Here is a 66,252-nt window from a genome sequence, read left to right as displayed (position 1 = left end):
AGTAAAAATAAGAAGCGGATTGTCTGTTCTTTTATTTTCATACTCGTTTTATACCTTTTGTAATGTGTGTTCACGGTTAAGTCACGTTAATATTTTATATATATATATTTTTTTATAGAAATAATAAAATAAAAAGTAATAGGAATATAAAATGTTAACGTGGTTTAACCGTGACCATGCAAACAGGAGGACATAGGGAGAGTATGGAAATAGGTGGGCGGACAATCCACCTCCGTAAAAATACCCCTCTTCTGTTTTAATCAAATTACATTTTTTGAGAAAACATTTTTCTTTGATCAATGTTTTTTATGTTTTAATTCTTCATGAAAATCTGGTTATCATCTTGCTAATTGTTAAGCTTTCGTATTTTGCAAGCAACCTTGCTGTACATGCTCGTGTTAAAATGTTTTGACCTATGTTATAGGCAATGAAATATGTGAGGCTGTTAGAATAGAAGCTTATGTTTTGGACGTGCATGGTCGTGCAGTTTGGAAACTGAACAGCGATTTTGGCGAAGATATTTTGCTTCAAGGTTAGTTTTAACTGTGCCAAATACGATGTGTAGATTTCCGGTTCATGAGTTATTTCGATGTCTGTAATTTTATTTTTGCGTATTGTACAGATATGTACGTGGGATGGAGCTTCTTCTGTTGAAAACTGGTTCGTTTAAGACGCCGAAACGAAAGAGCCAATCAACAAATACCTCTCTTCTCTGAGTTTAAAGTACGCACATATAATTGTTTTACAATTTTAATTAGGTTGAAATTGTTCTGACATCGTGCAGTTTGCAAGCAATGAAGAAAACTTGCAGGTTCCTCAGACTCCTGAAAGCAATGAAGAAAAAGCGCAGGTTTCTGACACTTGAAAGCAATGAAGAAAACATGGAGCTCAGAAGGGAGTATTTGGCTGCCCCAGTTTCTGCACAAACTCCTAGATGGGATGATCGTTTCCTACTTCAGATTTCGCTCTGTATGGCGGGGAAGCGATCTTGAGAAGCCGGCCAACTGCCTCAGACGGAAAGAATTGTTGATCTGAACTTTCGATTGGATGGTTGTATCTTAATGTTAGGAAAGTGATCTTCGCACACCGAAAATTCTCATGCACATTTTTGTTTGTTTTTAACTTTTGGATTGAATAAATTTAACGAGAATCAATCAAGAAACATAAATAAATAATAATGTGCAGAAGGAAAAATGAGTGCACAGAAATTATTCCCCTACTTTTATTTTGTGCTAGGAAATGTAAAACAATGTTACGAGCTTTGTTTTTATTGTAATTCATGAAGTCATTTTGAAACTTAATACATTTTCATGTCTCTTCATTTTTCATTGATACAACACAGCCTCTATATTGTTATAATGCTGGGACTACATCATTTTATAACGATTAAGAGGTTATTACTTAATATTTAATAGAGGTGTAGTTAAAAATAAATAAATAATGTGACACGGTTATTCTTAATGAAAATTGGATGTTTACAAAAACCCACGTTAGTGGTGGAGCATGCCAATTTCGACGATGTAAAATTGGAAAAGTAAAGACGCCTAATCTCTACAAGTTAGTAAATGTATGTATATAGTGCTCGCTTTAATTCTTCTCTTTCTAAATACAATCAGCACTTATCATCCTTAGTGAAAGATGTTATATTAGCTACATTTCTTAACAATTATTACTATTTGAAGGCAAGTTTCTTAAAAAGGAAAACTAATGAAAAAGATTTGAAAACTTTGAGTTTTAACAATAACAACAAAATAAAGGGTAAAGTGAATTGTACCAGGATTGATTTTTTAGTGTAAAAATATGATTTTTTGTTAAAATAAACAGCATTAGCAGCTTTTCGTCAAAGTTCCCTTCTTAAAAAGATAGCTGATTATCATGTGTAATTTATTCCTAAATATAGCTGGGCTCGGTTGGGATCGAAATTTTTTATCACTATGAAGAGGTTTTACTGTATTTGCCCGTAGTCTAAGATCCAAAATATAGCATATTACACAAAAGGTTTTTCCGAGTGTTGTCAATGGGCTGGCCTGAGTTTGAATTGTTGGGTCCAGTCCCATGCTCGAATTGGGTGGGTGGTGACGAAAATGAGAAAAATTTGGGTGTAACTTGTGATTTCGTTTTTTATCTTATTTGTAACGGTTGGGCATAAGAAAAGAAACGAAAACAAACGGGGCGTTTGTTGTGATTTTTCACCGTTTCTATCTCATTTGTAACGGTTGGGCGAAGAAAACAAACTAAACTTGGATGTAAGCTGTGAATTCACGTTTTCAACCTGTGCTCGATTTGGCTGGGTGTAAGATGTGATTTCACTGTTTCTCTATCTTATTAGTAATGGTTGGGCATTGAAGAAAGGATAAAAACTTGGATGTACACTGTGATTTTTCATCGTTTTTCTATCTCTTTTGTAAAGGTTGATATTTAAAAAATGATAAAAATTTGGCTGTATGTTGTGATTTTCATCGTTTCTCTATCTTTTTCGTAACGGTCGATTATTAAAAAATGATAAAAACTTGGATGTATGTTGTGATTTTCACGTTTCTCTCTCTTTCATAACGGTTGATTCTTGAAAACAAAGGAGAAAAGTCTGGGTGTATGTTGTAATTTTTTATCATTTTTCTATCTTCTTTGTAACAGTTGATTCTTGAAGGAAAAAACGAGAAAAACTTGGATGTATGTTGTGATTTTCCATTGCTTATCTATCTCACTCGTAACGGTTGGATGTGGAAAAACGAGAGAAATTTGAATGCAAACTGTCAATGACAAAATGTGTTGTAAATGAATAGTATCAGAAGTGACTTTTTAATGTAAAAATATCTTTAACGTTAAAAGTGAACAATACCACAAATATTTTATTAAAATTCCCTTTTTTCTATCTCGAGGAACATGACAATCACAACGGTTACATACAAAAATCTTATAAAGAAAACAGGGATGATGATATAAAAGCTAGCGCTGAAAACACGTGGGTGCATGTGCATTTGGAGACTGTAATCTTAAAACCAAAATTATCCAAGTAAAACACCAATGAAGGAGACTTTGTAGTTTAAATCGTTTTCTCATAAGCCAAACTGATCAAACTCGAAAGGCCAACTTGCTAGACAAATCAGGATACATTTTCTTTGAAATTTCAGTTATTTTCTCAGCAACCAAACAGAGGACATGAATATGAATACATTAAATTAATATACTCTAGACTGGGGTTGATTTGGTGAGTGAGAAAAGGTCACTACCGCTATGTTTTTAGTACTGCAAAGACATACTTTGTATATACATAGTTTAGTTTTTGTAGTTATATCTTTTCAGTAGAACGATAGTTGTTAGGGGAAGGAGAATCAGGGAGGGATCGAACCCGTACAAATTTAGACTGTTATTATTGGCACTCTAAATATCTCATTGTGTACTCCAAATTTTTATATTTAGAAAGAAAACAATTTTTTTTTTTAAATATAGCATTACTACATAATAATATTAGGTGGCAAAAATTTTTGTGGTCCCTTCAAATTTGGAGCCTTTTGTCCCCCAAGCCACTTCCGTGTACTAGAGTGCATAAGTATGATTGATTTCCATCATTACGGTAAACTGTATCCACAAAGAAATTTTTATTTCAACGAGGACATTCATCGTTCACATGTTATATATGAATAACAAACATTTAAGTAATATTTAATATCATTTCATTAAATAGTCCTAGAAATTTGATTAGATAGTTGTTGTCACATTCTAGTCTTGACTCTGCCGTAGCACGATATTGTTCGCTTTGGGTCCTGGCCACGCCCTCACAGTTTTGTTTCTGGGAACTCACACGAGAACTTCCCAGTAGGTCACCCATCCTGGGACCGCTCTCGCCCAAACTCACTTAACTTCGGGGTTCTGATGGAACCCGAAGCCAATGAGTTTCTAAAAGGCCTCGTGCTATAGGAGGTGGGTATATGTACATATAAGGCACATCACCTCCTCTCCGTTGGTTGATGTGGGATGTTACAATCCACGGCTCTGATACCATTATGTCACATCCCAGACTGGCTCCACCGTAGCACAATATTGTCCGCTTTAGGCCATGCCCTCACGGTTTTGTCTTTAGGTTTTGGCACAAGAACTTCCAGGTGGTCATCTATCCTATGACCGCTCTCACCCAAACTCGCTTAACTACGGAGTTCTTATGGGATCCATAGCCAGTAAGTCCCCAAAATGCCTCGTGCTATAGGAGGTGAATATGTACATATAAGACACATCACCCCATTTCCGTTGGTCGATGTGGGATGTTACAATCCACCCCCCTTAGGGGCCCGGCATCCTCGTCGGCACATTCACACCGAATGGCAAAGTGGCTCTGATACCATTTTGTCACATCCCAATCTCGACTCCGCCGTAACACAATATTGTCTGCTTTGGGCTTACCATTCCCTCACAGTTTTGTTTCTAGGAACTCATACGAGAATTTCCCAGTGGGTCACCCATCCTAGGATTACTCTTGCCCAAACTCGATTAGCTTCGAAGTTCTGATGGAATTCGAAACCAGTGAGTTCCCAAAAGGACTCGTGCTATAGGGAGAGGAGCATGTACATATAAGGCACATTAACCCCTCTCTGTTGGTCGATGTGGGATCTTACAATCCACCCCACTTAAGGGGAACCTGGCGTTCTCGCCGGCACATCCGCACTGAACAGCAGAGTGGCTCTGATACCATTCTGTCACATCCCAGTCTCGACTGGGCCGTAGCACGATATTGTCCGCTTTGAGCCTTGACCACGCCCTCACGGTTTTGTTTCTAGGAACTCACACGAGAACTTCTCAGTGGTTCACCCATCTTGGGACTGCTCTTGCCTGAACTCTCTTAACTTCGGAGTTCCGATGGAACCCGAAGCCAGTGAGTTCCCAAAAGGCCTCGTGTTATAGGAGGTGGACATGTACATATAAGGCACATCACCTCATCTCCATTGGTCAATGTGGGATGTTACAATCCATCCCCCTTAGGGGCCTGACGTCCTCGTCGGCACACTTGCATCGAACGGCAGAGTGACTCTGATACCATTATGTCACATCCCAGACCGACTTCGCCGTAGCACAATATTGTCCGCTTTGGGGCACGCCCTCACTGTTTTGTTTTTAGGTTTCGACACCAGAACTTCCTAGGGGGTCACCCATCCTAGAACCACTCTCGCCCAAACTCACTTAACTACGGAATTCTTATGGGATATGTAGCCAGTGAGTTCCCGAAAGGCCTCGTGCTATAGGAGGTGGGTATGTACATATAAGACACATCACCCCCTCTCCGTTGGTCGATTTGGGATGTTACAGTTGTTAAGTCCCTTGCACTCTATCAAAATGACTTAAGTAACATTATTTCACCATATGCCTATTTATAAAAACAAGGTTGGGTGAAGCTCGAGAATGAATGAGTTGTGTTCATTATATAATGGCCCGGCCCAACTTAAGAAATCATAATATTTTCAAGTTGGGGCGTGATAAATAGCGTCATGACAGTGCACCTACCACGAATAAAAAGGAAATTGAATGGCAAAGTAAAAGCGGCCATCATTTAGTGTTGTTTCTTTTTAATCAAATTACAAATATGCCCTCCAAGCCCTAGACGCCTCCTATTTATATGTGTTTTCGCTTCACTTTCATACCAGCAAAGGTCGTCGCTGCTTAGATTTATCTTGTCTCGTGTTTTTCAGAAAACACTTTCATCAATAAATCTGCTTCCGTTTGCATTTCCCTCATGAAACTTCTCTAGCATTTTTCTATTATATCTCAATTGCATGTATGCCGATGTTCTCATAACTATATTAATTTGCATTTTTTTCTCAAGTTCGATTGTAATCTAGTAATGAAAATGGAATAGATTAGAGCTCTTGATGATTGTTAACGCGTCTAAATGAATTTTATGGGTGTGTAGTTGTTAGCTTAAGTTCTTAGTAGATTATTATCGTTTTCTTATACAAGTGTTGAGGGAGTGGCAAATCAATTAAGACTTCACATTCAGAGATCAATGGTCATAACTACTTAAATCACAAATCAATTGCATATTATTTTAATTTTTTTATATGTAATTATATATTTGAAAATTAGATTAAATTAAATCATTACTGCATATCATTTTTGGGCAACTGATGGATTGTCAATCTACCGCGTCCTATGTTCAAGCCATCACCCTCTCGTGTAGAATAATATAGAATATTATCTTTACTAAAATTATATATTACAACAATTAAGATGCTTAGATTCTATTTGGATGATGATTTGAGATTCATAGATTTTTACCTGTTAAGAATTCAGATTTTTTTTTTTTTTGGTCTTCAATTTTAATTAGTGAAATAGTTTTAAAAGTAACAAATTTTTAATGAGTAAACATTAGGTGGCTTTTCACAATAGTTATTATTCATCAATTATAGAATGATTTTGAGGAAATGCATAAAGAATTCGAAGATTTTTTTCTTTACTTTAATTCTTAGAAAATTTAAGGAACAAAAAAAAAAAAACATTATTAAAACTCCAAAAATTTAATGGTGCACTAGTACACGATTAAAATTTTAAAGTGCCAATAGTAATTACCAAAAACAAATGTAGATTAGAAAAGTGTACCTTCAAATTTTAATGATAGTTTTATGTAATATATTAAAAATAAAACCAATAAGGTAAATTTTTTAACCACACTTAAAACTCAGGTGGTGACAGGTTTCGTTCTTCGAACCAGCAATCCTGCCTTTGACGGCCGGATCATTGTGTTTTTGCACAAACACGTTGCTCTCCGCAAGAGAGTTGACCTGTACTTCCATCCTCTCAACGATAGCTGTAGCAGAGCTCCAAGCAATCACCATATTCCTCCAAAATTGATTGGCAAGTACGAATCTCCTCTCTCTCTCTCTCTCTCTCTCTCTCTCTCTCTCTCTCTCTCTCTCTCTCTCTCTCTCTCTCTCTCTCTCTCTAAACCTCAATTTATACCCTAAAATTCAAGACGCTAGGAAGATTTCAGAGCTGACACTTCTTTTGCATGTCGGACGGTAGGGACGCTATTTATACAATGTCGTAATCTCCATCCGTCTTCGACACTTGACGGGAGATAAAAGAAAGGTGTTAAAGAGTAATGGATATGTTACAAAATTGAAGATAATAGTTTGTAATTTAAAATTAACGACTAATTACGATTTAAACAATTATTATGGTAAATATTGTAAAACTTATTTACTATAAAAATGTGTATGTATGTATGAAAAACGAGATACATTAACAAACTAGAGAAAGATAATAAATTTGGTCAAAAAAAAAAAAAATATCTAACATTTTAGGCTTTTATGGTAAGAAATCCGAGACGTAGAAATTAAATAGGCGAGAAGGTTAAGACTCCTGATATTTCACAGCCAGAACAGGAAAGAAACATATTCCCTTTTATTTTCACGGTCCTCGTAAATCCCAAATCTCAAATCGGACCCCAAAAATTTGATTGGCGACAAATTTCTCCCGCCAAGTGTCGAAGGCGGATGAAGATTTCGACACTATAAATAGCGATCCTGCTCACCGGTATGCTGCATAAGCGGCAGAGCTGAAATCTTCCGGTGTCTGAGTTTGAGGATAGATTTGAGACTTCGAGCGAGTGATTGCTTACTTTTGAATCCATTTTTTGGGAGAGAAATGGCAATAGATTCGAGCTCTGCTGTTGAGAGGATGGAAGTGGAGGTCAACTATCTTGCGGAGAGCAACGTGTTTGTGCAGGACCATGACGGTCCGGCCGTCGGAGGCCAGATCGCCGGTTCTAAGAACGGAACCTGTCACCAGGTGAGTGGTTTTCTTTTCGGTTTCTTAGTACCGATTGAGGGGCTCTGTTTGTTTGGTGAGAAAATTTTTGAATGTAGGTTGGAAGTTGATTTTCGTAGCCGTTTTATCTTGTTTCTTTATTCTGTTTGGATGACGGAAAACGTCGGAAAATGAGATTTGGAGTCGATTTATTAATTTGGTTAATTTAATTGTCGATTTGTTGGTTTAATTGCGCAGTGCCGTCAGAAGAAGACGGAATTCGCGGCGTCGTGTACAAACGTCAAAGCGAAAGGCCCTTGCACGGTGAAGCTATGCCATAGTTGTCTGAAGAACAGGTTAGATTAGATGAAATTTAGTCTCGCTTTTTTCGGTTTTCGGTTTTTCGAGTTAAGTTTTTGGACTAAAATTGGTGGTGGGTGTTGATTGAGAATAGGTATACATTGACGGCTGAGCAAGTGGCAGAGAAATGTCCGAAATGTCGAGGCGAATGTAATTGTAGTATATGCCAGTAAGTGTTTGGCATGCCATATAACTGTTAACTTTGTATTTGTAGTTGTTTGCGTTTTGGTGCTGCTGCTAATTAGAGAAATGTGTTTTCTCAGTAAGAAAGCCGGTTTAATGCCCACTGGTATTCGCACACACGAAGCCAAGAGGAAAGGGTATCAATCTGTTGCTGATATGTTGATTGTGGAGAAGCCGCAAAAGAAGGAGAATGGCTACAGCAAGGGTGGTAACGGGCAGGAGCGTGTGGCTCCAGACAAGGTTTGGTGCTGTTACTAATGACAGTTTAATCGTTAATGCATATTGATGTTGTTGGTGTTGTTTTGGTTGGTCTATTACTGGTTAAGTGGCTTATACTCTCAAGTTTTGGCAGGCAACGGGTGTTGATTCACCTAGCAAACGAGGGAAGGAGGACGCCCTTGATCAGAGCGAAGATGTGAACTCGGATGCAGCAAAAGAGGACGAGTTGATAGAAACTTGTGATGACAGCAGAGATGGTGGTGCTGCTGTGAATGACAATGATGCGAAGGCCAAGGGCAAGGCTGCAAGAGGGCATCACAGGGTCAAGGAACGTTGCATGGAGAGCAGAGTGGTTGTTCCTGACGTTCCCCTACCTCAGGGCACCCCATTGACAACTGTAGCAGGTGTCGACTTAGCTGCAGAGGATGTGGGAAATGCTCTCCAATTCTTGAAATTTTGTGAAACTTTTAGAGAGGTAATTCTAACTTCTGTTCTATTAGATAGTCGATTGAAAGATGCTCTAAACTTGTTTATATGGATTTTGACACTTGAAATCTCATTCCTTTATTCTTTTTACTCTAGTTTTTTAAGATTCAAAAGTCCCAAGCTGAGTCTGTTCTTCGGGAACTATCGCGTGGAGGAAGTGGGCGAAGTGGACGGCCTGGACAGTACTCCTCCATAGTTCGATTTCATAGCTATATGCTCTTCTTCATACAGAAGGGTTTATTACAGGAGTAAGAACTCTACCTAGTTTATTATAGTTATGCATAAAGTACTTTTGGTAAACTTTAGGTTGAAATAATTCATGTGGTTTCTTACATCTCCATTTTCTGTCAGGTCTCTTGAACAAGCAAGCAACAGCTCCTCATGGTTCCAAGATTTGGCGAACCTGGTGTCTGCATCCGGGGTCTCTAAGGTTGACCCTGTGATGAAGGAGCTGCCTACAGAGTGTTTTATTGAAGGCGGTGAGGGATACGATGCCTTAAACTTCTCCCAAAAGCTTAGGCTTCTGATTTTCCTTTGTGATGAGGCTCTTAACACAAAGTAAGTAGAAGATACATAATATGTAAATTATAATTTTGTATTTGTCTTGTTTTCTGCGTTACAAGTGATGATAAATTTTCAACCTTTCCTCCAGGACGCTGAGGGGATGGATTGAGGAGCAAAATGAAAGATCTGTCCAACATAAAAGGGACACGAAAGCAAAAGTTGGTCTGGCAAAGGATAAGGTAATATGAAAACAAGTCAAGCTTTTTTGAGGCAAGCATCTTATGGAGCCAACATAGAGTTCTGTTTTTAACTAAATCATATATGTGCAGGAGAGAGATCTCCAAGCAAAGTTGCAAGAGCAGATGGCTAAGAGGACCACTGCAGAGAATAGCGATGCTGTCCCGATTTCAGAGTCGAGCATCCTGACTTCAGAGTCGGACTCCATTGCTTCAGTACTCAGAAGTGAGTTAGCTCAAGCTCACATGGAGGTGGTCGAAGCAATGGCCATGGTACCCGAAAGTAAGTTCCCATTTCTAATATCTTCAGCCTTTCAGTTACCTTTTTTCTTTCTAGAATTGATGTTAAAACTATCGTTAAAACTTAAGAACACTTGAGATGCTTTTCCAGATGGTTGAAATGCTTTTCATGTTTTGGTCCTTCACGAAAATCTGTTTGCATATGCTTGCGCTAAAATTGTGGACGTATTTTACAGGCATTGAAATATGTGAGGCTGTTAGAATAGAGCCCTACATTGTGGATGCTGATGGCCATGCCTTCTGGAAACTGAGAGGCCATTTAGATGAAGATATATTGCTTCAAGGTTAGTTTTAACTGTTCCAAATACAATGTGCTGATTTCCAGTTTTTGAGTTATTTCGAGGTAATAATTTTATTTTCGACTACTTTACAGATCTGGGATCCTGGGATGGAACTCCATCTGGTGAACAATGGTTCGTCTGCGGTGCTGAAATGAAAGAGCCAATTGAAAAATACCGCTCTTCTCTGGCTCTAAAGTATGCACACATACTTGTTTTACATTGTTAATATCGTTCTGACATCGCACTGTTTTCTCCCCCACCCCAACCCATTTTTTATGAACTGGTTGTTGATGCATTAACTGCTTCCTTGTCTTGCAGGGAAAAACAGGCCAAGAGGGAGCAGAGGCGTTACAGAATTTCTTCAAGCAATGATGAAAAATTGCAGCTTTCCCAAACTTCTTCGGAAAGCAATGAAGAAAACGCGCAGGGTTCCCAGACTCCTGATAGCAATGGCGAAAGCGTGCAGGCATCCCGAGCTCCAGAATGCAATGAAGAGAACATGGAGCTCGGTCCTTCGGCGAATTAAATTTTTTAGCCTAGAAGACATGAAAGCCATTTTTCTCGTAATACATAGGAGGGGGTATACATGTACAAGAAAATATGGATACATACAACTACACAAGTTACATGTGTCCGGCTGCCATATTTCTGTATTAACTCCTACATAGGAAAGTCAATCATAATTATTGAATGAGGATTCTCTCTAGATCTTTTTTGTGAGGATTTTGAGAATCCTCAAATCGTGTCCGTTCATCGTATATTGTGCAGTTATAAATTATTTTAAAAACTTTTATTTTAAATTAAATATGAATAGTATCTAACGAAAACTGACTGCACGATGTACGATGAACGGGCACGATTTGAGGATCTTCAGATCCTCATAAAGAGGATCCGGAGAGGATCCTCCTGGATAATTATGTTGTAACGGGGAATGTAAATGTTAAGATGAGTTATGTCATGGTTATTTCTTAACAGCTTTTGGAATTTTCAAGTCTCTTCTCTTCTTCTATCTTGATATTTTTTTGGGTAAAAGTAAAACACCATGACATATCATGGTGAAACTTTTATTACTAACAGAACAAATTTACAACAAAGGCCCAATACATGTACACAAAGCAAAATGGGACCTTCCAAACAAAACAACAAACGCCCAACCAAGTGATAGGCCCAAATACCCCCGCAAACTGAAAGAAACCCTATTCCTTCTACTGCTAACGCCATCGCAGCTCCTCTTGATCAGGTTGACCCATCTACCCCGACGAATGCCAAAATTCGAACCTAACAACGCCTCAAAGAAGGTAGGAAATAAGACTCCATCATCCAGCAACCAGTCCTTCTCCGATTGCAGCCACCAAGAAGAAGAAATCAAAGAAGCCAACACTGCCACCAAAGGCAGACCGAGGGAAGGAGGTGGTGCAAACACCCGAGCCGGTGTGAACACCGAAACTCTACACACCTTCCCAATGAGCCACAACAAAATGTGGTCAAAAGTGATTGCGAAATGGATTTGGGGAGAAATTGATGAAGGATGGAATGAAGTCAAAAAGGAAGAATTGGAAGAAAACATAGATTGATGATGGATGAGGGGTGTGAATATATAGGTAGCATAGGGGATAGAACAATTGATATGAGGATAAAAAATAGGTTCGATGGCTTGTGAGGTGGAAAGATCAAGAAGATCAGAAAGGAGAACAATGGGAAAACAGTAGCAGAAGGAAAGGAAGGGGAAAACAAAAGGAAAGAAAAGGCTCTCACACAAACAGTGAGAAAATCTCTCAGTGGGAGAGGAGGGCTCTCACCGACAAGGGAGAGAAGTTTTATCTTGATATTTGCTCCTAGTTAAGATTCAAACTATTGTTGTTTGGGATTGCTTTTCTAGCTAGGAATCATTTTGGCTCATAATCGCTTTTCCGAAAATGCAACCATTTAGTCAAAAACCCAACTTTAGTTTCTTGGGCATTAACTTTACTTACTTTTCTGTAATTATATTTATGATGTGGCCTAATGAAAATGGCCCACCTGTCTTATCTAAAACTCCACCAAACATTTGTTATCCTTATAACCAAACACCTATCTTCTTCCTCGCTCTCAAGCCTTTTTCTTCCCTGTACACCCCAACACCAACCCCATCGAAAAAGGATTGGAGTGGGATAGTTGTAGAAGAGGACTAGGTGGTGTCGCCATCAAGGAGAGGGTTGATGGTGGACGCCGGCGAACAAAGAGGTTGGGGTAGTTGAGGTCGTTGGAGGAGAGATGGGTGGAGTTAGGGTTGCCGGGGAAATTAGGGATTGGGGTGAGCTCGCCGATGAAGAGAGGTTTGGGGGTGGGCTCGCTTGAGAAGAGAGGGATTAGGGTGGGCTCACTGGAAAAGTGAGGGATTTGAGGGTGGGCTCAACGGAGAAGAGAGGTTAATGGTAAAAAAATTGAAAAAATAAGATTACAAACTATATTAGTTATGTTTCATGCCTAAAATAATCAGGTCTCAAAAGTTCATATATGAATTCAAAACTATTTTTAATTTCTAGGTGTTATCACCGTGAAGTGAGCGGCGGAATCGCCAAAGAAGAAGGGGACAGTTTGTCTGCACATAGGCAAGAAGGCAGGAAGAAGATGGATGGTGTTTGGTTATGAAGATAGTAAGAGTTTTGAGTTGAAATTCATTTGACATGTGTTAAATTGTAGTGGGCCATGTAAGGTGGTTAGTAAATTAGGAAGTCCTCAATGGAAAGGGATCATCTCTTCCACCAAATCTACTAATTCGGACCCTTGAAATTTGATCAAACGGCTAAAAACAGGGGTCATCTTTAAAAGATATAATAACTTTGTTGTTTGGTCAAATTTCAAGGGTCCGGATTGGTGGATTTGGTGAAGGGATTCGGAGACGATTCCTTTCTGTCCCCAGTGAGCATCCAAGTATTGTCCTTATCATTTTCTGAGTTTAATTACTTTTTTTTTTAAGAAAAAAGGGGGACAACTGGTGGCAAGCCACAGTTATCCAACTATTTAGGAGATCGGGAAGACTCACAGAGGCATTTTAGCCTTCTCTAGCCACAAGTCTGGCTTTCACACCAGCAGCGGGTTTTGAACCTAAAACCTCCGATTTTTAATTTTAAAGAAGTCTAGTAATTCATATTTTATTACTAGGCCACCAACTTGTTGTCAATGTTTAGACGGATTAGGGAGTAGATAGAGTGCTCACATGCCATAAATAAATGATGGGCATTTATGTCATTTTCTAATAGTTATATTGAAAGTGCATGAAGCTGGACTTGATTGTTGTTAAGGTCCTTGTACACCATCAAAATTACAAGTGTGCAACATACCATCATATAGCCCACTACCAAAACAAGGATTTGTCTTTTTGTATAGCATGATCTAATCCAATCTCCAAGGCCAGGTGAAGCTCGAGATCAAGAGATCAGTTGTGCTCAATATATATTGGGTTGGCCCAACTTGAGAAATCCAGAGTCGGGCCGTGATAATGAATCGGCCTAACAGGATTGAAAAGGAAAACGGAAAGCAAAGTAAAAGCAACCCTCATTTATTTGTAATTTGATTTCAATCAAATTACAAATATACCCTTCAAACTCTATATGCCGCCTATTTATTTATGTCTTCGCTTATCACTTTCATACTAGAAAAGATCGCCGACTCTCATATTTGTCTTATATATTGTATTTTTTCAAGAAATTTGTTCATCGTTATATCTACTTGTCTCTTGCGGTTCCCTCACTCTAATATGAAGGTATGTAACTTCTGTAGCATTTTTCTATTTTGTCTCCACTTCATTTTGGACGGTACTCTCATAAATATTACTTCGGTATTTTTTTTCAAATTTGATTGTGATCTTGTAATGAAAATTGGATTAGATTAATTCTGTTGATGATTATTAGCGCACCTAAATGAATTTCTTGGGTGAGTAATTGAGAGAAATTTCTCCGTTGAGTTGAAGTGGACTTATTTTCTTAACATATATTATTAGTAGATTTTTTGTTGTTTTCTTTTACAAGCATGTCGAGAGAGTGAAGAATCGATTATTGCACCTCGATTTGATTCATGAATGAATGTTCTTAACAAGTTAAGCCACAATTTTGGTATTAATGGATATCATTTCAATTGTTTGCTTATTAAATTTTGAAAATTAGGATGTATAGTTTTTGTTCGGATGATGATTTTAGATTGATTGACCTTGCTAAAGTTTGGGATATGTTTTATTTTTGTTATTTTTGGTCCTAATGTGAATTAGTGAAATAGTTGCTTCTCTATAAAATAACAAAATTGAATGAGTGAGAACAAGATCTTAATATTCTGAATTTTCAAAACAATTAGCATTTCACGAATTAGAAATGAATTTGAGTAAATAAATAAGGATTTCGAAGATTTTCAAAATAATTATCATTACACATGCTATGTATGTACGGTTGTCTTCAACCTTAATTTTCTGAGAGCACCTCCACCGGAGAACAAATAGGCCGGCACCCAGCCAAATTATTGGCCCGGCATCTAGCCATTCCACTCCAGCCCAGCAGATAGGCTGGCATCCAGCCCAAGCTGGTCTCCAGGCCAGCCTAAAATCGACAGAGGCATGGACCGGCCCGTATGACGTCATGCGGACGCCAGCGTGGCGTCAGATGATTAGAAAACAAAATTTTACTTCCTATTATTTTTTGTGTAATTAGATTTCTAGGTATTGGAAATGGAAAATTCAATAAAAAAAAAAAAGGAATTAAATCAAGGAGCCGGCGTGTATTACCTTGAAAGCGTGGATTTAAAGGTTTGGGGATGAACAGGGAGTAGGGATTTTCCCACCAACCAAATAGAATAGTTGGATTGGACACAAAAGCCAACTCGATCGATCTCGTCCGCTGCTGGTCTTGCTGCAGCAGGCAGTACCGGAAGCAGCAGCTCAGAGAGAGGGAGAGAGAGGAGAAGGTGAGTGGGGGAGAGGGAGAGGATTTCACTTTTGTTGTTTGTAGAAGGTTCCAGAGGTGGAGTTAATGGTAGGAGGGAGAAAGGGTTTATTCATGGATTCGAGAAGGAAAGGGAAAGAAAATAATAAAATATATATATATATATATATATATTTTTTTTTATGAAAAAATAACTGTGGCCCACGAGGAAGAGAGAGAAAGAAAAAGATGTGACGTCGTGACGAAACGAGATTGGTTAAAAATATTATCTGAAATTAAAACTATAAAATATTTTAAATGTGCTAGGTGTATTTTTTTTAGAAGTGAAGATGCATTTGACCTATTACTGTTTATTGAGGTCTATTACTATTCACTAAGTGGATTAAATAAGCTAAATGCTGACGCATTTTTTTAGGGGTGGAATTGCTTTTAAAAACAACTATTCTATGGGCATGTGGTCTAAGATGAGCTTTTAAAAACAACTATTCTATGGGCGTGACAAGATAGTACGTTCGGATAATGACACGTAGAGTGACAAGATTGGTTAAAAATCTTATCGAAATCTTGCCTAAATTATTGTAAACAGGAAGTGACACGTGGGTTGTCGGGATTGGTTGAAAATCTTAGCGGAAATCTATTCACAAAATAGTACGTTCGGATAATGACACGTGGCGTGACGAGATTGGTTAAAAATCTTATCCGAAATTAAAACTATTTTTTTATTTATTATTTTATAAATAAATTATTTAATATTTTAAATGGATTGGGTGCCAGTGCATTTTGTAGGGGTGAAGATCGTTTGTGCCAGCGCATTTTTAGACTGGGTGCCAACACATTTTTTTTGGGGTGGAGATGCTTTGGTCTATTACTGTTCATTAGGGTTTATTACTGTTCACTGAAGTGGATAAATGGGCTGGATGCTGTCGCAAAGTCTTTAGGGATGAAGTTGCTCTGAAAGGTTGTTCTAACGGACTAAAGAAAGTCAATGCTTTTAGGCTTTTACAGAAAGAAATTTGAAGAATATCTATGTTTTTAGGCTTTTATAGAAAGAAATCTGAAGAATATCTATGCTTTTTGACTTTTATGGAAAGAAATTTGAAAAATATCCATGCTTTTAGGCTTTTACGGAAATAAATCTGAAAAAATCTATGCTTTTAGGGTTTTCTGGAAACAAATCTGAAGAATGTCTACGCTTTTAGGCTTTCATGGAAACAAATCTGAAGAATATAAATTAAATAGGAAAGATGGTTATAACTCCTGATATTTTGCAACCAGAAAAGAAAAGAAAACATATTAACAAATCCTAAACCAAACCCCAAAAGTTTGACTGTCGACCAAATTCTCCCGCCAAATGTCAAAGAGGGAAGAGAACTGGGACAGTATAAATAGCAGCTGCTCTCTAGTGTCCCACATGCTTATCATCTGTTAACTATGCAATCTCCCCAATGTTCGAATTTGAGAGTGTGAATTGAGGATTAGAGAGAGTTGTTTGGTACTCGTGAGTAGATTCTAAAGAAAATGGTGATAGCTTCAAGCTCTATCGCGGCCACAGTTGAGAAGATGGAGGTGGAGGTGAGCTCGGCTGCTGAGAACAATCCGATTGTCCAGGAACATGGTGCTCTGGCCGTTGGAGGCCAAATCTCTAATGCGAAGAAGGAAACAAATGGTGGACATGCCAAGAATAACAAGGGAAATGCAAAGAAAAGTAAAACCTTCCCTTATTTGTTTTTATTTCATCCTAATCATGTTAGGATATACCCTTCAAACCCTAGACAACCCCTCTCACTTTCATACCAAAAAATGCCTCCCATTTCTATCTCTCAGATCTATCTGATCTTATGTTTTCTTTTCAAAATTCTCTCCATCGATGTTTCTGATTCTCTTTTGCAATTTCTCCCGGTTTTTTTTTTTTTTTTCCGGAAAATAAGAAACTTCTCTAATGTTCTTCTTTCTTGTTTTGCTTGAATTCAAGAAGAGGAAATCATGATATCACATGTCCCAATAATAACAAGGGAAATGCAAACCAACGTAAAACCGCTTTTTATTTGTTTTTATTTCATCTTAATCAAGTCAAACCTTAAGCGATCCCTGTATATTTATTTGTGTCTTCACCTCTCACTTTCATATCAACAAGCGTCTTTTATCTTCAAGTCTCATATATGTCTATCTTTTCTAGTTTTTTTTCAGAAAAGAAAATTTCCTCTTCATCAATATTTCTGCTTCTCTTTTGTAGTTCCCTCACTCTTTTTTTTTTTTTTAAAAGAAGAGAACCCCCTACGACCCTTTTATTTGCGTCTTCACCTCTCCCCTTCATACTAGCAAATGCCTCTCACTTTTATGCTAGCAAATGCCTCTCACTTTCAAACAAGCAAACGCCTCTTATATTCAGTTGTCAAAACTATCTTGTCTTTTATGACTTTCTCAAAAGTTCTCCTTGGAGATATTTATGTCTCTCTTTGTGATTCCTTATGTCTTTTATGAAGATGAAAATTTTCAACCGGGTTTTAAATTAGGGTGATTTCCCAATGTAATAGTAGTCTTGTTATAAAAAAATACCACCTTGAAATGTAATGATAAATTCATGTAAAATTTAATTATTAGATTATCTCTTGAAAATTTATTCGTGTATCCGAATGAATATTGTGGGTATCATGTATTTGAGAGAATTTTCACCAAATTGAAGTGCATATATATAATATATTTCGCTTGTGTAAGTTATTAGCAGATTATTACCGCTTTCTTATACAATTGTGTTGAGAGAATATTGGATCTATTATAGACTTCAAATTGAAGGATCAAAGCTCGTAATCATTTGAGCCACAAACTTGTTGTACTAATAAACTACTTGTACCAATAAACTAAATTTGAATGATGATTTGAGATCGATGAATTTTACCCTGCTAAGAATTGAAGATTTCTTTTCTTTTCTGTCTTTGATGTGAATTGGTGAAATAGTTATTACTTTTAGAGTGATTCTTACTTTAATACCCTTAAGTATCGTGCATTTCGCACTTTGCTACTCTTAGTTTTATTTGTCTCAATTTTACACTTAAAGTTATAATTTACTCTCAAATTATACTTCTGTTAGTCTAGCCGTTAAGTCATATATTAAATGATGACATGTCAGGTTGACCATGCAAAAAAGTTTAAATTAACAAAAAAATTGAAAAAAAAAAATCATTTGTTACTAAAACATACAAAAGAAAAAAAAAATAACACTCTTCCACTCACATCCGCACTAGTGCAACCTCTTACACATCATCCCCACCACCATCGGACTCTCCCCCACCCACACTAACCCGACCCACTCGAAATCTACACCAACGCAACCCCTTCATCCTTTTTCCCGGTGGGTACAACTCTTACCCGAGTCCATCTGCCTGTCAAACATGTTTGTGTGGTTCATATTCGTCGTGTTGTCGAAAACATTTTCGTTTAGCTTGAAGATATTAGAAATGAGAATTTGGTTTGGCGGTGAAATTCGAGCATCAGAGTGACAACAACTTGTTGTAATCGGTCCAGAATCGGCTTTGGTCGGTGGGTGCATGTGGGGCTGACCATGCCCACAGAGTTAGGTGGTGAGATCTACATGGTGGAGATATTAACGACTTGAGCGTTGAGGATAGATGTTGCGGCCATTTCTCATATGAGAATCATGAGATAGAGGAGGAGGAGGAGGAGGAGGAGGAGAGTTGGATTGTAGTGATAGAAGATGAGTATGGGCAAAGATTTTTCAATTTTGTAGTTTTTTTTATACTTTTTTTTAACTTATGATTTTAATTTGTTGCCCAAACTTTTTGTATGACTTTAAATTTTTTTTGTGGGGCCCAAAGCCTGCAACGTCATCGTTTAACGGCTAGACTAACGAAATTATGTTTTTGAGAAAAAAATTGTAACTTTAGGTATGAAAGTGAGACGAAAAAAAATTAAGGGTAACAAATTATAAATTTCACAATACCGAAGAATAGTAAAGTGAGAATTACCTTATTTTTTAACTAAAAAATTTTCAATGAGTATTTACAAAACCATATCATCCTGGTTTTTCACCATACTTGTCATTTTATCAATTAGAGAATGATTTTGAGTAAGAGAATAAAGATTTCAACATTTTTTTTCCACAGAATTTGAGGAACAATAAATATAGATTATTGAATAGTACCTTTAAAATTTTATGACAGTTCATTTTCTAATAAACTAGTAAAGGCCACACACTCTTTAGTCTCTGTTTGATAAATATATATATACATATATTTACTTTTTTAAGAGACTAATGATTTGTTTTTAACGGGTTCAAAGTTAAGGAGAGGAGGAGACGGAAGGAGGTGGGAGGAAAATTTTGAATTATCTACTGTGACCGTGTGATGGAGAAAAAAAATAGCAAAATAGTTTTATTTTGTGTGTGATTTGAACACTCTCAATCTCTCCTCCGTCTCCTCTCTCAAGTTTTTATCTATATTTTCTGGTCTGAACTCTCTCTCTCTCAATCTCGCTCTCTCAAAGTCTCTCCATGCCCCACGTCTCCCCTCTTTATCTCCAACTCAACTTCAACCGCAACCAGAACGCCAAATAGGCCCCGCCTTCAACACCAGCTCCAGATTTCACCTATTAGCATTTTACAAAATTCTATTTGTCAACCAAAAAAGGCGACAATTCCAGGTTAACGTTTTCAACAAAACTAAAGAAAAAAAACTAAAATAAAAGTCATGGGAAATATAATAAATTATACACAAAATATTTTTACTATTTTTTTTTTTCAAATCCTCAAATGGAATCATAGATAACCATACCAGTTGCCCCATTTTCTCTTCCATGTTTTTCTCTCAAATAAATAAACTTTTATTGACGAAATAGTTATCCAAAAACAGTCACTAAAGGCATGACGGTTGTCAGCTTAAAGCTTTAGTGATCATTATATATTTTCTCTCTTCATAAATTTTCATTTTCAAAATTTTTTGGCTGTGAGTTCATGCCCTGACGTCAGAATTAAGCCATAAATCTCCTATTTTATGCTCTAAAGCCAGGGCACAAACTTACGAAGTTGTGCGGTGTGATCAATAGCCTCGCCCATAAGAGTTAATAGAGCCACTTAAAAGTGCCTACACCGTGGCCCCAAGCTGTGTGTGTGTCCCTTTTGAAGCAAAGAGCACAAAAGCAATTGTACCCCTAAGGAAATAATTCATATACATATATATGCCCCTTTTGAAGCAAAGAGCACAAAGGCAATTGTACCCCTAAGGAAATAATTCATGTGGTTTCTGCCACCTTTATTTTCCGTTAGGTCTCTAGAGCAAGTAAGCACCAATTGTTCATGGTTCCAAAATTTGGTGTGAATCTGATCTCTGCATTCGGGGTCTCTAAGGTCAACCTTGTGATGAAGGAACTTCCCGCCAAGTGTTTTTGTGGAGGCGGGGAAGGTTATGGTAAGACTCTTGACACTGACTAAGTAGAAGATGGACATATTATATGAAAATTATAAATATACAATTGTGCTGTTTTTTTGCGTGCGAGTGACGAGAATTTTTCACTCTTTTCTCCAGTAGACTGGGTTGGATGGATTGAGAAGCAAAATGAAAGATCTGTCGAACAAAAAAAGGGACGCCAAAGGAAAAGTTACTAGAGCAAAGGATAAGGTAATATGAAAAACAAGGCAAGCATCTTTTAGAGCCAATGTAGAGTTCTGTTTTTAACTAAATCATATATGTGCAGGAGAGAGACCTCTCCAAGCAAAGTTGCAGGAGCACATGGCTAAGAGGACCACTGCAGACAATAGCGATGATGTCCCGATTTCAGAGTCGGACTCCATTGCTTCAGTACTCAGAAGTCAGGCAGCTCAAGCTCACACGGAGGAGCTTGAAGCAATAATGGCCATGTTACCGGAAAGTTAGTTCCATTTCTAGTATCTTTTTAACCGCGTTGGGAAAATCAGAGAACAATGAAGAATCGATACAGATGATGGACTAGAGAGAGTTTAGAGAGAAATGAGGCTTTTGTATTTATGAGAAAAATCACTAACTAATCACATTTGTGAGTTGCAGTTCCTTATATATACTGAACATAGTACAAGCTTACTTATAATTAATTAACGAACTAACAGATCACTTAACAGGCTAAAAAAAATACTCTACAACTTTTGTTGGCGTGACAATGATTATATAACAACTCATATGAAGCTTTCGTATCTTTCATACGTCCTTGTTACACATGCTCGTAATAAAATTGTTTTGACTTATTTTATAGGCAATGAAATATGTGAGGCTGTTAGAATAGAGCCTTACGTTGTGGATGCTGAAGGCTATGCCTTCTGGAAACCGAAAAGCGATTTTGGTGAAGATATATTGCTTCAAGGTTAGTTTTAACTGTGCCAAATACAATCTGTAGATTTCCCGTAGTTATTTCGATGTTCTAATTTTATTTTTGAGTATTGTACAGATATGAGAACATGGGATGGAGCTCCTTCTGTTGAAAACTGGTTCTTTGTGGCGCTGAAATGAAAGAGCCAGTCGTCTCCGAGTTCGGTTTTTGCTCTTTACGACATCGCTGATTTAAAGTATCTTGAAAAATCGGCGAGCTGCCTCAGCATGGGGTTATGAAATTTTGAATAGTTAATTTTTTATACAACGATATATCTAAATCAAAGAGGTGAGGAAATGAATAAGTACCGAACTCGTTATTCATAAAATTTGAACATAAGAATTTTCATTTACATATGAAAATGTACTACTGTACCGTAGTACTCAGTACCGAATAGTTGGATCATAATTATTTTGTAATGGGCAATATAAGTCACGGGATGAGCTTTGTCAAAGTTCTTTCAAAACAGCTTTTGGACAAATGAGTTTCATGTCTCTTGATCTATCTCGATTTCTTGGTCAGGCCTTGAGGTGTTTTTTTCATTTGTCCATGACTATTTTGCCATATAAAATATTTAAGTTCATATATTTTATTTAGAAAATACTATAAACTTTAAACGATGATAATATTCCGGAAATCAACGGCGTGACTTACCGTGAACATGCACTTTTATTTAAAAGTTAATATAAAATATAAATTAAAAGTGCCTCTTAAAAATGCACGTCACACATTCTTCTTAAGAAAATAATTCTTCAAAATTGCTTTCCTATTCAAAAGTATATTTAAGTTTGGGAAGAGGATCCTCTCCTAGCTTAGGATGAGGATCTTCCTGATCACGAAATCCGGACCGTTCAATTTTAATCCAACGACTTTAAACAGAGGGTTTCCTAAAAAGTTATAATAATTACAACTATTTGATTAAAATTAAACGGTCCAGATTTCGTGGTGAGGAGGATCCCCATCCTATGCTCAGGAGAGGATCCTCTTCCTTAAGTTTGTAGTCAAATGAGCTTAAAAGTATTTTTACAAGTTATCTGAAAAAGCAAAAGAAAATGGATGACATGAGGACACGTAATCAGAAATTTGGCGGCTGGGAGTAACCAGCAAAACTGCTGATCTCTCTCGAGGTCTGAATCTTTGAGGAAGGGAGAGAGAGAGAGAGAGAGAGAGAACCCGATGGCAACGCAAGCACTATCAACTCCAACTGCAATTGCAAGAGGAAGCAGCAGCTTCTGCCGCCACCATGACGTCAACCGCCACCACTTTCTCTCTCTGCGTGACCATAACACGGCCTCATCATCATCAAGGCCCATCACCAGTTTCCTCATCCACTTGGATCACATTGGATTCAGAGCCAACCAACTCTCGAAGTCCAAGCCCAAACTGGCCATCCCGAGAGCCGCCGACTCCTCTACCCAGCCTTCCACCCTCCCCTCCACCTCCACCGCCGGCAAAACCATCGTTCCCGACGACCAGTTCTCCCTCGCTAAGGTACCATCTGCTGCTTTACTCTTTTTAAAAACCGATGAACATTGGAACCAATTAAACATGCACAAATAAAATGGATTACATGTTTTTTTTAAACACAACCGATTACAAATTTTGAAAACAACAAATAGAATTAGTGGGGTATTTAACATAGAATGAGCCGTATATAAAACGGTGCAGTGACACTTTACTGTCTGTTTAGTGAATGTACTTTTTATTAAAGTTTGTAACTGATTTTATCTTGCGCCTGTTTTCAGATAATATTCGAGCTTCTAATATATTATAAACTGTTAATATAGATATGAATATGTATACAGACTTCTATGATTGTACCATGTAGTTTTCCTTGTGTGATGTTTGCAGGTTTCATTTGGGGTTATTGGTCTTGGTGTTGGGGTTTCACTCTTGTCGTGAGTACTTTATCGCAGCATCAAGTTTGTAAATTTTTGAAGCAAATTTTGATCCTTACATATTTTTTTTTTTCGTGATTAATTTATGTATTTGTGACGAATTTCGAACAGGTATGGTTTCGGGGCGTACTTTAATATCCTTCCCGGGTCTGAATGGTCAGCATTGATGCTCACATATGGCTTCCCTCTTGCAATCATTGGTATGGCATTCAAGGTAAAACTAATGACATACCAAAGCCAATATCTTGTGTCAAATTTATAAAGCAGGGTATTGCCAGTTTCGAATGTTGTCCCGGTGATCATGCGGATTAGTAGTTGTTGATTTGGTTTCGTGCACTTTCTGTCTAGGTGATTGGTTTAGATTGTCAAACAAATTTGCTCCTAGTTCCTTGCTCTTCTATTTAGACGAACTTCGGCTTTGTTTATTTCTTGAAGTGAAATATTTTGTGTTTCAATTTGCAAAATAGTTATTTCGGTTTCTTTGTTATATCAGTATGCTGAACTAAAGCCGGTGCCATGCTTGACTTATTCGGACGCCCTGCAATTAAGGGAAACAAGTGCCACGCCGATCCTTACACAGGTAATTACTTTGAATTGGCTCATTCTTTACATAAAGGTGTGGTAATTTAAGAAGATAGATGTTGTAATGGTTTATGTGTGGTGTGGCAAATTTATTGCAGCAACCCTCAAAAACTTTCGACAACAAATGGTATTGTAATGTATTGAGATGATTGCGGTTTTAGGCATGACTTTTTTAGTTTCTTCTTGTGCTTCATCATAACAATATTGAACGTAGGCGAGGTAATCGAAAAAGGATCTTATTGTAAAAATGTGTGCTTGAGAATCAGTTTCTTTAAAATACAGAATAGGATGTTGGGGAATATTATCAACCCGTCCGAACTTTGGGGTTAGTCCTAAGTCCATAAATGGATAGAGTTGATCGTTTCTATGAACATTTGATGCATGCAATCCGTGGTTTTTTTTTGTTGTTTTACCTGAATGATACGATATATGGAATTAGGTCAGGAATGATGTTACAAGGTATCGCTATGGAGATGAACAGCATTTGGATGAGGCATTGAAACGAATCTTCCAGTATGGTCAGGTGCGTTGGCCGCTTTGCGTGTAAATACGAAACTCTATTACATCTATTCATTTGTTTCAGAATATTCTGCGAGAGTGAAAGATATGATTGGCCTTCCGTATCCTTCTTGGAAGCAACTTATCATCACAACACTTCCCCTTCAAAAGAATTTTGGATGTAGATAATCTTATACTCAGTGCACAGTTACACTAAGGGCCTTGTTATTAGGAATATACGCTTCAAGCATTGTTTTGTGCTTAACATCTTCTCATTTACCTGGTTTTCCTTTCAGGGTGGAGGAATTGCTCGGAGGAGTGCACCTACTCTCCAAAGTATTCGTGAAGAGGTATACTTCTCACCTGCACTTGGCAAGCCATAAACTTTTGATTACCTTCCCTAAATAAAACTTTTTTCGTGTCGAAAAGTGTCAGCAAACAGCAACTTCTGTGACCATTTGCAATCTCTTTTTTATTAACTTCCATTAAGTAAAACTGAATTTCTATGAAAGTAGAATTTTATTCTTTCCTAAAATATCACATACAAGAGCAGACTGGTGACATGATATGATTCTGAATTGTTTTTTAAAGAATCTTGCAATATCCTTAAGGTTTTAATCCCTTAAAACTGCGGTGAGGCTTTTGGTTACTTTGTATCAAAGTGTGACCGACCATTGATCCCCAATCACTAATACTATCACAAATTTTGATCATATATTCATAGGTCACCGGAGATGGTAGATACTCATTAGTCCTGGTGTTTGAGGCAAAAGCTTTGCAGTTATCAGATTTTGAACAACGACAGGTAAAGAATTATGAGTCTACTAGTCCCGCTTCACTTGTTAATAGTCGCATTTATCTATGTTTAGATTTACTCTCTTGAAGACCATGTTTACAAGTTTGCTTGTGCTTCCCGGCATAAGAAATTATTTGACCTTGCATTTTGAGAAAAAGATACTGCATACTGATTGATCAAATTCTGACATTTCTAGGCCAAGTTTGCTTCATTCTTCGGACCAGGAATCACAGCTGAAGTTGGTGAGTTTTATTTATAAATTCTTCAATTTTAGTGAAAGTTTTCGAACTTGTAAAATTAGAAAGCTGGGGTTCAACAATGAATAATGCTTACTTCGTGGTGCAGGCAAGGGAGAAAATAATCTATACGAAGTCCGACTTATTTCCAACTCCAACGCTAAACCGTCGGCATCACCGTTGTAAACAAATGTATTATAGTTTGATCAAATACTGCTATGTAGTGTAGTTTCATATTACACAGCTTTTGTTACTTGTAAAACTTTTGTTTATATTCAGTTGGCAAAAGCTTTATTGTATGGCACATAATTTTGAAGAATCAGAAAGATGAGCAAAAATTGAAGTCATTGTTACTCATCTGCAAGCTTCAAATTCAATTTCTTGAAGCTTTAGATCTTCCACTTCTTCAAGCCATGTGTTTTTTCCTTTTGGATATTCTGAGTCTTCTTCATTCGTTTGCCCGCTTTCTAACAGCTTAAGTTTGTGGGACTAGTGGTTGTCTAACATGGTTACCGAGGCTCTTTTGAAAGTGGGCCTGAGTTTGATTCCTCTTCTCCACTTCTTTATTTGTTTGCATATGTAGGGCGGGGCGACTCCTGTATGTTTGCCTCTCTTCTCCTATTGGTCCGACTCTCCACATGCAGGATGAACTCGCATGTGACAGGTCGTAAACTTGATATACATCATAATCAGATAGTTCTAGAATTTTCAAGGTTTTCCAGTATTATATTTCGTAAAATCAGTACAAATCTCGTTATTTTCAAAATATTGTGCCATACCAATTGACACAAGATTAGATGACCAATGATGATGAAAAGTTATATTAATTTTATCCCCACTCACGTAACTGTAAATGGTTTTTCTTCAATATGATTAACTTAACTACTTACAAAATGTGGACATGTCGCAGATTCGTTGTCACTATTATTAATACTGTAACATAGAGCTGCTGCTATATAATTGATATGATTGATGTTATGTCGTTAATAAACTTGATTGCAGTTAACCGCACTAAAAACACGATTGGTCATTTAGTTTCCCAAGATTGAGATATTCACATTTTGAATCCTAGATATCTTATAGTTGCTCCTCAAGCTACCATTTTCCAAAGCACACAAACAAAAAACATGCACGTGAAGCCCAAAGCTGTCAGCCAATTTGAACACAAGAAGAACAAAAACATTAACATCATCACTGACCCAAAATACTAATAAAACATAAACATAATAATACATTGATTGATTGTTCTTTGTTCTTCCTCTTTGCGAAAGATTTCTCAAAAGACACAGAAAATCTCTGCGTTTACCCTACTAATATTCACTTCTCTCTTTTCTTTTTTTACAATATTAATAATTTCAGCTCTTAATAATATTTTAATTTTCTCAGGACGCTTTGAGATTCAGATGAGAAAGAAAGATATTCTTCTTGTTTTTTGGTTTGTGTTTCTCTCTATACCTTTTTCTCATCCATGACAAGCACCCACCTTGCCTGCACTTCTGCTCTTCCTTTTCGCTTTCTGTTTCTTTTGTATCTTTCACTTCCACCTGCAAATTTTTTTATTTTTATTTTTCAGTTGCATCTTATAAAAGTTTGGTAATTTGATAAGGAAAGTAAAATAAAATAAAGTAAGAGCCTTCAGGTATATGAAAAAAGAAACACTAACCTAACTAGTTTTTCTCGTCTGTAAAAAAAAGAGTCAGTCTTAATATGTGTTTGGCTTAAATTTTGATGGTGCAAAACTAAGTTCATTTTAAAAGAAAAATGTACGTGTATCGAAAGATCTTTAGTTATCTATCTTCCTAACCACTTACCTTACGTGATAATTGATATAGAAATACCATAATATATCATGATTATATGCAAGCATATGCTCGCTTGGGGCTAGATGGAGACCATCATTTTGAAATGAAGTGTGACATTGGATCACTATAGCTAGAGACTAGTGCCACTTTCTGCAACCAAGTACCATGTTAGGTCACGTGTCCCAAACACCATGAAACGATAATCTCCATCATAGCATGTACAATTTGACGATCACAAACCCTAGCAAAAAGTTTGAAAGGACATGACTCACCTAGTCCAAAGATGCAACAAATGTGTACTTAAACAGTAAAATCATCAAGTAACAAACCCTGAAACACATGGCTATCTTTTCCAAAAAGATGAACCAATATACCAGTGATGGGGCACTTTCACTGAGAACCCCAAGGATTAAAGGGAGGAGAAAAAGTGAAGAATCCTTTTTAACATTTGCATTGAAGAATCTTAAGGGTTCCACACAAAAACAAAAAGAACGCGGTCGAAAAAGAACACAATTGTGGACATGCAAATTGTTTTGAAACTTATTCTATGACACGAGAGAAACTTATTTACAATAGAGATAATTCAGTGTCATATTATTAATCAATTATGTACTACCTTATATGATAATAGTGCATGAATAGCTTAAATATTTTCATTTAATGTAAGTGGAAAACTAAGAACATCTTGGCCAAATAAATGATCAGACGTTATTAAAACGAAACGAGTCCAACTGTATTTGAGTACTATTGGACCGTTTATAAATACAACTCTTAATCCACACGGTCCGACACTTCGTGACAGCTTACCCTACCCAACATTTTCATTTTATTGGAGGCAAAATGATATTCTGAGGAGAGTTTATGTGCTGGAAAGGGAAAGGGATCCTCTCCATAGCCCTTCCATCAAGTCCATGAAAGTCATAAATTCGGGCATTTAAAATTTGATACAACGGTTAAAATTATTATAACTTTTAAAGTGAGTTTCTATTTGTAACCGTTGAATTAAATTTAAAAGACCTGAATTTGTGAACTTGGTGGACTTGATGGAAGGGACCGGAGAGAGGAACCCTTTCCGTTGGAAAGCAGGGCCACTTGGGGGGAAAATATCGAGGAAACAGAACTAAGATGGGCATGTGCCACGAAACCAAAGAGGGACCAATTCAATCTGCTAGTCCCCAACCTTGAAGGGAATACTTTAATTTTATGACACCAACCACAAAATGCAGCCTTCATTGAGTTGTCCTATCTTCCTAAACACATCGCTAATTAAAAACACGAGAAAAAGTTACTAAACTGATAATAAATTGTACATAAAATTCGATTTAGTGTCGTGTTATATAGATAGTGTTCTTCCTATCTTATCTTAACACAGTTACACAAATCGGTTTTATTTGTGCATATTTCATTACAATTACTCTTAAATATGAGCAAGAACATACCTCGTCGTCAGATTTTAATTTTGCACTTGTTTTAGACGAATCTCCTCCTCGAAATCGGTTTAACGATCTCTCTACGATCGGAGGGGTTGAAGTAGAGCTAGGACTACTACTTGAACCCCAATCAGGAGGAGTGCTTTGAGTCCCAACATCTCTAGTCATGCCCTCTGTTTTCTTTGCTGCATTGAAAAACAGATTTTGATTGAAAATTTTATATCATATGACGCGAACTTAAGTAATTTTTTACACTCATGTTTATTTCCGGCCTTTAGACCGACTAAGTTAAAAAATAATCAAATAGCAGAAATAAACAAAGTTGAAGGAGAAGAAATGGTGTGCATAAATCATTTCTCAACACGGAAAACCATTCGCTTGCGAGTGAAGCATAATTAATAAGAAGCAAGATGAAGTGGGTTAACCTGGAACTGGAAATTGAGGAGCCAAATCTTCTTTTGTAGGATTAGAAGAAGGCTTGGCAATGTTGGTTGTATGGATTGGTCTCGTGTGGGAAGAGTAAACAAGAGGTGCAGACATTGTGAATCGATTCGTTGCGTTGCGAAACGATCTTCCGCTAAGTGTTTTTGCAGATAAACACTCCATCGGAACCTGCCCTGATAGAGGGTTGCATATGTATTTCTCTGCTTCATTCCACTTTGAATTCAAAACAAACCCTTCTGGTGATAACGTTTCCCAACTATGATAAGCTGACCTCGCCTGCAATGCTGCAAGAACAATACAAAACCCTATATATTAGTCCGGCTATGGAACAGACGTCTGTTTTTTAATAAAGAAGGCAATAGTAAAGATGTGACGTTCTGCACATGAGAATTTCAACATTGTTTATTAGTCTGGTTATGGAATAGATGTCCGTTTTTTATATTAAAGAACAATTATTAAAGATCAAACGTCATGCACAGAGAATTTCTGAAACAATATGTTATAATTTGAATATTGAATTAACATGTTTTCACGATCATGATTTCGTACCTTTGAGGGCTGTGGTGAATGAGTACGTTGCCGGGTCGATTTCATCTGCGAAAAAAGTGGAGGAACTGATGAGAAATGGTGGATTTGAACTTGGGTTTTGAGGGAAGTAGAGAGAAGGGTACCTCTTAAGTTATAGCCAGGGGAAGAAGCAGTGCTGGAGATTGTAATGTTTGATCTGAAAGACCTTGTGCCCTCTCTGAAACTTGGACCACTTGTGTCCTCTCTGAAGCTTGGAATATAGGAAGCTGAAAACCTTCTGGAATTCAGGTTTTCGCGGCTGATTCGGGCCTTCACTGCCCACTCTCTCAGGCTGAACTCCGGCTCGTCTCGCCTTCTCGAACCGGACGGTGAGTCTTCCATGGTGGAGATCATATGGAATGAGCTTTTCCTTCTTCCTTCTTAATTTGGATGTTTTTTTTGGAGGGTTTGAGTTTTAGAATTAGTAAGCAAGCATGAAAACAGGCAGAGCAACTTTCAAAATCTGTAAAATGCGCTTCTGTTTCTGCGAAATGTAGTTAAAATTGAGTTGCTATATGTGCGTCCAGCTAAACATGGCAGTATACGACATGCTTGGAAGTAGACAAGTTGGCTAAAATAATGTGACTCTAAATACTCTAATTCAATTCACAGTACTTTCAGTTAAATTATAATATCGCTCGAATAAAAGACAATGGCATATGAAATGTGCATTGCCGCTTTGGCTTCCAATGACACACAAACTGACACGCAAACATGAAAGGGCAAAAATTCATTCGCTTTCTCCTTCCAATAGAGAAGGGAAAGCTCGATCGAAAAAGGAAAGAGAGAAGGGAAAAGCTGCAGACTGCAGTATAAATTTTGGAACTAAATATTATATTTTAACCTCTTCAAAATTACAGAGTTTATAACTACAGTATATGATTTTCACATACTTGAATCAAGGGGAAATTCTTTAGGGCGTTCTTTAGTAAAGAATAGACGCGCATTGAAATATATCGATAACTTGTAGCTACTTTTGAAACATCAATAATAGAGAATCTTTCATATAAGGACTATAGTTTTCCAATACTTTTCTTTTTCTCTCTTTTTTTTTTTTTTTTTTAACGAATTACAAAAGGTTGAAAGATCACAAAATTCATTATAGGAAGTGATTTACGAACACCCTTATTCTCCTCATACACCCCCCCCCCCAATCGATTTCTTCCCGTTAGACTGAATAGATCAAAGAAAATCAATGAACAAAAACAAGCATTGGGTGTGTAAAAAGTTAAAAATAGTGTATAAAAATCATTTACTTCTCGATTTTATGTGGAGAGCCGAGATTTGAGAGGTGTAGGTGTGAAAACTGATAATATAATTGATCTAAAGAATCTGAAAATTGATATATAACCACTGGATCGTGGGGTCGTAGGGTAGCAATATTTGTTGTGGTTTTGCTTTATGAAAAGACTAGCAAATGTACATAGTACGATGGTGTTGAATTTTTCTGGTATCAAACAGTCCAACCAAATTTAGCATTTGAATTATGTGAGTGCATTATTTAGTGCACCAACATTTTCCCCGACTGGGGAAACTGGCAACTGCTGGGAGTGAAGTCAGGGAGATGTAATTTGATTACTTGTGTGAAAATGTGTTCAATTTTCTTGACAGACAAGTGTCAAGAAAACTTTGTAATCAGGTGAACATTAGGGGTAGCATTGGTTTTATGGGGGTGCCGTGATTACCTAGTTGATGCAACTCAAGTTAGGACATTGCCTACGTTTATGAAACCTTGTACTTTTTGATGGAAATGATATTTCATTATCATAAACAAACGTACGTAAAGGGTTCAAATACAAAGTTAAGCACAAGTTGAAGATATGGACCAGTCAAGAAACAAAATACGGGACTCGAAGCAAGGATTTATGCTCAAAACAAAAGAATAACGCTGGAAACCCTAACTACTCCTCTAACGCGAGAACTGCCGGTGCCGCCATCAGCAACCAAGGAAGAGGCGAAGAACAAGCCGCAGCAAGAGATTTGCAGAAGATGGGGTTGGAGCTTCGTACCCGAACCAAACCTGCGTCTTTCTGAATAGATCATAGAAAGGGTTACAAATGACCTTTGATCTACCCAACCGACCACTGTAGACTCGAAGTCCACAAATATGATAAGGGTGGGGATGAGCATCAGCAGCATTTTGAGGCAAAGAGGGAGCAGAGTTTGAAGTAACCCGGCTATGAAATTAGATTTTAAAAATAAATAAATAAATAAATAACAAGTTATTGATATGTCATTAATAATGCGTCCATACATCAATCATATTATTGATACTATCGATGACGTGTTCGTTTTTAGTAAAGAGCACACATTGTACATAGAGAATTTCTATAACTTAGAAAAATATGATCAAGCAGAATATATCTAGTGCTACTACTAAGAATGTGGACATATGAACTCCAACTGAAATACCAGTGCAGTGGTCCAAAAATATAAGAATTTCCGATTAAAATATTTGATGTAAATATCTTTTTTTCTGTAAAAACTTAAGAGATGGTAGTTTGAATGAGAGCTGCGTATCACCTCCAATGTTAAAGAAGTTTTAGCCGTTATATGTGATTTTCATAGCTGTTTAAATTTTTTATCTTCAATCTCAGCTATTCATTTTTTGTATCATTCAATGTTAGGAAGTATTGAAAAAATTTCAGATATCTACTATATTCATATATTTGTTCTATTTTGATTATAAAGTGACTGTGGAAAATATGACAGGTGTGTGAGTATAACAGCACCGTCCGAGTGTCATTTAGATGAACTTTATTTAAAATTTTAAAATTCAGACCATTTATTCCCTCCTTAGACCTCTCTAATCCGGAAAGGGTCATTTCTACCAAATCCACCAATCCAAACCCTTGAAATTTGATCAAACGGCTAAAAATGGGGATTCTCTTTAAAAGTTATAATAACTTTAGCTGTTGAATCAAATTTCAAGGATATGAATTAGTAGTTTTGGTGAAAGGGATCCGGCTCTAATCCAACGAGGGTGCATAAAAATTCTGATGAGAAACCAAATGGTGATATTACCTGTGGTTTTTTTCACTTTTGGGGGAATGGGTTTGTAAAACAGCAAACAAGTTGATCACGAAAAGCAGATACCAATGTGGGGTTGCTTTCGGTCTGGGCTGGACCTGGATCTGGATGGAGAAGAAAAAAGAGTGGATAGCAAGAACTGGAGAGCAAGAGGGACTCCGTGTGCGTGTGTTTTAGACACGGAGAGAGAGAGAGAGAGAGAGAGTGAAAGTTTACGTGTGTGGTAGTGCATTTCCATGTCATGTGATTGTTCACCATCATGCGGTCCTCCAATTATGGGGATCAGGAGGCCCCGCCCCCATCTGAAACCTCATCATCGCAATCGTCAGTTTTGTCTGATCTGTAGGTTAGGTTTCAACCAATCAAGGGTCAGGTAGGGTCCACCCATCCGGATTTGGATCCTCTCCAGATTCCCTCACTGGGAATCCCGGGGATTAATGCATAAGGACCATTCATCAAAGATCGTGCAACCATAATTAAATGTTTTTACGCAAAATAAGGCTGATTTATTTTTAAAAATATAAAAATATTTAATTATAGCTGCACAATCTTTGGTGAACGATCATCATGCATAAATCCTAGGAATTCCCAACGAGGGGATCTGGAGAGGATCCAAATCCCACCCGTCCCCACCTTCATTTAATTTCCAAAGTGTTCACTTCTCACGGAGGAGCAGAGCAGAAATCTGATCGGATATTGTTCTCCCTTGTTATATTTTTTTTTCGGCTGAAGTATTATTGATATGGTTCTTCGGAAAAACTTACATACAACTGAGACGTCGGAATTATAATATCCCAAGTCTATCAAAGAGACGAGAAAATATCTGATCCGATATTATCGTCCATTCGTCCCGATTGCATGCAAGTTCGGTCTCAGTAATCAGAATTGCACACACTGTCAATATTCACACAAGTTTCTTTGAGGGCAACCCCTTCATCTAAAGCAAGATCTTCAAATCTCAGCAGATGCTCAATCGGGATTGCAAATATAATGAAGGCAAAAGAGTTCCATGAACCTATATTTTCATTTCCATTAGTACCCATTAATATCGAACACGGCACCAGATGGAATCACACGCATAAATTTATACGAGAATTAACCGAGGGGCGCTTGCCCAGTTAATGTGTCGACCAGAAAGTTTTATTACACGCCTCGTTAAAATTTAAGAACTGAAAGTCTCAAGAGTACCGGTTTCATCCATACCAGTCAATATATTTGCAAGACTTCTGATGGCGTTTTTTACCTTGAGTCGAATGCAGGTTCACTTCTCCAGTAGACAACCTGAGGTAACACAGAGGAACCACCAGCAAATACGTTCACATATGCCTTAAGTTGTAGCTCATGGAGTTGGTTGAACAACGGAAGTAGCTTTCATTTGCTGAAATAATCGACCTTTAGAATTTGGAAAGCAAGGGCAGGCACCCAACTGGTCCCGACCCCATACCACCTAAAAGGAGGGCAAAAAGATTTGATGAGATTGAATGATCTCAACTGTATCATGCGCACATTCGGTGACAGTGAGGCAAACCGCACAGTGACAACAAACATTAAGAAATCAATACTAGATTCAAATCATACCAATCCACATCCTTCTTCGAATCCTTGTTATCGGTATCTCTACTACCATATAGCAAATAAATGCAAGCTATCATTAAAATCCACGCCCATAGTCTAAATTAACTTCTCGCAAAAAATTCAAATGACCATGCATACCTTCAACTGCTCAGCACTCTCTAAGTCTCTATCACTTTAGAGTAAAGGGGAAAACTTCAGCTCCAGACTTTGGTAACATAAACAACGCAAGGACCATGGAAATCAAAGATCCAAGGACACCTAAAAAATCAAAATGAGTTATAGTTAGACATGACAACTTGTTTCCGAGTCCTGACACTGAATTGTTTAAATAGAACATTACCCCAGGATCTCAATCAAACTGGCTGAGCTCCTCTAGGCCCGGAATTCAGAAGTCCTGCAAAGAAACCAGCTTAGATCAAGAAGAAAAAATATTTTGAGTGAATAGATTCAAGACGAGCTGCTCACCAATAGAAAAGGCGGTTGTAACTATGCAACTTCAAGAAATCGCATACGTATACAAGCTTCCTGCTTAAGTAAACTTTTAGAGGTAACAAGTAATGCAATTTACGGCAAATAGCAATTAGCCTTTTATCTATATTTGAAATCCACCAACACTTATTGCATACAAAATAATTTCTAAAGTACAAGGAGAAAAAAAAAACGCATACCTTGTCCAAGAATCAAAATAGCATTTGCAGCCATAGGAATAAGATCTTGAATTCTTTCGCTGGCAAAAATTGTGAGAAGAACTAGCACAGAAAAAAAGAATTAAGTGTGAAATACTGGAAATTAAAACCAAAAAAGGGCATATGACCCTGACTTTCAATCTCATGAAAACTTATTCGACATTACAAAGAAAGATACGACATGATTTCAAAATTAAAGGGTTAAATTATGGGACAATGAATACCTGAGACATGAATCAGTTTTTCCTCGCTGTTATTTTTCTCATTTTCCGCAATATCCATGTGAGATGCCAACAACATCTGCACAGAATTGTATCCATCTGATGCCCACACAGATTGAGTTCCTGCAAAATCATGACACGTTTTCCAAGTTTCAAAGGGCAATGATATATTGAAGAGTAACCTCACGGTTGAACCTACGTCTAGTTTAGATGAACTACAATGACATTAAGATCATCAATTTCTATTGTTCCCATATTGCATACCCAAAAGACCTTCGGCGTTCCAACATGTAAGCATGTACAAAATCTTTAAAATGCAATGGATTGGAGAAGCATACTTGAATCTATATCAGGAAGAACAGCCAGCTTTTGCACTTTCATAATGTGAGGCAACTGCTGCACACAAGAAGTTATTTCTAATCCAATTATAGGACTAGAGAGGTGCAAAATGTGTAAACCTCCATCAGAATCCAAGATTAGAAATTTGTTGGGGGACAGTGCTTCAATAGAAAGTGCCTTAGCTGGTATCACTCTTTTCGATTTTGAGGTTTCAAACTCCTTTCCTTTGAATTCCACAAAAAACACTCCCTCTTCACAAGAGTCTTGTTTCAGTTTCACAGACCTCTGCTTGACTGCAAGGTTAAACACAGCGTTAGAGGCACTAGTCAATTGGCCAATGGTAACACAAGTCCATGTGGATCTAAAACCAAGAAACAATGGAAGTCACTTCCATCTAAAATGGACAGGCGTTGTTATCCGGTGAACATACTACAGAACTATATATGTTGTATGCCCTAAGGGGGACAATTTCCAAGGGGATCGAGGTTAGCAATCTGTCTATGAGCTAGAGATTTCAATTCCATGATAAGAAAGTTAAGTTATTTTTCTAATCAGTGATTTACCATCTAGAGGCATCCTTATGATTTTAACCAAAGGACAGCACCCTGCTTACATGAGTAGCACCCATGTCCTAGGCCACAAGAAATACCTAAAAAACAATTTGTCAGTGGAAATACAGATAAACGCATAGATAAGATACAAGTATTGCAGGCTTAGAAACAGGCCTAACTAATGTAACATGAATAGATATGTTTTTTTTTTTTTTTTTTTTGAGAAGAAGTAACATGAATAGATATGTTACAGCTAAAGTTACAACATATAATGGAAAAGATCTTGTATTTAATCCGTCACACGCTGGTGATAGACCAGTCATTGTGAGAAAGAGTTTGTGTACATCCATTGTAACACGAATTTCTCATATAGATCAATAAGTTATCGGATGGATATAAAGATCCAGGGGTAGATTATATTGGCTTAAGACAAAGTGATCATGATGCTTTAATAGTAGCAAGAACACCGAAAAAGTCGGATACCAAGATTTCAACGAAGTAATACAGGACTGTTTTTATAGGCACTCATGGTAGGTCATGTTAATCCCAATCATGATCTTTCAGATTGCATTAATTGTGTATAAATTGAAAACCACATTATTCATTCACTTGATCAAATGATGGCAATATCTTTTTACTTACATGCTGCATAAAAAGTACACTGATTTACTAGAGGATCCAACCTCATCTTAGTGGCTAGCTATTTTACAGTACATCCAGATAGTCAATCTAATGCATTAAGGATATGCATATGATTTTTCAACATCACGAACTTAATTTAATTCATGATTGAAAGTCAAGGACTGAAGGAACGCTAACCACATTTCTTTCTTTCTTTAGTTTTCAAATAAAAAACCCTGCTCTTAACCTGAATTACTTCCCCCATCAAACCTTGACCCTTAGACCCCTAAAGTGTTAGCACCAACATGGATTTCAGCAACTTCCCAGCCATCAAAGCTTAGTCTTTTCCATCATATGAAAACAATAAATCTTACATGCAATCCTTGAAACTTCCAAGAAAAAACTACACTGAATACTTTTGACCTTTATAATCCTCTACCGCACCTATTCATTTATGAGTTACCAGTTCTTGCACAAATCCCATAACAGGTAATGAGGATTGCTCGAATTTTCAAGACACAACCTAAGATACACAAATTAACTCTAATAAGCCTACCATTAACTCAGAAAAACAGAGGCTTTAGGACAAAATGCAGTCGCAGTGCGTTCGCTTTCCTTATTGATTGTATAGCTAGAGTAGTTATCAGAATTCCAATAGGATTTCTTAAGTTCTCGATTACTTAGATGAACCGTACATAAATCTTTCACATTGCAAAAGAGTTCTATTATCGAACTCTATTAAGTAGTAACTCAACAAGGGGCAAGCAATGGACACGTAATCAAAAGTACAAAAGAACGCTTGTGCATTGCATTTTCTACATACAGGTAAGATAAGATCAGCAAAAAGTAATACCAAAACTCAGAATTTGCATACTTACCAGAAACATAATTCCTATCATTCTTCCCACACAAGTTACCACTGCAAGTCATCTCCGAACTCCCCTCAACACTACCACATTTGTCGCCTCCTTACTTATTTCCACAATCCCCCAAATCACTATGCACATGATCACCAACCACCCCATTAGGAAAACCCAAATTTCGGCCCTCATTTTTCAAACTCGAACTCAAAGTCTTGGCCTTTCGAACCCGCCCCTTAACAAGCTGCCTCAAATTAAAAACCCTAACTCCATTATCTTCTCCTAAGATCAAGACCCCAAACGAAATGCTAATCGACCAAACCAGCTTGCAACACTCAATCACAGCACACCTCATCAACTTCACAACCACCCCATCATCACCATTGTCGCCATCACCAATCGCTTTCACAGCAAAAACTGATATCTTTGAGCTCGAAACGGAGTACATGGCGAAGAAATTGACCGACCCGGCAAGCTTAAGCGAAACCCCATGATGGGCATCAACCAAAACCCCCAATTTCCCATCAAATTTTAGCCCTTTCTGGGTGCAAACGACTTGAGCCCTCACGAATTGTTTCTGATTCTGCAGAATGTAGAACCTGAGCAGGACCTGGGACCCACCTCTGTGAGGGCCGCAGGCAATGAAGAGGGTCCGGGTGTTGGGGTTAGGGTCTGGGTTTTGGAGGAGGAGGAAGGTGGAGGAAGAGGAGGGAGGGCCAATTAGGGTTTGGGGAGGAGGGAGAGAGGAGAGGGAAAGAGGGGAGGAGAGAGAGGGGTAGAGAGAAAAAGTGGAGTCAGAGTGCATGAGGGCTAGAGAGAGAGAATGGGGTTCAAACTGGAGGGAAGTTATTTGGGGAGGGGAGGTGAGAGAAGGGTTTGGGAGGCTGAGCTTGGAAGCTTGGACAACTACCATTAGAAGAGGAGCGAGAATAAGAAGAAGATGATGATGATGGACCCCCAACAAACAAAACCACCAAAACTGCCTGTCTGAGATTTTTGTTAGTTGTTGTTGTGTGGGAGGAACAAGAGGAACATTGTCTTTGAATTTTTGTTCTTTTGGGTTTGGTTTGGTATTTGGGGAGGGTTTGAGATTTGAGACTCCTAATTTCATGAGATCAAAGTTGGATTATTAAATTGTTGCAAAGGTAGAAGTCTAGGTTTAGGCTTGCTCTCAATTTTTGTTCTTTTGGGTTTGGTTTGGTATTTGGGGAGGTTTTGGAATAATTTTCCTTTCAAAAAAAAAAAAAAAAAGAATAATTTTCCTTTCTAATTTTTAATAAATATTGGAAAATAGAAATTTATCTTTGCAAATATAGTAAAATTGATACAATACGAATAACAAAATCATTATCTAATTTTCAAATAAAATTGGTGATTGTCGTAGTCATATTTAGAATAGAAATGTGATTGTGTAAATGTTAGCATATATGGGAATGTATTTTATATTCATATTAGGAGTTGATTACCTATTAAGAGTTGTAATCCTAAAGGCAAAGATTTTTGCCTACCCTACTACTATAAATAAAGGCACAATGGGGTGACTCAAACACACCACAATTAAATCATTCTCTCTTCTCCCTTAATATTGCCAGCCCCCCTCTCTTTCTCTCTCTCTAAACCCTTAGATAGCATAATCAAATAGGTCTACAACATGTTATCAGCACTTTCTTCCCAGAAGCTGAGGAATTGACGCATCGTAGGAGGATGCTATCTTCCACAAAATTCAAAGGTTTCTCTTTGTTTTCAGCTAATCAGGTACGCTTAAAATAAAATAAGATATTCGAAACGTTCACGAAGCATGAAAACATTTCTCATGATGCATGAACCTCTTTATGTTTATATTTTCCTTACGATATATATGGTCATAAATTTGTCTATGTGGAATTGTGAGTCAAAGTATATTCATAAATTAGAAGCAAATCTAGGGTATGTAAAACCCTAACCATGTCGAAAATATATATGCAGCGGGCACTATGCAGCACCACCACCGCAGCACCCACCGTGGCACCATAGACCACCACTGGCCTGAAGCCCAGTCAAGTGGATCACACGGTAGCACCTTTTGGGTTTGTTGCATTGACCCAGACATCCCAAGGCCCTAAGGCCTAATCTGATTGATGGACCTATAGTCTATTCACCCAAACCAAAAGCCTACAGCCTTTGGCCCAATGTCCCGTGCGTCCTTAGCCCATTAGGCTTATGCCATGTCACCCCGGCCCACTTCCCGTAACCCTGTTTGCTAGGTTAAAGCATGGCCCGATTTGAACCCAATCTCAGCTAGGCTCCCTATGCGAACCCAAGGCCAGCAATTTGCTGGGCCTAACTCATGTTCCCCATCGGCTCGCCAGCATGATGTTGGGCTTCTGTCACTCAACCCGTGGCCTAAAGCCACTCCGTGGGCTACTATTGCAGCCACACCCGAGCCCCTTTGCTCACGGCACCTAACCCAATTTTTGGGCTATGGTATTTTCGACCCAACGCTACTATTTTAGCATTATTTTGCTTCCACGATCGACCATGTTTGGTCCCGATCTATTGAATTAACTAAAGGTGATCTGCAATCCCTTAATCTGATAATGAATCCAAAATTATTGACTTGAAGATCACTTTTGGACATTAATGATTCAATAATTTATTTTCATACTTTGAACCGTTAACATACTTTCATAGTAACGAAGCTCTCACACTTGAGTTCCCAAAGAAACTCAAACCCACTATATTTAAATTAGTATATTGCATTATGTGTTTCTTGCAGGAACCTCTCCTTATGAACTAATTGTTCATAAAAACTAAATTGAACCTGTAGTTTCATATTTAGTGTCTTTGAAACCTTAAGTTTTCATTCAAAACATTCCACTTAAAACCTGTAGTTTTCATGCGTAAATTAAACCAATACATGTCTATAGAACTTGTATGTTCTACGATATATGTCTATGGATTACCATATGACTAATCACGTTTTTTTTCCCTCCGTTTTAAAGACATGTCGAACTTGAACAAGCTCTATTTCTCCGCTATAGAAATCTCCGAAAGAAACTATCTGAAGTGGGTTCAAGACGTGAAGCTCCATCTGACTACAAAGGGCATCAGAGCCACCATCGAGGCACCTATCGACGAAGCTCAGAAAGCTACTGCAATGATCTTCTTTTAAAGACATATCCACGATGCACTGCAAACCGAGTAACTCGCTCATGAGGACCCACGCATCCTCTGGCTTGCTCTGGCCAACCGTTTCGATCACCAAAAAGACATATACTTGCCTGAAGCAAGACACGATTGGCAACATATTCACTTTTGGGACTTTAAGTCCGTGAATGAGTACAACTCTGAAGTTTGTAGAATCTGTTCACTACTGAAATTCTGTAAAGTGAAACTAACCGAATCAGATCTCTTGGAGAAGACCTATTCGACCTTTCATGCCACCAATATTGTCCTGCAGCAACAATATAGGGCACATAAATTCACCAAGTTTTCAGATTTGATCTCTGTACTACTTCTTGCTGAAAAGCAGAACCAGCTTTTGATGAAGAATTATCAAGCTTGATCAACTGGCTCAAACGTCGCGCCTAAAGCACATGAGACCAATTCTAACAGCCACAAACGACGAAAAAACCGCCGTGGTCGTGGCAATGAACGGCAAGCCCAACCACGGGCCCAAGGTCAACAAAGTGCCACACCTAAGGGAGGAAATGTGACCCAGCATCGTCCACCACTCACTCCTAAGGCCCCAAACTTCAAGAACAAGGGCAAAGCTGTCATTCAGCCTGCTTCATCTGAACTGGACATATGATACCACTGTGGATCAAGGGATCATTGGTCACGCGTATGCCGAGCTTCCCCCAAGGCTATTGCCAAGTATCATTCCTGTCGTGAGTCTAACCTTGCACATGTGGATCATCCGGAAAATGTAACTACATTAATGGAGATATCGGATTTTCAGGAGGTATCAGCTCTTATGGATGAATAAATTAGACATGTTTTTAGGGCGTTTAAACCTAATGGCCGAACCCATTAGGAGTAGTGGCCCTTCCCCCTTATTTTCTAGGTTTATGGTTTAATTTTGAACAATTTTTCTAAGTCTTTGGAATAATTTGTTTGGTTTTGGTTTGTTTTGAATTATGGATTGTTATTTGAATGGATATTATTTCTCGAATTGCTTAATTGAATGAATGGAATTATATTTATGCATGTGACCAATTCAATCAATTTATTTCTAGGTATGTCTAGTGGGAAAGTTAGTTGTCTGGCAAATAGTGCAACTACGCACACCATTTTGCGTGAATAACACTATTTTACTAACTTGATACCCAAGAAAGCTCATCTGACAACTCTTTCAAGCCCATTCAACCTGATTGAAAGATACGGAAAAGCCTTTATCATGTTGTCCAATGGTACAATCTTAACCATTAAGGAGACACTATATTCTCCACATTTCAGAATAACGTTGCTGAGTTTTAGAGATATTCGAGATAATTAATATTATATTCAAACCACTAAAGATAATGGTTCTGAATTTCTTTGTATCACTTCGTACGAATATGACCAAAAGCGTATTCACAAGAAGTTAGAACGTCTCCCGAGTGGGTTGTACATCATAACCATTCGTGGCATAAAAGCCCACAGTGTGGCCAACCTTATGCATAAGTTCCAAGACACTTTGTTGCTTTAGTATAACCGTTTGGGACATCCTGGACATGACATGATGTATCGTATCCTCAAATCATCACATAGGCATCGGTTACCTCCTTATGTTGGACTATCGCCATGCAAAGCGTGTTCTTTAGGGAAGTTGAATACTCAACCTTCACATACAAAAATCATTCACAACCCCCCTAAGTTTCTTCAGAGGATTCAAGGGGACATTTATGGACTTATCCAACCAACATGCAAACCATTTAGATACTTTATGGTGTTGGTTGATGCATCGACACAATGGTCACATGTTTGCCTGTTGTCCAAACACAGCGCTGCGTTTGCTAAACTCCTAGCTCAAATAATTAAGCTACGAGCTCACCACCCTGATTATCCGATTAAGTTGATTCGATTGGATAGCACTGAAGAGTTTACATCACAGACTTTTGACGATTATTACATGTTAGTAGGGATTGATGTGGAACATCTTGTACCCCATTTTCACACCCAAAAAGGCATGGCAGAAGCTTTCATAAAGCTCCTTCAATTGATAGCTCGGACTTTGGTTATGAGAACCAAACTGCTGGTATTTGCCTGGGGCTATGCAATATTGTACGTAGCTATGTTGGTCCACCTGAGGCCCACCGTTACTAACCACATTCACCGTTACAGTTGGTCACTGGATACGAGCCTGACGTCTCGCATTTACGGGTGTTTAGGTACACCATTTATGTGACAATAGCGCCGCCACTACGTACCAAAATGGGTCCTCAAAGAAAAATAGGAATCTATGTCGATTATGATTCGCCATCAATTATTCGCTATTTAGAACCCTTGACAGGAGATCTATTTACCTCATGTTTGGTGGATTGTCACTTTGATGAGACAATCTTCCTATCGTTAAGGGGAGATAAGCATGCTAACGTTCCTGCAGAACGCTGCGAATTATCGTGGTATGCTCCCACTATGTCTCATTTAGATCTCCGCACTGCTCAACCTAAAACTGAGGTGTGCCGAATTATAGATCTTCAGAGCATTGCTTAAAGCATGCCATATGCTTTTAATGATCTAGCAAATGTGACAATATCACATATACCCGCTGCAAACGCACTTGCAATGATAGATGTACTCCGCGTACATCCATAACTCGCCTAGGAAGATTGGACCATTCCCGAAGGTGGGGAGGCTGCACCTTCCACACAGCAAGTTACATTGGTGGCTAGCCAATCATCTACTCCGACCCTGAAGCATGGCAGATCCTTTGGTTCAAAGGATTCACAACCTTGGAAAAGGAAAATGGCACCAACTAGTGACCCTAGTTTGAATCTGATCATCACTCACTCATCTGTTCCAACGCATGAGATTATTCTAAATTACGCTGATGCTTTAGATGAAACATGTTGGCCTCCCGAGAATCGCAAGATTTTGGTCCACTACGCAGTATTGGATGAGGTTTGGAATAGGAATGAGATGATCATCAACGATGCATTTGGGTACTTAGTAGCTACTGGCATCATGCTTAGCAATGACATTGAACCATGTTCCGTCAATGAATGCCGACGTAGAACCGATTGGTTAAACTGGAAATAAGCAATCCAGGTCGAACTCAATTCGCTCAAAATATGAAATAGAATATTCATAATTTTGAATATGTGGAGAAAATAAAAGATAAATCGATTTATGGTTACGAAAATTTAATTGAGGAATTTTAAAATTTTGTTACCAGAAATTATTATAATTTACGTAATTGTGTTATTGAGATTTTATATTATTTTTGGAGAATTTATATTAATTTATTTGAATCTAGTTTTAAATTAAATTAGTTATGAAGTTTGAAGTTTGGAAATTAATTATCTAAAATCCATATACCTTTCGAGGTCACATTTATATTTTTGAATAGAGCTCGATCTTACGAACGCGTAGGCTCAAACCGTTCATGAAACGGAATTATAACGAAGAAGTTATTAACGTTTAAAGTTAAGAATATTTTGGTAATTTTAACCTTCTTTAGAAGGCTCTAGATTTTCTGGAGCCATGTGATATGCCACATGTGTGGCTGGGATGAAAGCAAAATAAAAGAAGAGTAAGAGATGGATGGCTGGGATGAGAAGGAGATAAGAGAAATGAGAGAAAGGAGGAAGGGGACCGGCTAATCAGGAGGGAAGGAAAGGAGGGGAAATGAGGGAGAAGAGAAAAAGGGAACCGGATCCCTCTTCGACCCGCCAACCCGACCCGGCCATATCTCCCAATTCAAGCCACTGTTGATGACGGGACAGGTGCCAAAATGATCCTTACCTCGAACCCAGTCATTCCCTCTACTAATTTGATCCAAAAATATAGGAAAATTGGCCTTGAATTTGGGAGAAACCGCATAGTGGGTGTGGGGGTTCTTGTCGTCGATTCTCCTATTTCTGAAACAAATTCCATCAATCACCACCACCTATAGCATTCTCTTGAGCCCAGGAACAAAGCCTAAACAAGTTTGGGGGCGATAGAGCTGTTTTGGAGTCGAATCAAAAACACCCAAATCAAGGGTTTCTTACAGTTCGAGGACGATTTGAGGTATTTCCCGGCCGAATTGGACTTCAGCTCATGTATGAAAGTTGTTCCTCTCATTGAACTCTACTTACCTATAAAATTTGGTAATTTTTAGAGCTAGTTTGAAAATTGGGTATCTGTTCGCTAGAAACCGCCACCCATAGTGCTGCATGGCCAGTGGGCCGATGCTACCATTTTGTACAAATTTGGATATTCTAAATACGAATTAGGTACCCATTGGATGTGTTTCAATCATTAGAAATAATGTTGGATATTTCGTTTATTTGGAATATAATCGGAAATGGATTAAGATTGAATGGTGAACTACAAAATGCTTGATCCCGTTCAAGGGTACGTAGGTAGTCCAAAAAGGGTTAGATGCAACCTTAAATAATCGAGACAAATCCTTTGTTGAGAAATTGAGCTAAGAAAAGGAATTTGGTGAATAATTTGAGATTTAACCTTATGTTTTGGTAAATAAATGTTGATCATAAATTTTGTGAGGGAAAAATAAATTGAAGTAAAGAATCGTGATTAATGGTAGTTAACTAAACAAGAGTTTAGTTTGGTAGTTTTTGAAAAACTAAATATGCAACTTATGGACATGGTAACCACGTATCTCTATGGGGATAAAGTTCCAGAAGGACTTCCATTGACTGGTTTAAATAGTTCTAGACCACAGAACATTCTCTCAATTAGGTTGAGGAGGTCACTCTACGAATTAAACCAATCCGGGCGGATATGGTATAATTGTCTAAGTGAATATTTGACAAGTTAGGGTTATGTGAACAATGAATTATGCCCATGCGTGTTCATAAAGAAGTCACATTATGGATTTGCAATTGTTGCAGTTTATGTAGACGACATGAACCTCATCGGAACTCCTACAGAGCTTGAGGAAATTGCTATGCATTTGAAATCGGAATTTGAGATGAAGGATCTTAGGAAAACTCGATAATGTCTCGACCTGGAGATCGAGTATTGTTCAGATGGAATCCTAGTACATAAATCGAACTACACCCAAAATATGTTGTGACATTTTAATGAGGATAAAGCGAAGCCTTCGAGTACACCCATGGTCGTTCGAACTCTAGATGCTAAACGAGATCCCTTACATCCAAATGAGGATGAGGAAAAGATTTTGGAACCTGAAGTTCCTTACTTAAGTATAATTGGGGCTTTATTGTATTTGGCTCAATGCACTAAACCCAACATCTCATTCGTTGTTAATCTTTTGGCAAGATACAGCAATGCGCCCACACACAGACACTGGAATGGTGTTAAAGACATTTTCCTCTACCTCAAGGATACAACGGATTTGGGCTTGTTCTATACCTGCGAATCTTCGAGTGTTGACGCCCCCTATGGTCCTCGGATTAATTCTCGCCTTGTTGGTTATGCAGATGCTGGATATATGTCTGACCCACATAGGACACATTCTCAAATGGGCTAGGTTTTTACCATTGAAGACACCGCTATATATTGGAGGTCTACCAACAAACACTAGTTGCGACTTCTTCGAACCATGATGAGATTTTCGCCCTGCATGAAGCATCGTGTGAATGTTTTTGGCTGAGAGCAGTTATGGAACATATTCGAAGCACTAGTGGTCTTACATTAGTCGTTAACCTTCCTACGACGATCTTTGAAGACAATGCAACATGTATCGAGCAGTTAAAGAAGGGAAACATCAAGGAAGACAACACCAAGCACATAGCCCCGAAGTTCTTTTACTCACACCAGCAGCAGCAGCATCAGAACATTGAAGTTAAGCAAATCTGTTCCCAAAACAACTTGGCCGATCTTTTCACCAAGTCATTGCCCAAGTCTAATTTTCAGAAGCTCGTCCAAGGAATCGGTGTGCGTAAATTATCTGAGTTGAATCGCTTACAGTTCTCTTATTTAGAAATTATGTCTAACTCAGGGGGAGTATCCTAAAACATACTTACTTGATCTTAATGTACTCTTTTTCCTACGATTAGGAGCATTTTTCCCATTGAGTTTTTACTACCTAACGAGGTTTTGATGAGGCACCCATCCTGAGATGATCATACTCCGTTGAGTTCACTACCTTTGTCATGTTTGACGTTTGTTTTAGATATTATGCACACTTCTCACTTTTCTCCTTAGTCTATGGGTATTCCCCATGCCTTGGGTTTTACCATAGCGAGGTTTTGTGAGTTTTACTACAAATACATACTTCCTTAAATTTTAAGACTCGCGTTCACCCGTTGTGTCGATGACTTCATCAACTATTCTACCTTATCTGCTGAAGATCTGATGCGATGGTTTGTTGAATAATTACACACTCAAGGGGGAGTGTTGCATTCATATTTAGAATAGGAATGTGATTGTGTAAATCCTAGTGGATATGGGAATGTATCTTATATTCCTAATAGGAGTTTATTACATATTAAGAGTTGTAATCCTAAAAGGAAAGGTTTTTGCCTACCCTACTACTATAAATAAATGTACAATGAGATGACTCAAACACACCTCATAATTAAATCATTCTCTCTTCTCCCTCAATATTGCCGGGCCCCTCTCTTTCTCTAAACCCTCCCTTGGATAGCTCAATCAAATAGGCCTACAACAGTGATCTAATTTTCAAATAAATATGTTTTTAGAGAAAATTGGTGAATCCAATTTCCAAATAAAAATAAAATTTGTTTGTTTGTGAAGGGCACAAGGTCTCCGAGAGCATGCACAGGTTTCTGGCTTAAACTGAGATATGCAGGGCTTGAACGATTTCGCTCGTTGATCTCGTACACGTTGAGTTATTGAACTTTTACTGCAAAAGCAACCAAACAACATTTTCCATCAATTAATACAATATGTGACGCATGGATGATTGATTAATTTCACGCACAATACCGTCACATATTCTAGACTTCATACAATAAATCAATTGAAGTTGACAGATGTTCATGAAAAGAAATGTATGACATGGATTCGCGTCAACTTATGAATTTATCGACATTCAAAAGGATAATGAACAAAAGTTGTACAGATTACCAACCCTACCATGAAAGGTCATGCAACTCGAGCTTTTGAAACTTGGATGCCACAATGCATGGTGAAGAGTTCGCGTTTAGAAACGATTCAGTTTCCAACAACTAGGGGCAAAAATATATCAAACTTGGAACTCATTTATATTCGTGTCGTGTTCATATCAATCTATATATGACTCAATACAAATCAATATTCGTATAAACTGATTAACATTAGTTGTCTTCTAACTGTGTATACCTTGGGTTCTATACTCGTGCAGAATTCGACTCAAATTACTCGTAAGCAATTAGATATTTTGAAACTCTAGACGTCATAATTCATGGCCATGAATTAAGCTTACGTATTTATAAGTTTGTGATGAAATCTTAACCAGCAAGCGCATCTGGTGTAGTGGTATCATAGTACCCTCCCACGGTACTGACCAGGGTTCGATTCCCTGGATGCGCATTTTGTTTTTTTTACCTTAAACTCGGCTCCAACCAAATCGGCCTCAAAGAATGGGGACCTGTTGTCGCAAGTAAAGTAGTGGCAAATATATAGCAGGTCCAAATGTGTGAAATACTTGCCTACTTGCCTCATTCACTTAAAAGTAGAAATTTTTACATTACTACGGATCATAGTTAGATATATGTGCATATTATTTGTGAATTATTCATATGCTAATAATATAAGTAAATTGTATAACAGGTGATGTTGAAGCATGAGGACGAGAAACCATGAGATCATTTAAATTTAAACAATTTCCTTAACCTTTCATCTTCGATGTGAAACACCTTTAGCAACATCAGGACTTATGTGATACAAGTATATTGTTATTGTGATATCTCTTGCTCATTGTGGTGTCTTGTGATTATAATATAAACTCATATAGACAAAAATTTATATGCATAACATTATATCGTTAACACAAAACGTCACAATAATCGAACGTGTCTTTAAAAAGTATGCATACTCAATTTTTAGTGGTGAAATAAGAGCATTGGGCTCGACACGTGAATAGAATGCTTTGATGCAACTAACTGGATTTCCCTTCCATCTTTTATGTGCATGAATATGCTGGTGCATATAACTCCAAAGTTTGAATCCTGAAATCCCCACCCTATACACCTACAGCGAGAAACAAAAGACGGAGAAAAAGCAGCCAAAAACAGATCTGATAAATGCGTTGATGCGTCTCGCCTTTATATACAAGAACAAGACACAACAACACAAACAATTACCCCTTTCAACATTACACTCTCATTATTACACGTGCATTGATGCACATTACACATACCATTTGTGTTTGTGCATTTGCATTACTTGGGGAGTTTCAACCAAATACGGTTCGCGGTGATTTGGCTAGTCCATTAGAGATGCTCTTATCGAGAATTTAATCGCAGTGCTCTAACTTTTTTATTACCTTTTTGTTTGAGCATCAATATGATTAATTAACAAGTAACATGCCCATTAGCTGGTTAGACTGAAGACGATTGGAATTGTCTCGTAGCCGATTTTATTGTTGTCTAATTTAATGCGTCTCCTTTTTGAAAGTTCACCAAACAAGGACTAGTACGGCAAGGATAATTGCTTGTTGATTAGAAATACACAACAGGATTGACTATGAACTTATTATCTAACGTTTTCAAAACATGAAAGCTCACCAAGGATAACTGTGAATTATTTTGTCGAAATGTAATCAATTTTTCTTTGTTTGTAATCTCATTCTTAACCATATTCTAGTTCCTTTTTTTTTACGCTCTTATATGATAAAAATTGTAACTCCACCGCTGCCGTTGAGACAAAGCCACCAACCAACCAACAAGTCTAGGTCACACCAAGGCATATGCATTTTTCTCTATCAACATGGTAATTGAACAGTTACTAGAGTAGTACATATATGGATAAGAGTGGGGGTTGAATTCCACTCGGCATCTTTGCTATCCATGCACAGTAATTGTGAGGTAGGGAGTCTTGCTGTCCAGTATTGCCCTAGTCCAGTCCAGTCGCCTGTCCACCACTCTGACTAATCACTGTCACTCACCCGCCCCCTCCTCTCTGATTCCTGGCCTTCTGATTCCTGGCCTTCTGATCCTGCTCTCTCTCTCCAATGACTAATCCCATCGGGGCAAATCCTCCACTATCATTCAATGCGCCCTAAAACCAGCAAATACGACTGCCACCGTTTCACTTTTCACTGATGCCACCACCCCCCACGAAGTGGCGCGTCTCCTCAAGCTCATTCCCCGCGCGTCAAGTATCCATCCCCATCTATATATTACAAACAAAGATATCCCCTTCTCCATTCCATCCTTAATAATTTCCCAAATCCGTACTATTTAGTAAGAACGGGAAGTGGAATTGAGAATTGGGTTTGTTGGATTGGAATTGGAATCAGTTCCTCCTCCGTCAGCGGTTGCGATTTCTCTCAATTCCGGCGGAAGACATGGCGATGAAATGAAGGAGCGGCAGCGCTGGCAACCGGAAGAAGACGCCTTGCTGCGAGCCTACGTGAAGCAATATGGGCCGAAAGAGTGGAGCCTGGTCTCCCAGCGGATGGGGAAGCCCCTCCTCCGTGACCCCAAGTCCTGCCTGGAGCGGTGGAAGAACTACCTGAAGCCCGGCCTGAAGAAGGGCTCGCTCACCCCAGAGGAGCAGGCCCTCGTCGTCTCCCTCCAGGCAAAGCACGGCAACAAGTGGAAGAAGATCGCCGCCGAGCTCCCCGGCCGCACCCCTAAGCGCCTCGGCAAGTGGTGGGAGGTCTTTAAGGAGAAGCAGCTCAAGTTGCAGTCTCAGAGGCAAAAGAACAAACACCTTCTGTGCAGTACATCGTCGTCGTCGACCCAGCTGCCACCGGATATGAATATTGCGGTCGCCGGAATTGGATCTCCGGAGAAGGCCGTTAAGGGTCCCTACGACCACATACTGGAAACCTTCGCCGAGAAATACGTCGTCCAGCCAAAGGTTTACGGTGCTGCGTTCCAGTCCACCACCATGATGCAAGAACCCGACCCGGTACTTTCACTCGGGTCGGTCGGCTCCACCGCGACGTCCGTAACTGCACCTTCCGTTATGCCTCAGTGGATGAACATTAACCCGTCATCAACAACGTCATCCACGTCCTCCACCACCCCTTCGCCTTCGGTAAGCTTGACGCTGTCTCCCTCCGATCCGGTTCCCGACACGGACCCGACCCGTTTTTATCAGATGGGCACTCTGATTCAGCTGTGCAAAGAGGTGGAGGAGGGGATGCAGAGCTGGATGCAGCAGAAGAAGGAGGCGACATGGCGGCTGAGCAGGCTGGAGCAGCAGCTGGAGGCGGAGAAGGGAAGGAAGCAGAGGGAGGCGGTGGAGGAAATCGAGGCGCAGATAAGGTGCTTGAGACAGGAGGAGGTGGCGTTGGTGGGGAGAATAGAAAGGGATTACAGGGAGGAGCTGAGCGCGCTGCAGAGGGAGGCGGAGGGTAAGGAGGCGAAGTTTGTGGAAGCTTGGTGCGGGAAGCATGCGAAGCTGGCGAAACTTGTGGAGATGATTGCGGTCGGGGTTCGTAATCATGGGTTTAGCAGTAAACCATGTTAATTAGAACTAATTATGTGGTTTGGTTTTGGAATTTTACTTGAATTAACACTCTCTGCAACTTGTCATCTTTCATTTTCCTTCTCTTTTTTCTGTTATTAGTGACAAAAAATATTCTTTAAATAAAAGTTTTTAGATATAATTTTTAGATTATGATAAGAAAATTAAAGTAATTATAATATTACTTTCGTTTTATTTGTTTCTCCACACGATTTTAATTATATTATAAAAGAATATTGAATTTGGGAAATAACATAATAATTCAACACTAATAATTGAGCATCAACCTCCTATTAAAATTAAATAAAATAAGCATCAACCTGTAGAATTGTCTATTTAACTCAATATACGCTATTCTTTTATCAAAGTAGTATTAATAATTAAGGTTAATCTCAGTGTACTACCTTTCAGTTTTTTAGTTTTCAACATTTGGTAAATTAAGTTTTTTTTTTGTTTTTTTTTTTTATATTTCAGAGCGATATGAAGTCATAATTTTAGGACACATTTATACATTTATTAAGATTGCTGTTAAATCTCCCATTAATTAGTGATGTGGTACCCACGTAGACAATAACTGGGAGCCACTTGTCAATATGGGGCTCACGTGGATATTAAAAGATAAATTTTTAAAAAATATAAAACAAATTTAAAATTATACTCTTTTAACATTTTAATGTTCACATGGCACTCAGTCATTGTCTGCATAGGTGCTACTTTACCAACTAACGGTATATTTAATAACAACCTTACCCATATATGAAAGTGTCCCAAAATTATAACTTTAAATATCACTCTAGCTGTTTGGGCCAATTGAGTAGTTAATTTACATTGGGCCGCCCGAACATTCTTATTGATCCTAAGATCAACTCCAATAGTGGGCTAAAAGCCAAATTATTGCCCAAAATTTCCCCTCAAACCCACTCCAACCCAAGAAGAAAATTTGGGTTAAATGCTAAATGCTAAACCAAGACCAAATTCCCCTCAAAATTTAGCCCAAAAATCAGAGTGGACTTCATCCAATATTCATCGGAATTTAAATTTTTTTAGATTAAAATGTTCATAAAATTAATTTACGATAGTCTACATATTTATTTAAAAAAAATTAATTTAACAAAAAAAATAGCCTAAGTTTATTCTTTAATAATCCTATGCTAAAATTTTAGGCTAAAACGGTTGGAGTTGAAAAGTTATTTTTGGTCTAAAAGTTAAATTTTTCGGGCTAAAATATTTGGTTTTTAGCCCAACCATTGGAGATGCCTAAAGGAGTTATATTTTTCTTTGGGCTCGGGACCGGGAGTTGACTGACAAAATAAATTGGGAAATTCATTAGACTTATTCATATGGGGAGCTTTTATAATCTTTTACCTATAAAAACAAAGATTACAAAATATACCGGTCCAAGCCCAAATTCATTGAGCCTTTGATTAAATTTTCCTTGATGGAGTCAGATATTTTTTTATAGAAATATTCAAAAGATAAGAGAAAAATATGAAAATAGGGACTCCATCTTATATCAAAGACACTCTTAAGTTTAGGCTAAATTCGATAAATATTGTCACTATTTCTTACACATGTTAAAATCGGAGAAATTCTTATATTTCGTCCAAATCAATGTTTGACAATCCCTAAAGTTTTATTTTGAATTTTTATTTTTTCCATCGAAAGCAACCAATACTAATATCAATATTCGATATATCTGTTTATACTTTCACAAATTTGCTTATCAATATTCCACTAATACCGATATTTTAAACGTTGTAACAAAGCTTCCACAGCATGCATTCTCAGACTTAATTGCCTCTCTCCTCTCCACTGTAGGTGATGCGAAGAAACCTTTCCCTATCTCTATTTTCGTTATCGATTTCAGACATCAAGCACCTGTAACATTTGGAAGAAGAAAGAATTAATCGTCATTCCAACCCCAACTAATTTGGGACCAAGATGGAGATCACTGCGGCCCTCCTGCTCACAATTGGCAGGTTCGGCTTCTTGAGATGGACGGACATATATAAGCTTTTCAGTGTAGCCGATCTCTGTTTGAATATAATCAACAAATTCACTTAGCGACGTATCTCTACTGATATTATGAAATGACATGTAGAGTACCACTTGAATACTCGTTATTTGGGAAAATCTCTCCTCATGACGGAATAAACATTGCCTAGAGCGGAAGATTTGAAATCTTGATATTCATAACATACTATGGCATTGACAATGATATTTGACACTTTATACATATAACAAATCTCTCGTGTAAGATTGTCGTAGTTAAAGGATATTTGACACTTTATACATAGAACAAATCTCGCAGAGGGTGTTTGACACTTTATACATATAACAAATCGCTTTTGGAAGATTATTGTGGTGTGATATTTGAAGAATATGCAGTTCCTTAAGCTGCAGTTTGCTAATAGAATGCATTCATGCGTAGAGTTCATTACTTATTTTTCTAGGAGTGTACTATCCACATACTCATTTTTACTTCCAACATGCTCCTTACAATTTCTGACCGTTGGATAGAATGAATTCAAAAACATTGAAGAATAGAAATCAACAGGGGTGTGTAAAAAGTAAAAAATAGATGTGTGAATAGCACCACCCTTCTTCTTAACTTTGTTATTTTCTCAAATATAAATCAGAAGTAAACTTGTCTCATGGGATTTTAATAAAATTATCATGTCTCACTAGGTCATTGAAAATAACTTTTTTGGTCTTTTGGCAACAACAAAAGCTATGACAACCAACATGTAATTAACAAATAATTGAATTGTCTCTCTATGCAGTGATTCCAAAACATGTCTCTAGCTACAGGAAGAAAAAAACTCATGGTCTTGTCTTTATAAGCATTTTATTGTTTCATTAAGAGAAGTTCTAAACTTGGTCTCATGATTAAATGTACCTCAATACATCTCAGGTTTTTTACGTCAAGTAGTTTAGATTTAAATTCTTCAGATTTTTGCAGCCTCGTGGCCACTCAACTTTAGGCGAGGGCAGAGCGTGGCGCGGCCAGGTTTGAAGGAAGGAGACATGTCGTTCACCTGGGATTAGGGTTTTGGACGATAATGGCTTCACGGCTTGGCTCGGGGTAGCCGCGGCTCAGAGCTTTGGGTAAAATCCACTATTTTCTATTCTTTTCAATATTTTTCCAAACATATCTCAAGTAATTCATATATTGAATCACAATAATCATTGCAAAATATAATTCACAAAACATAAGTTAGGTTTATAATTAGTTGGATGATGAGCACTTTCAAGAATGTTCGTCGAGATTTTGATGGGCTCAGCTGTTTCTCATAATGTGTTTTGTCCATTGACCTTATACCTTTACATATATTAATCATGATGAGTTTGTTTGCCCTGCAAATATACAAGCGTATAAGGATTTGATATCCCAAATTTTATTGGATTTATACCTTAAGTTTACACAATCATATTCGTATTAAAATGCTACTCACAACATGTTGAATAATATTGGGCATTGTTAATTACTCATTATTGTTACCAAGCTTTAGTTATATAAAAAATATTTATATGTGTTTACTCCTAAAATCTCCTTAGCCTTGGAAGTAGGTCAAATGATTGATTGTGTGAGCAAACCACTACTGGGTATTGGTAGTAGACATGCTGGATGAGATTGCGCCTAAATCGATATTGACTTCTAATTGAGTGTGGTTGTGCATCGAGTAGAAAATTAGCTCCATTTGGTTCTTTTATAAGCCTTCAGCGATAAAAGGACTTGAACAATTTCTTATCTAAGGAATTAATCCATGAAAACAAGAACGGAATTGCCTAGTTATTACCAAGGTTCTAAAAGACTCTAGATGCTAGTCGGGCAGTAGACTAGCGCCTAGCGGCTAACCGACGCCTAGGCGGATTTACATAAATTTACACTATATATTATAAAATACGAGTGTATGTGTATAATTTTAGGACTTTTTTTTTTTTTCTTCTAATTTTATACAAAGAATATTGGGCCTAGTTTGTTTTTTCTTTGAACAAAATAGTGGGCCACAATGGACCCAACTTAAAAGAAAAGCTTTTTTTGTCAATTAAACTGACAGCTTTTCCGGTTTCTCCAATGCTAGTCCCAATCAACCATCACTTGTTTAGTGGCTCTAGGCTTGCATTTATTATCAATATATCTCCTCTTCTTTCTCTCTCTACAGAGAGATCCCCTTCTCTCTCTTTAGTCTTTTTTTTTGTCAGACTCTTTCTTTAGTCTTTAGTTATGCCTTTCTTTTCCTCCCATTTTCAGTTTTTCTTTCGACTATCTCTCTCTCTCTTCTTTCTCTCTCCCTCTCTCTCTCTTCTCTTCAATAGAACGAACATATCTCTTCAACAGATCCCCTTCTCTCTCTGCAGTAACCCAACTGACGGATTATGTGTATTGTTCATCCCTGTATATTCTCAATCTACTTAGGTTCATCGATTGATGTTGGGTGCAACAACGCAGGTTTGAAGATTTGGGTTGTGGGTTGTGGATCATGCGGATGAGAAGGGAGATTTGCAGAGCATCGACCGCCGCCTAGCCCGCCTTGAGCACCTAGAAACGCCTAGGCAGCCGCCTAAATCCTTCCCACCTTACCTAAACGATTTAGCCCAAATCAGATTGGGACTCCACCGCCGAGCGCCTAGACCGATTTTTAGAACACTGGTTATTACAATGAACTTCAAGAAAAATAATTGAGCAATCTAAAATCTATGTAGGGAATATAATACTAATGCACTTATGCCGTAATATGCGTATACTTATTAATACTTCTTCTTATGCTTATGAGTCATAAGATGTCAACGATATTAATCCATTTGTATAATGACATATGACGTATGTGTTTGCATTTCAGGCACATTAGAAAATTTCTCAGAGGATAGGGGTCTAGCGTCTAGACCGGCCTAGACAAATTTTTTTATTATATTTATTATATAACATATAAATAAATATCTATACTCATCTTAAACAACACTGAACAAGAAAAAATGGTATGATGCAATCTGATTTTGTTTTTTAACATCGAGATCATGTGTTTATTCCCTAAATCATTTATGCAATGATGTTAAATACCTCTAGCGTACCTAAAGTCACGAGAGTGATAGCATAACAAATACAAAATAGTACGTTAAAGTAGCTATTGATTTAGATTTGGTAAGTTATCCTGTCAAATTACTTGCGTGAAAAATAAAGGATTTTTTCTCCTTTGTAAGAAGTCATTCATCTTTTTTCTCCTTTATAAGGAGTCATTCATCCCTTAGTGATTATGTAGCATTATTTTGCTTCTCAAATCAAAATCATTTATTCTATTTATCATCATTTAAAGGTCGTCTTCAAAAAATTTACTAATTTGTCAACCGTTCAATCGTACGATCTTTAGCCATTCATTCAAGGATGTTACTTATTATCATAATTGTCGATTTACTTGTACATATGGATGCTTAAATGGTATCCAAATCTATGAATTTTTATGGAGAGGATCTTTCAACAAGCTAAAGAAAATGATTGGTTCCATTTATGACGTTTGTACAATAAAATAATGTCAAGTTTATCTTGAAAAAGGAATGCCTCCTTAGAATATTGTCTTATGTTACAGATGAAGTTTTTGAATTCAGCGATATATTTACACTAAGAGATCATTTGGGCTAATCCATATAATAGGTCAGCCATATAATAATTTGGCGCGAAAATCGTCATTCACAAGAGTCGAACAAAAAACCTCAGTTATAAATGAAAAATAAATATCACTAGACTGTAGTAGGTGGCTTGTCAAGGCTGAAGTTTGAATCATTGTTTTTCGTATTTGCTCAAATTCTTTTAGTAATTTTATTTTTTTAAAGGAGAAAAATATGCAAGTAGTGGAAGATGAAAGAAATTTACAATAATTCTATTTAAATAAACAAATATTATCATATTTTTTTACACACTGTCTAATTAATACAAATGAACTCTACTACTCACTTACATTAAAGATTTTGTGAGTAAGTACAGTTTTGTGCGTTTATATAACGTTCCCCTTAAATTTACAAAACGATGGCCTGTCATTTGGTTACAGAACGATGGGATTAAGATATTCTCGTTCTTTTATTAAACTTGAAAATTACCCAATCCTTCTATATGCCACGAGCTTTGTCATATAATTATTCTAATTGCACGCACAGCAAGAGAAGGCTCTCTCATCAAGCAAAAAGAAAAAGAAAATAAAAGGTTGACCTTTAACTTATTGAACATGGTCCAAGCCTCCAACACCTGCTATTCTCTATAATGTACATGTTTTCATGATATGTTAACTCCGAACAACCTCACCACTCCATCATCTTGAACCGTCGCTAAAGGGTCAGCAACCCTACCATGCATCTCCTCGATCCCCGAAACGTCAACTTTTCTAGGTCTACACTCAATGAACAGCTTCTTATCCTCCCCTACCGATTTCTGAAACCTCACAACATCACCAGCTTTCAGCTTCTTCTCCTTCACAAAACGAATCCACCCTTTGCTCAACACATAACTCTGACTACTACTCCAATAACAGTACCCAAACCTCCACACCTTCCCCAACTCATCCTCAAATTTCAACAACACCCCTTTACCAAACCCTACACTCAGATGAACCTGAAAATGCTTCTCGGCATGTTGTTTTGGTATAACCATGCGGTTCAATCTCCCTACGTCGCTTGGTGTTGCCACTTTCTCGAAAAGCAACTCCCTGTCGCGACTACACGTGTCCATTAAATCAAGGTAACACTTCGTACGCTTTCCACCATCGTCAAGGCCTAGAGCACCACCATTGTGCAACTTATGCTTGTACATCTCGAGCTCGTTGGTATAAGCATGTTTTCGAAGCATGTCAACGATTTCAGCCTTGGAATGGTATTCCAAGAAAAGAGCCTCCGTGACATCAGGTCCGTAGGGTTTCATTTGGCTTCGACTGAAGTGTGTGATGGCATCGAGACCCCGGAACTTTAGTAAGGCAACGTTGTAGGTTTTAGCAGCTTCTTCTTCTTCATTGAAGGTTCCCAACCATACACGATGACTCTTCTCGTATATTTGAGCTCCCCACCTGCCATTTGACTGTGGCACTACTCCTTTGTACCTTGAAGAAGGCAACTTGTTTGAACTTGCACCGTTTGCTCCATTCATTGTTGAGTAGTCACTTGTGCTCGCATTCCAGCAACTCATCAAATCCATTGTGATCGGGAGGAAGAGGAAGACGAGAATTAAACTCTATTTCTATAGTATTTTGATTCGTAGGAAGAGAAGAGCGAGAATCAAACTTTGTTTCTAGGGTAATGAGTTTGAGGAAGATGATGACAAGAATTGACCGCTTGGGTTTCTAGACTTGACAGACAATGGTCACTAATGTTTAGGTAGTATTTCTTTCTCCATGATGAGTTTCTGGCACACCGACCTATTGGGGGGAGGATTGAACTTTGTTTCTAGGGTATTTGGATTTCTAGACTTGACAGACAATGGTCACTAATGTTTAGGTAGTATTTCTTTCTCCATGATGAGTTTCTGGCACACCGACCTATTGGGGGGAGGATTGAACTTTGTTTCTAGGGTATTTGGATTTGCATGAGAAGGGGATGAGAATCAAACTCTGTTCCAGGTTGTTTTTGAATCATAAGAAGAATGAGACGAGAATTGAACTGAATAATTCAAGTGTATTTTCTGTTCTTAAGAGAGGAGGATGAGACACGTAGGCCCAATGTTTAATTTTATTTCAGAGAAGTATATGGTAAGAGTGTGTGATGTTCATATATATAGTTGTAGGATGGTACGTGTAATAAAAGTAAAAATATTCACAAAGAATTTTGCATTTCTATCAAGCTCTCCTGTTTATATATCTCCTGATTATATATATAATCTTTAAGGGAATGGATTCTCATTTTTTTTTTATAGAAACAGGAATTAGTTGTAGGGTCCATACTACGTCAAACTTTAACGATCCGAACTGTCTATTTTTTAAGTTGCATCTCATAATCATTGCAAAATATTAGCCAAATTGGAAATGTTTAAGACATCTAATTGTGTTCAAAGAAATTAACGAATACTTTGTAATATAATAAAAAGAAACAATGAAATTTTTATCTTGATAATTAAATAGGCAAATAGTTTCAAATTGAATTGAATTTTTGTAAGGATGATTTATGAATCGAGACTTACAAAATAGATAATTTGGATTGTTGAAGTTCGATGTAGAGTGAACCGGACACCTAATTCCATGTTAAAAAAAAATAGAAATCCCTGTGCATAAAAGGGTTATATATATATATATATATATATATATATATAGGAAAAATTAGAATTCAGTCCCTAGTCACCAATGTTCATAAATTAAAACCTTAATGGTTTTCAATTTTTGATCAAAGTCCATTGACTTCTTCACTTTGCACACCTTAGCATTTTACTATTAAAATACTTCCATGTCATCTTTTTATTTTTTTTACAACAAATTTTAATTTATAATTTGTCCCACATTATCACGTTTGTAATTGAAAATCCCAAAATTCTCTCACTTAAATTTATGCTTATATTCAAATTCAACATTATTATATTGAATATGTATCTTCAAATTTAAATTTCGCGAAAAAAATTTCAAATTTATTTTTTCTCCATGACCATCATATTGCAAAATCGTAACAATTGAACATTATATTGCTCTGAATGCAATTTTAATTTCATTGGCTACATTCTCTTCTCTTGTTCCTTAATCCATGTACCCAACTTTTATTCTATACTACCATTGTAACTTTCTCTTCTAAATTTTTGTGTACCCATATATCTATAACTTTTTTTCCTATAAGATTTATATAGTATGTAGCCTTAAGTAATTTGGTCTTATGGTATGCTTCCATTTTTCTATCCTTTAATCATTTTTTACATTAAGAATTTATATGGGTACATTGTTTTTCTTGTTGTTGTCACATATGGGTTTTAATGTTGAAATTGTATATGGATGCATTCTTGTGAATTACTATAATTGTACATGGGTACATTCTTAATTATGGAAACATTTATCTTTTATCATGACATTCAATAAAAAAAACCAATTTTTTTCTAAGGGTGGAGTTTGTTGTTTAATCCCATAAACGTTAAAGTTCAACTCTTATGGGATTTTATATCTCATAAATGTGGTAACTTATTTTATTTAATTGCTTTAAATGTTCGGACAAAAAAAAAATCTTTAAAGGATGTCTATATTACAATATTTAATATATGTTTAATTTAAAATATAAAATAGTTAACATGGAAATTGATTAATGCTAATATTTTGATGTATACAAAACCAAAGAACTTTAATCAAAATCTAAAAACTAATATGATTTCAATCAATGTACACTAATGATTAAGGATCACATCAAAAGCGTCCTCCATATATATATATTACTTGTTGCCATCTCATGGTGCTAGAAGGTTCCTTCTTCTCATGTCCCCACGTGGGATTTTGTACTAGAAGGTTCCTTCTTCTCATGTCCCCACGTGGGATTTTGTACGATGGGAGGGGAAAAGTGGTTGGAATCTGAGGGGATGGACCTGGACGTGTCCTCCATGCATGCGTGGCATGTTCTGATTGGTTTTCTGCATGTTGTGATAGTCACAAAATATATCACCTTGCTCAACACTTTGGCTTTGGCACATTATCCCAATTCGGCGTTCACGTCTGCTTCTTTTGACCGCCCATGCACATGGAAAGTGAAAAATGCTTGGACATTAGAGGAACTACATGTTTAACTTCTTGTAGAGGAATTTAGATATATATATATATATATATATATATATATATATATATGGCACATCACTTTTGCTTTGTTTCACTTAGATGAATTACTATTCGACATTACCAAAATCTTGTTGAATTCTTTTTGTTGGCACTTCACTTTTGCTTTGTTTCGCTTAGAAGAATTACTATTCGACTTTACCAAACCTTGTTAAATTATTTTTGTTGGCACAACACCTTTGCTTTTTTTTCACTTAAATGAATTACTATTCAACTTTACCAAAACCTTGATGAATTCTTGATCTTTTGTTGGATGAATCCTCCATGTGATGCAGCAACACGTCTCCAAATCTGTGTACTGACAGTAAAAGTGACACTTTCACTTTCAAACGAAAAAGACAAATGATGAGCTTTAAGATTTATTTTGGCCGAAGGGTTTTGCTAGCGTAATTGGTTAACAGGTTATTTATTTAGGAGGTAGATTTTTTGCTCTTTCACTTTCCGTACTCTTTCGTGCCTTTGCTTTATGTGCCAACAAAAAGTGACACTTTCACTTTCAAACCAAAAAGACAAATGGTGAGCTTTAAGATTTATTTTGGCTGCAAGGAATTTGTATCTTAATTGGTTAACATGCTTTTTATTTAGGAGGTAGATTTTCTGCTCTCTCACTTTTCGTATCCTTTCGTGCCTTTGTTTTATGTGATCATGGTTAAGCTACGTCAACATTTTATATTGTTTTTTATAGAGATAATAAGACAAAAATGAATAGTAATGTAAAATATTGACGTGGTTTAACCGTAACCACACAAATAGAAAGGCACAAAAGAGCACGAGAAGTGGGAGGACAGAGAATCTGCCTCCTTTTATTTAAACACATCTTATCTAAATTCATCATATTTCTCTCTACACTCCATTAAACAATTTAAATTTAAATTCTTTCTAGAAAAATACACCCACTATTCTCCCAAACTACCGTTCATCACTAATACACACCAAACTCAACCTAAACTCTGGACATTGATGAATAAAAATAAAATAAAAAACTGTAATTATCCACAACATATGTCACACAGGTTTCGGCTTCATCTAAATAAATTTATGTTTATATCTGCTTAAATATCTTCATGTCTTATGAAAGGGACCATGGAATTCTTTCATATAACTACTATTAATGTTCTATGAAAGTTCGAATATAGTGCCAAAACCTCAATAATCTTTGAGCCTTATAGACTTGGAAATAGGTTAGATGATTGATTGTGTGAGCGAGCTACAATAAATGCTCTGATGCCATGTATGAATTATAATCTTGTTAATTACATTCATAGCACAAAAGCTTATATATACAATCGTGTGTATTTGACGCACAAGTAAAGATCTCTACAAATCAAGAATACAATCAAAATCCGCTTACATTATTAATTCCTAAACTTTAAGAGATACAATTTCCTTTGGCAGGACCCCTTCTCTAACAGCAGCAGGTATTGGTAGTAGACAAAAAATGATATTGACTTCTAATTGAGCGGTTGTGCATTGAGTGGGGAATTAGCTCAATTTGTTCCTTTTATATGCCTTAATCCAATAAAGTACTTAAACAATTTCTTATCTAAGGAATAATTTAACCATGAAAAGCAAGAACTCCTTTAATCTCCAATAGAAGGTTCCCTGTATGACTCGAAAGGAATAATGCATGTGACTTAAAGATATGTTTTACTGAAAGGGTCATTCCACTCAAATCTTAGCAAAGATTTTTTAGATCTACAGTTCAAAAGGAAACTTCTGCTACACTAAACATAAAAAAGTTCGGATTCTATTCTTAGTTTTATTTTTATCTCACGTTTAAAATACACCCTAACGAATTGAAGAAACATGGAAAGAGAGAAATCCTCCCCGGGCCTAATGATGAACAAACAGTAAATCAAGGCAGCGTCCTTGTCCCGCACAAGGTTCTCACGTCGTGGGCTTGTCTTCTTTCGGTTTCACACTATGTCGATGGACTCCACATATGTAGCGCCCAAATACCCTTTGTCCAGCTTGTGACCATGTTCTTTTGACACATGTTCTTTTAACATTGTGTTCTTCTTGCCTAAAATCTAATGATGTTATCTTAAGGTTATCTATAAAGACAAGTGTCGAAAGGAGAACGTGGTCATAAGCTAGACATAGAGTATTTGAACACAACAAATCTAAACTCGTGCCGATGTAGCAAGTCACCTCATCCTCTGTAAAGTATTGACTAACAGTACTTCTTGCGAGCAATATATCTTTCTACTTACAAATCACATTATACAAGAATAACTTATTAAAATCACATAAATTATGTTCACATATTCAACTATGATTTGTTTGGCAATAAAAATGGCTTATTTGTGTAAACATTAAACAATCATCACTTTTTAGACAAGAAACAGGACCAATTTTGACAGTAGAGGTATGTTGAAAATTAAAATAACAAGGAATTCCAATCATAACACCATCCTGGAAACATTTGAAAAATATTAGTATTTTATGGTTATTAAATATATATATATATATATATATATATATATATATATATATATATATGAGTTTGCTTGTTAGTTTACTATTTGGGCCTAGCCTATCTGAATTAGAATTTCTTATATTTTACTCTCTATAATATAACTTACAATTTAGTATGAAATAAGTCCGTGAAGATGTAGTCATTCAGTTGTAGCCGTCTTGACAATCTCGTTTAATAATATAACGTTCATAATTATATTTCATTTGTTCATCCATTTATTTTTAATTTGGTATCAAAGTAAGTTTGATCAATCTGCTACCATTCATTATCAATGTGTGTATCTGTTTTATTTTTTTATTTTTTATTTTTTTCCAGTTTCTATCTGTGGAAATTTTTTGTTCTCTAGTTTGGTTTATTGTTTGTCATTCATTCATAGTTGAAGAACAAAAAAATAAAGCTTCTGGAATTGAAATCTAGAGCTGCGCCAAAGTCGAGTTGCGCCAACGCTGGATCGAGTCGATCCATCATCTATTACTCTTCTCGTATACGTTGTTGCCTGCAATCCTGACCACCATCTGCTGCTACTGAACTGTCGTCGTCACTACTAGAAATTTAGCTAAAAGTCATCCTTTTTATTTGTGTCTATTGTCAAGTGTGGATATTCTCATAGGTGGCAAACCTCAATGGCCAACAAGCAACCACTAAACTAGAGAACATGGCCTATGTAGAGGATTCTATTGTAACAATGGCCTATGTGTTTGTATTAGGATCGGTGGCTTTTAAAGTATAGGCACCAAAGTTGGTGTGAATCTACAACATTCCAAATGGCTAGCAGGTTCAAATCGGAGAATCATGCATTTTAGTAATAGGGCCACTATACTATATTAAAACTCAGCTTCAACATATAAAATTCACATGAAATTTAAATTTACAAAAGGATTCACATTTCCAACCAACCAAACTTTATATCCAATAAAGAGTCTCAATAACAAGGTTTGTGCTACATAAGAAAGCATATTGCATTCGCCAGTTTGCCAATCACGTAACGTCAAAGTAATTCAAGTTCCACTACTACAATATTAGCTTTAGGTGGCGGATGATGGTGATGGATATTAGAAAAATTCTGTCGGATAAATTATATCCGACACATCATTTAATTAGTGGCAGATATTAGAATAATTCTGTCGGTTATATCTGACATAAATTCCTGGCGGATATTTACTGGCGGATATTAGAAAAATCATGTTGGTTATATCCGACATAAATTCCTGGCGGATATTAAAAAAATTCTGTCGATTATAACCATTAGAATTTTTGAATCCTTTTTTTTAAATATTTTTGATAGATTATGGCGATTTTTAAGTTAATTGTGACATCCCACATCGTCCAGGGGAGTGATCCTTATAGGTATATTCCCATCCTTACCTAGCACGAGGCCTTTTGGGAGCTCACTGGCTTCGGGTTCCATAGGAACTCCGAAGTTAAGCGAGAAGGAGACTAGAGCAATCCCATGATGGGTGACCCACTAGGAAGTTGCTCGTGAGTTCCCAAAAACAAAACCGTGAGAGAATGGTAAGCCCAAAGCTGACAATATCGTGCTACGGTGGTGGAGCGGGACCGGAAAGTGATACGCCCTAGGGCGGGATGTGACAATTTGGTATCAGAGCCTAACCCTGGTCGTGGTGTGCCGACGAGGATGTCGGGCCCCTAAGGGGTTGGATTGTGACATCCCACATTGCCCAGGGGAGTGATCCTTATAGGTATATTCCCATCCTTACCTAGCACAAGGCCTTTTGGGAGCTCATTGGCTTCGAGTTCCGTAGGAACTTCGAAGTTAAGCGAGAAGGGGGCTAGAGCAATCCCATGATGGGTGACCCACTGGGAAGTTGCTCGTGAGTTCCCAAAAACAAAACCGTGAGGGAATGGTAAGCCCAAAGTGAACAATATCGTTGTGACAACCGGTTCCAAATTTTACGTTTTTATTTTATTTTAAAAGCGTGAATTTACGAAATTGCCCTTGAGGTAAGGACTTTGACTTCCGTTGACCATCGACTTGAGAGATGTGGGACTTATTCTTTAAGCATATCCTCGTAGTACTCTTTGGTACGAACGTATAGGCGAAATCCGTTTGCGAGTCCGGATTATAACGGTATACTTATGGACGTTTGAAATTGGTTATTTAAATATTTGAATTCCCACCTTGTGGGATTAGTGGACCAATTAAATTAAAGCGACAAGGAACCAATTAGAAAATAAAAGTGAAGCTTGCAGCCAATCAAAAAGAAAGAAGAAAAGAAAAGAAAAAAAAAAATGGAAGAAAGCTTCCCGTGCACCCATACCCGCACCACCGTGAGTCCATCTTCCAAGGCCAATTCCGGCCAACTCCGATGGAGTTTTTCGATGCCACCACCACCATCTTGAAGCTCTCATTCCCCTCTACAAAACCCATCCAAGAATCACCTTGATTAACCATGGTATGGGGCGGTTTGAGGCCACGAAAGTTGACGAAAATCAATGGTGCTCCGACCACCCTTTTCGATTTTCCGGCAAATCGGCAAAGCAATGGCCGATGCCACCACTTGGGCTTTGTAGCCCATCATCCCAGGAGCAAAACCCAACCAACCTT

At 37.4% G+C, this 66,252-nt stretch overlaps 4 protein-coding genes, 2 non-coding genes and 1 pseudogene across 7 annotated transcripts; 4 read left to right on the top strand and 3 right to left on the bottom strand.

Annotated features, from left to right (window-relative positions):
• Window positions 1-7,323: 7,323 nt before the first annotated feature.
• LOC137708572 (uncharacterized) lies at window positions 7,324-11,277 on the top strand. The gene is made up of 12 exons (XM_068447683.2): window positions 7,324-7,776; window positions 7,993-8,090; window positions 8,189-8,263; window positions 8,358-8,517; window positions 8,630-8,971; window positions 9,079-9,230; window positions 9,334-9,540; window positions 9,635-9,725; window positions 9,816-10,005; window positions 10,199-10,306; window positions 10,396-10,498; window positions 10,622-11,277. The coding sequence occupies exons 1-12, from the start codon at window positions 7,633-7,635 to the stop codon at window positions 10,827-10,829; spliced, it is 1,878 nt and encodes a 625-aa protein (XP_068303784.2). The 5' UTR covers window positions 7,324-7,632; the 3' UTR covers window positions 10,830-11,277.
• An 11,306-nt stretch (window positions 11,278-22,583) lies between these two features.
• On the top strand, window positions 22,584-25,931 carry LOC137707619 (uncharacterized). Its single transcript, XM_068446529.2, has 9 exons — window positions 22,584-23,055; window positions 23,416-23,462; window positions 23,574-23,676; window positions 23,956-24,042; window positions 24,484-24,567; window positions 24,839-24,892; window positions 25,267-25,347; window positions 25,535-25,580; window positions 25,684-25,931. The coding sequence occupies exons 1-9, from the start codon at window positions 22,741-22,743 to the stop codon at window positions 25,758-25,760; spliced, it is 894 nt and encodes a 297-aa protein (XP_068302630.2). The 5' UTR covers window positions 22,584-22,740; the 3' UTR covers window positions 25,761-25,931.
• Window positions 25,932-26,756: 825 nt separating this feature from the next.
• LOC137707620 (uncharacterized) lies at window positions 26,757-30,619 on the bottom strand. Of its 2 annotated transcripts, none has more exons than XM_068446530.2 (5): window positions 29,922-30,619; window positions 29,800-29,844; window positions 29,232-29,534; window positions 28,816-28,991; window positions 26,757-27,118 (listed from the first exon to the last, which is right to left on the bottom strand). In XM_068446530.2, the coding sequence occupies exons 1-5, from the start codon at window positions 30,169-30,171 to the stop codon at window positions 26,957-26,959; spliced, it is 936 nt and encodes a 311-aa protein (XP_068302631.2). In that variant the 5' UTR covers window positions 30,172-30,619; the 3' UTR covers window positions 26,757-26,956. The 2 variants fall into 2 exon arrangements, with proteins under 2 accessions (XP_068302631.2, XP_068302632.2); XM_068446531.2 differs by having other exon boundaries at window positions 26,757-28,638; window positions 29,922-30,527.
• A 3,233-nt stretch (window positions 30,620-33,852) lies between these two features.
• Window positions 33,853-38,888, bottom strand: LOC137707956 (uncharacterized). The gene is made up of 9 exons (XR_015958673.1): window positions 37,719-38,888; window positions 36,273-36,317; window positions 35,668-35,961; window positions 35,333-35,452; window positions 35,091-35,171; window positions 34,888-34,947; window positions 34,763-34,816; window positions 34,561-34,680; window positions 33,853-34,294 (listed from the first exon to the last, which is right to left on the bottom strand). It is a non-coding gene; the product is annotated as an uncharacterized LOC137707956 (transcript).
• A 9,370-nt stretch (window positions 38,889-48,258) lies between these two features.
• On the top strand, window positions 48,259-48,329 carry TRNAG-CCC (transfer RNA glycine (anticodon CCC)). The gene has a single exon. It is a non-coding gene; the product is annotated as a tRNA-Gly (tRNA).
• Window positions 48,330-49,521: 1,192 nt separating this feature from the next.
• LOC137707996 (protein rough sheath 2) lies at window positions 49,522-51,512 on the top strand. Its single transcript, XM_068446956.2, has one exon. It carries the CDS (start codon window positions 50,319-50,321, stop codon window positions 51,438-51,440), a length of 1,122 nt encoding a protein of 373 aa, XP_068303057.2. The 5' UTR covers window positions 49,522-50,318; the 3' UTR covers window positions 51,441-51,512.
• Window positions 51,513-57,488: 5,976 nt separating this feature from the next.
• On the bottom strand, window positions 57,489-59,140 carry LOC137709539 (AP2/ERF and B3 domain-containing transcription repressor TEM1 pseudogene; annotated as a pseudogene).
• Between the last annotated feature and the right edge of the window lie 7,112 nt (window positions 59,141-66,252).

This window comes from Pyrus communis, chromosome 17, assembly GCF_041283825.1.
Source record: "Pyrus communis isolate YQ-2024b chromosome 17, ASM4128382v1, whole genome shotgun sequence".
In the NCBI taxonomy this organism is placed as follows: Eukaryota; Viridiplantae; Streptophyta; class Magnoliopsida; order Rosales; family Rosaceae; genus Pyrus; species Pyrus communis.
The sequence above is the reverse complement of the archived record's forward strand: the minus strand, read 5'-3'. Positions and strand labels throughout refer to the sequence as shown.

What these genes read in the sequence shown, in the direction of transcription:
- LOC137708572 (XM_068447683.2), top strand. Translation starts at nt 7,633, where the DNA reads ATGGCAATAGATTCGAGCTCTGCTGTTGAGAGGATGGAAGTGGAGGTC. An exon ending in AGAACGGAACCTGTCACCAG is followed by an intron (nt 7,777 to 7,992) that starts GTGAGTGGTTTT and finishes TTAATTGCGCAG; the next exon opens with TGCCGTCAGAAGAAGACGGA. An exon ending in TGAAGATATATTGCTTCAAG is followed by an intron (nt 10,307 to 10,395) that starts GTTAGTTTTAAC and finishes ACTACTTTACAG; the next exon opens with ATCTGGGATCCTGGGATGGA.
- LOC137707619 (XM_068446529.2), top strand. Translation starts at nt 22,741, where the DNA reads ATGGCAACGCAAGCACTATCAACTCCAACTGCAATTGCAAGAGGAAGC. An exon ending in CCACGCCGATCCTTACACAG is followed by an intron (nt 24,043 to 24,483) that starts GTAATTACTTTG and finishes ATATGGAATTAG; the next exon opens with GTCAGGAATGATGTTACAAG. An exon ending in TCCAAAGTATTCGTGAAGAG is followed by an intron (nt 24,893 to 25,266) that starts GTATACTTCTCA and finishes ATATATTCATAG; the next exon opens with GTCACCGGAGATGGTAGATA.
- LOC137707620 (XM_068446530.2), bottom strand. Translation starts at nt 30,171, where the DNA reads ATGATCTCCACCATGGAAGACTCACCGTCCGGTTCGAGAAGGCGAGAC. An exon ending in ATTCACCACAGCCCTCAAAG is followed by an intron (nt 29,535 to 29,799) that starts GTACGAAATCAT and finishes TTGTTCTTGCAG; the next exon opens with CATTGCAGGCGAGGTCAGCT. An exon ending in AATTAAAATCTGACGACGAG is followed by an intron (nt 27,119 to 28,815) that starts GTATGTTCTTGC and finishes AAAAATTTGCAG; the next exon opens with GTGGAAGTGAAAGATACAAA.
- LOC137707996 (XM_068446956.2), top strand. Translation starts at nt 50,319, where the DNA reads ATGAAGGAGCGGCAGCGCTGGCAACCGGAAGAAGACGCCTTGCTGCGA.